Raw genomic sequence first — 72,089 nt, forward strand, 5'->3', positions numbered from 1 at the left:
CATTATTTTAACAGCCTGGCATTGTGACCCAATGGATTAAATAACAGAGGTATTGTAATAGTGATTCCAATCCAGTGACACTTGCTTCAAAGTCAGTAAGTGTAACTATTAAATGGCAAAACATCTAACCTCTATTTGCCTACTTGCATTTTATATAAAATGTGCTATGCTAAAAAATATAAAGTAAATAATTGCTCTAAATATTAGCTCCTTGCCATGCTCTGCATTATTAAGAATTAATATGCATTATGACACTAATGCTTATATATATCAAATATATCATATATATATATATCTTAAAGAGCTGTTCTTTATAGTGAAAGTGTAAACAAGATCTTATATACTAATTTACACTTGCTACTGCCTGTTATGTTTGAGCATCAAATTTACAACTCATCATTATCATGATTAGTCATTATTATAATTGTAGTTGTGCATGGGACAGATAATCCCAACATGACATATTCCACTCATATTTCAAACTAGACTGCTATGGAAGCAAGATAAAAAAATTAATATAAAAATGGTATTCCGCATGTGGATGGTCACAATTAGCTGTGTACCTAAGCTAACATAGAGCTCCTAACATAATGTTGGGCTTATTGAGTTAGCTAATGAAGCTGCAAAGTGGGAGTTTTAGGACATTGAAAGCGTATTTAATACTTTGTTAAACAGACCAGGAAGTGAAAGACCAATCTTGCCAATTCTTGCACCATTTTCCTTATTTCCAGGTTCTCTCAGTATAATGTTGATATGCTTAATTAAAAACACTCTCACAAGTCAAATAACTCAGTGGGTTTGAAACAGAAAATGAATGATCATTTTATTTGCATTAAATGTTTCGTTATTTCATGCACAATGATAAACACTAAAAGTAGAAATCTGAGTAATATGTGTTTCCTGCCATGATCTCCTGGTTAAGGAGTCTTGATGCTAATATTCAAGAGGGAATATGAATTTGGTGAAATTCAAATCATTTATCTTTCTATCATGAAAGGTAACATTTTATATAATACACATTTTTTTTTGTCTTCATTAGGAAGGTCTGTTAACAAATGACCGTTGTTTGAATTACCTGACTCCTTAGGGTGAAATTCACAACTCTTAGCATTTACTTAACAATTGTTAGTCCAACAAGCTTTAATGTCACGGGACTAATCTTAAAGATAAAGCTCATAGTTTCATCTATTATTGGATATGGTAATAGATTTTTTTAACATTTATAGACAACGAATAGGTAAGAAATTCTTGGCTTAAAAGTAGAAATAAGAGCAAGTTATAGAATAGAAATGTTTTGCTTCTGATCCTGCAACCATCATTCATTTTTCACCCACTCCCGGTTCAACTCACACTCACACAAACACACACACACAAATAAAAAACACAGATGCCTCAGGTAACCACTCCCTAACTTTTGTGCATTGTTCAGAAGGTTGTTTATGTATATATAAACAAAGAGCATATATGTACTTCTTTTCTACAAAAGACGTTTTGTGAACTATGCTCTTTTTTCACCTGAAAATATACCTTTAAGATCTTTTTATACCAGCACATAGAATGATTCATTCATCTTTTAATCTGCATATTTAACTGGATAAATAAATAGACAGATTGATAGAAAACAGATAGATAATGCACATATGAAATAAAAATTCAAATAACTCCTATTGGTGGGCATGTTGTTATATTACAAACCTATGTGTATTTGCTAAATGTAAAATGATGTTCAGCTTTGCACATTGGTCATTTCTTGAATGTGGGAAATATTTGTAGAGTATGCAGAGGCAATATCAATGGGTCAAAACTGGAATCTATCAAGCCGGCATGGTGGCACATGTTTTAATCCCAGACAGTCTGGAGGCTGAGGTGGGTGGATCACTTGAGCCCAGGCATTGGAGGCTGTAGTGAGCTATGACCACACCATTACACTCCAGCCTGGGCGACAGAGTGAGACCCCAGCTCTAAAAAGCAAACAAACAGCAGCAACAAAACCTAGAATACACCATATCCAAGTAGTCTCTATACTTGCTGCATGGATTTGAACTCCTGTCTAAATTATGTAGAACGCTGGTTTTCTCTAGCCTGTGTGGTGAAGGAGTGTAATTTCAAACTTGGCTTTTTGCCAGTCTCATAGCCTAAACTGATATTTTACTGCAGTGTTAATTTACATTTTCCTCACAGTGAGAGAAGGTAAGCATCCTTTAATAAAATACCATTTATATTTCCCTTTCTGTGAACTAGCCATCTAACTGATTGCCATTATTTTTATTTTGGCTTGTCTTTTTTCTATATATTTTTGGTATCAGTTTGTATATCAGAGATACTCTTCCACTGTCAAATAGGTCATAAATACCTTACAGAATTTCACCTTTTCTTTTGGGTTTGCTTGTAGTATTATGTTGTTTATATATACCAGAGATTTCTTTAGTTTTGTCAGTTTGAAGCATAATAACCACGGTCTTCTCTTATAAAACATATAAAGGAATACTACTATGAGTGTTGTTGTTTAATAATATATTCGTATTTTGTCATGTATAAATGTTAACATTTTTCATGACATTTAAATCAATATGAAATTCAGGTAGAAGTTCAACTTTGTTTCTTTGGACGACTAGTCAATTTTTCTACCAGTTAGTGAAAAGTCATTCTCCCTCTGATTTAACATACATTTGCCATAAAGTGAATTTTCATGTGTCTGGGTTCATCTGTGACATGTTTATACTCTTACAACTTTTTGTGAAGTGCCTGTCTCTACCCTGGGCCAGTTCTACATTTTCTAACTTTTGGGGTTTACAATATGTTTAAATAGTTGATAGGCTGTTACCTCCATATTGTTTTATCCTGCTCTATTTTATTTTTCGTGGGTCTTTTGCTAATTAATGTCACATAGGAACAGAATTATCATTATTTAAGTTGGTACAGACCTTAGTGTGTCTATGTTTATATAATGATATTCACTCGTACAACACTGACAATAATGATACTCACTGGCACAACACCACAAATGCGAACAAGGCCTTCTCAGCAGACTTCTCATGAACCACATGGTGGCCTGTGCTTTGGGAACGTTAATGATATATTTCAACAAGCTCACATTTCCAGAGTACTCCTTGCATGGTGAGTATTTCACTGGTATTTTAGATGTGGAAGTTAGCAGTCATTCCCAACATTTAAAATCACAGGATCAGGACTCAAATCACATGGGTTTAATTCCAGGGCTGTGGTTTTCTACCTTTGCGACTAATAATAAATAACTTAGTATTCCAAAGTCTCCACTTCTTCATGTGTAAAAGTGATGCTCCCTCTTCGCAGCACTGTCCTATAAAGTAAATGAGGATGTAAGAGTGAAACCCTTAGCAAAACAGCTGAGGTAAATTTTAGATCTTACAATGCACACTCTATGTTGAAGAGTCTAGGAATTATTGAGAGTGGCCCAGTCACCCTTTCTTTCTAATTCCTAGCAGTATACAGTTTCTTTTGGAAGAATCTTTTTGATAAAAGCTTTACCATCAAAAATCTGAGGAGTCTTTGATGGTTCTTTTCAGTAGATCTTTATTATGAGCAGCGCAACCATCGAGGCGTAAATTGGCCAAACAGATTTCCCAGCTGAGTCAGGAGAGTGAGCCAGAGGGATGGATATTGGAATTACCATTTCTAGAGGTGATTCCTGGATGAAATGTGGACGGGTCTGTGGGTTTGTTTCTGCTACTGAGAACATATATAACATCTTCCCTGTCACCTCTAAACTTGTTGGTCTTCCTCTCCTTTATCTTGTGAAACTTTCCTTATCCTTCCAATAAAATCTCCTTTAGATGAACTTAGTCAGAAGTAGCTTCTTTACAGTTCAAAGGGATCTAAGTGAGAAGACAATCACTATTAAAGATTAAATCTCTGGAGGATTAAATAACATCGTCCAGATCACACAGCTAGAAATGTTCTATGCACTATCATTAAACAACTACAGCTATGTTTAAACTGATGGAGACTTAGCTTGATATTTAAAAGAGGCATTTTTAAAATAAATCGTATCTGATTTAGACATCTCTGCAGGAAACTACTTTGAACTAAAAATTCTCATTCTGTTATAGGTTTTTCACAAATTATACTTGGTTGCATATTCTTCAAGAATATAATCATTATTATTTTTGTTAAGAAATATGTATTTCTTGTCAAGAAAACTGATTTCTCAGAAATACTGAATTGAAAACCTTCCAAGAAATTTTTATCAATTTCAGTTATTGTTGTAGAGCCTGATAATAACATTGAGCATTTGACTAAATATGAGCTTCATTAATGGATTTATTTATTTAGTTAGTTATATCTTCATCTTCCGTTTCCAATGTGACCATTCGTTGTAGCCCAATTACAGGCTTTTTATTTACTATGAAGTCAGTCTCATTAATCCATTAATAAACAAATATTGACTTTATTTTCTGCAAACTTGTGATGCTTCAGAAGTCATTGTTACTTCGTTTTCAAAATGAGCTCTGATAAATCTTTTCTGTTGCAGAAATTGCAAAAGAAAAAATCAATTTAAAAAATCTTATTGATTTAATAACACCTGGTTTTAAGTTACCAACCTGGTTCAAGGCCAAATGCTCTAGATTCTCTAGCGACCTGACCTGACTGTGTGATTCCTTCTAGACAGAACCCCTCCTTAGCACAGGTGAGTAGTTGACCCTTGAGGAGGCAGGAACTTCTTTTTTTTGAATCTGTCTCTCAAAATCTTATAAACAATCGATGAAACTTTAATCATCTTTACCATAAGATATAATTTCTATAAACCTTCTTGTAATGTTTACAATACTGTATTAAGGAGTAGGTTAATGCTCCAAGAAAACATTGTTAAGCTGACACAGGGACCGAGATGCTGGTTTTGTGTCAGTGTGTCTTTGATATTAGTGGTTAATTCCTAGAGAAACTGAGCTAATTTTATCTCTTAAAATCAGTCATTGCAGTCTCACATGCCCACATCTTCCTTTACAGTCCCTGGGCCTTGAGGAGTTGAATAGTTTTAATTTCTAGTCCTGTGTCTCACGAACCCCCTTTATATTTTGTTTTAGTTCTGGGATACATGTGCAGGATATGTAGGTTTTTTAACATAGGTAAATGTGTGCCATGGTGATTTGCTACGCCTATGAACCCATCACCTAGGTATTAGCGCCAGCATGCATAAGCTATTTATCCTGATGCTCTCCTTCCCCTGCCCCACTGACAGGCCCCAGTGTGAGTCCTTCCCCTCCCTGTGTCCATGTGTTCTCATTGTTCAGTTCTGACATAAGCGAGAACATGTGGTGTTTGATTTTCTGTTCCTTCATTAGTTTGCTGAAGGTAATGGCTTCCATCTCCATTCAGTTCCCTGCAAAGGACATGATCTTGTTAATTTTTATGGCTGCATAGTATTTCATAATGTTTATGTACCACATTTTCTCTATCCTGTCTATCATTGATGGACATTTGGGTTTAGTCAATGTCTTTGCTATTGCAAATAGTGCTGCAATGAACATATGTGTACATGTATCTTTACAGAAGAATAATTTATTTATATTCAATTGAATATATCCAGTAATGGGATTGCTGGATCAAGTGGTAATTCTGGTTCTAGGTCTTTGAGGAATTGCCACACTGTCTTCCATAATGGTTGAATTAATTTACATTCCCACCAACCGTGTAAAGATGTTCCTATTTCTCCACAGGCTTCCCAGCATCTATTGTTTCTTGACTTTCTAATCATCACCATTCTGAGTTCTGTGAGACGATATCTCATTGTGGTTTTGATTTACATTTCTCTGATGATAGTGATGTTGAGCTTTTTTTCATATATTTCTTGGCCACATAAATGTTTTCTTTTGAGAAATGTCTGTTCATGTCCTTTGCCCACTTTTTAATGATTTTTTTTTCTTTGTAAATTTGTTTAAGTTCCTTGTAGGTTCTGGATATTAGACTTTTGTCAGATGGATAGATTGCAAACATTTTCTCCCATTCTGTAGGTTGCCTATTCACACTGATTATAGTTTCTTTTGCAGTGCAGAAGCTCTTTCGTTTAATTAGATCCCATTTGTCAATTTTTGGTTTTGTTGGAATTGCTTTTGATGTTTTCATCAGGAAATCTTTGCCCATGCCTATGTCCTAAATGGTATTGCATAGATTTTCTTCTAGGGATTTTTTTGTTGTTGTTATAGTTTTGGGCTTTACATTTAAGTCTTGAATCCATCTTGAGTTACTTTTGGTATAAGGTGTAACAAAGGAGTCCAGTTTCAATTTTCTGCATATAGCCAGTTCTCCCAGCACCATTTATGATATAGGAAATCCTTTCCTCATTGTTTGTTTTTGTCAGGTTTGTTGAAGATCAGATGGTTGTAGATGTGTGGTCTTATTTCTGAGTTCTCTATTCTGTTCCATTGGTCTATGTGTCTGCTTTTGTACCGGTACAATGCTGTTTTGGTTATGGTAGCATTGTAGTATAATTTGAAGTCGGGTAGTGTGATACCTCCAGCTTTGTTCTTTTTGTTTAGGATTGTCTTGACTATATGGGCTCTTTTTTGGTTCCATATGAATTTTAAGGTAGTTTGTTCTAATTCTGTGAAGAATGTCAATGGTAGTTTAATGAGAATAGCTTTGAATCTATAAACTACTTTGGGCAGTATGGCCATTTTCATGATACTGAGTTTTCCTATCCATGGGGATAGAATGTTTTTCCATTTTTCGTGTGTCTTCTCTGATTTCCTGAGCAGCAGTGGTTTGTAGTTCTCCTTCAAGAGGTCCTTTGCTTTCCTTGTTAGCTGCATTCCTAGGTATTTTATTGTCTTTGTAGCAATTGTCAATTAGAAGGAACTCTTCTTAAGGAGCAGTTAGCAGTGGATCTCACGACTCTGCATTTTCTAGTACCGTTCCAGGTCTTTTGGTTTTGATTCTATAGTACAATTTAATTATGTAAATGTTTTTGAAATCCTGCCAAATAAAAGTGTGAGGAAATAACTGGTTGATATTTTTTTTTTCATAAAACTTTGCTGATTTCTCATGCTGGTAGTCAACCAAGTTATCCAGATAATTGTGGCCCTTTTGACTTCTCCTGAAGTTGCCTTTTTCTCAGCTTCCTCACCTTTAATGAGTGTCTAGGTGTGTTAACTGGTGAAGGGAGAAAGATAAAAAGGAAGATACGAGAACTGAAAGTCAAACACCAATCTATAGCAGTGACTTAATATTTACTTCTGTAACATGCACATTTGAGGATGCTACATGGCATTTCTTGAATTAACTCTTTTCCTAATGTTCCACTTGAAGTTATGATAAGTTATGTGTATAATAAGGACAAAAATCATTTGAGGGTCAAGTTTAATTCTAAACCTAAATAAATTATTTATATTACCATATAACTAGCCTTATTCAGTTGTGAAAACCATCCAGCCAAATTCTCTGTCTCTTTCTGATCGAGAACAACTGGTCAATAAAGAAGCCAATTTAATACTTCAGGTTAGGGCAACTAGAGGGGAGATAAAATCTCATAGAAGATAAGCCAGATTGCAACTCTACTACTTAATAACTATTACTAAGTTCCTCTGAGCCTCCATTTTCTCAAATGGAAAGGAATAATAAGATCTACCTTGGAGAACACTTTTGAGGATTAAGTGAGACACATGTAAAGCACTTAAAAATGTATTTTGTTCATAGATATACTTGCAGGTATTTTTCTCACATATTAGCACTTGCAAATTTTTTATATTTTATATTTTATTTTTTTATTGCAAATATTTTTTAAAAGGAAATAGAAACTTACTATAGTTTAACCACATTAAAATAGGTCCTCTTGGTAATATTTCTAAAATTTAAATCTTTTATTGAAGATGGTCTTCCCAAATTCAATTTTTTAAAAGACCCTCAACCCCAGTTTCTTACTGAATTAAAATGCAGTCTAGTTTTCTGAAGACATATAGGTGGGAGAAAGTCAAGGGTGGGAGAATGTTTAATGGAAACTGGCAAGCAAATTATTAACTCGTGGGCTTTCTTTAAAAAGAACAATATGTGCATATTTTGTTGACCAAATACAACTCTTTCTGTGCAAATACTTCATAACTTGGTTGCAGAGAAGACATGAGTCTGAAAACTCCTTTTTCACTTTTATACTAAAGCTGGATTTAAGCATTATAATGATTTGAATTATTCAATACCACAGATGTCCTCAGATCTTCACAACTGTTACAATCCAAGAACCCAAATGGAGTGAAAATGAGATCTCAGGCTCCAAAGAAATTACAACGATAAGTCACAAATATGTAATGGACAGATAAGAGGAAAAAAAATAGGATGAACATGTGATAGTTGGCATGTGGCAAGACGGAATCTGAGAAATGAATTTCATCGAAATGGAAGATGAAATAGGTGATACATTTTATAGTTACCTATTTTTACTTTGAAGATTGGATGGAGAAAAGCTATCATCTTCTTGGTTATATTAGGACTCAGCAAGTAGATATTCATCTATGAGTTAATTCAACCATTCCTTTAGCAACCATAATAAGAAGTGCTGTTGACTAGAAGTAAGACTGCCAGCTCTTTCTTGAATGAGAAGCAAACTAAAGCTATTTCTTCTTTTTCTGGCTGTTTGATCTCAGGCTAGCATGACTGTAAGTAACTTCATTTCAGTTTTCTTATTTGTAAATTAAGTATGCCTACCTCATGAAGGATCACTCTAATAAAATTGCAAAAAAAAAAAAAAAGGTGGGGGGAATAAAATATGTAAATAGATTTTAGTCCATTGCCTGGTACACAGTATGATCTAAAGTAAGTAATTGTTATCATTTCTGAGTTCCTGTTGTTTACTAGGTACCATAGCTAACATTTTATATGACTTACGTCATTTAATTTGCACAACTTTAGCTTGGTTGGGAATAATTATTCTTCTTTTAAAGAGGAGAAACCCAAGATCCAGAAAACTTACATAATTTGACCATGTTTATTCAGAAATGGTAGAAATCTGAATTGAACTCATAGCTTTCTGTCTGATGTGGTTTGACTGTGTCCCCCAAAGCTCATGTGTTGGAAACTCAGTCCCCAGTACAATTGTATCAAAAGATGAGACCTTTAAGACATGATAAGGCCATGAGGGCTCTGCCCTCACAAATGGATTAATGTTTTTGTGGTGGGAGTGGATGACTTATCACAGGACAACTGCTTAAAGGATTTTCATTAAAACAATGTGTTGGGCCCTCTTCCTCTCACTCTCTCTTGTGCTTGCTTTTTTACTCTTCTGCCTTTGGCCAGGGGATGACACAGCTAGAAGGCTCTTACCCAGTGTGGTTCCTTGATCTTGGTCTTCCCAGCCTCTAGAACTATAAGCCAAATAAACATCTGTTCTTTATAAATTATCCAGTTTTGGCCAGGTGCAGTGGCTCAAGCCTGCAATCCCAGCACTTTGGGAGGCCCAGGTGGGTGGATCACCTGAGGTCAGGAGTTCGAGAACAGCCTGGTCAACATGGTAAAACCCCATCTCTACTTAAAATACAAAAATTAGCTGGGAGTGGTGGTGTACGCCTATAGTCCCAGCTACTCAGGAGGCTGAGTCAGGAAAATTGCTTGAATCCTGGAGGCTGAGGTTGCAGTGAGCCAAGATCGTGCCACTGCACTCCAGCCTGGGTGACAGAGTGAGACTCTGTCTCAAGAAAATAAAAAGAGAAAAGAAATTATCCAGTCTTTACTATCTGTTATGGCAGTACAAAATAGACTAAGACACCGACCTGCAAGTCCTTGCACTACCATTTCCTTTTGTTTCCATTTGTTTTTGCTATAATTTTATCATGCATCCCTCATTTTAAGGATAAGATTATTTTCTCTACAGCCATTATTAAGAGTTATTTAAAACTGCCTTATAATGCTGTTCTCTGGGGTTTTCTATATGTTTATCTTCTCTTCCAGAAACTTAATTGATTTCCCTTAAGAAAGATAATGAGTCATGACGTACTTATCTCAGCATTTCCCCTAGGACAAAATGAATACATAGGTGCATAACAGCTGCTAAATAAATGACAAAATAATACAGCATAGGCTGTATTTTGCTACACTGTAATTCAGGTTAAGACTTACATTTAAGGCATCTTTTTATCTTCAGTACTTAGAATGTTTAAATGAATGAGGAAATAACACCCAGTTCAACTAAATGAGAAAATAACCCTAACTAGCCATAAGGAATGTTACTTCATTACAAAACCATCTATTGAATGAATTGTTTATGAAATATTTTCTCCTATTTAAAATTTTCTCATTTTCCAATAACTGACATATAACTATCTTTATATCACTGAAACTTCTAGAAATGGAAAAGAACGCTTGCATCAATCAACACTTGATTGCATTCAGGTATAGTAATTCTGATTACAGTAGCTTTGATACATTTTTATGTTTTATTTTTCTCCCTATATTCAAATTGACTTGTAGGATGTTCTTACAGGGAAAATAGAGCAAGCAGGACTTTTGACATAATCAATTCGATTTCAAATTTGGGTTCCATCTCTTGGGTTGTCCTTTCTTATGGGAGAACTATCAGAAAGAATGGAGGCTATTTTGAAGAGAATAGCTATCTAAATCACCTGCATTGGCAAAGAACCATAGTAAAACTGTATACATTCATACTGTTTGTGTGTGTGTGAGAGAGAAAATTTATCTTTAAATAACTACTTTTCAATCAATTAATCAGTAAGCATTTATTTAGTACATAATCTATATTGGACACTCCGCTAAATGCTTTTGGAGACAAATTTATGACATAGTTGTTCCATATACTCTTACACTAAATATTTGATATTTAGAATTTTCCCTGACAAACGTGCTCCACCTAAACTCTTCTAACATCCTATAGCTTCTTTTATTGTCCTGCTATTTTTGCCTGTCTGCTCCCATGGATTTGTCTTTTTAGACCTTCTCTGGCTCTTCAGCTTTGATGTCACCACTTACATTATATAAGTGAATTGTGCCTTGCACAATGCCAGGATGTGTCCATCCTATATGACCATTGTGGATTTATCCCAGATGAATCTTTTCTCTGACTCTTTCTATAAATTATAGGCTTCCTTTTGAAGATGAAATAATTCACTGTCCATGAGTTAAACAATTCTGGGACAGGTGACTTCACTGGTCCTGCCTTAAAACATACTATGACCAAGCAGTATTTTATCCACCAACTAATCTTTCTCAAATCCAACCACTTCCCCACTTTTCAAGACACACCTTATTCAGCTCAGGTTCTAATATCCCATATACACCCTTCTCTAATTTTCTCACTTTGAGATACTACAAACACGCTTCTAAGTTGGTGTTCTCCATTACTACACAGTGGCCTAATAAAGTGAGCTTTTTGGGGGAGTTGGTAATCAATACCTTTTAAGTGGGATTTCCTTTCTAATATTGTACCCTCTTCAGCCTAACTTGTTTTCAGAGTGCATGGTAACCAAATAATTTAAGCATTAAAAATTCTAATGATTACAGAATAACTGCACAACAGCTGCTAAATAAATGGCAAAGTAATACAGTATAGGCTGTATTTTGCTACACTATAATTCAGCTTAAGACTTATATTTAATGCCTTTTTATCTTCAGTAATTAGAGCATCTAAATCAATGAGGAAAAACACCCAGTTTAACTAATTTTCATTGAAAATTCTTACGGTTGGCCGGGCGCGGTGGCTCAAGCCTGTAATCCCAGCACTTTGGGAGGCCGAGACGGGCGGATCACGAGGTCGGGAGATCGAGACCATCCTGGCTAACACGGTGAAACCCCGTCTCTACTAAAAAAATACAAAAAACTAGCCGGGCGAGGTGGCGGGCGCCTGTAGTCCCAGCTACTCGGGAGGCTGAGGCAGGAGAATGGCGTAAACCCGGGAGGCGGAGCTTGCAGTGAGCTGAGATCCGGCCACTGCACGCCAGCCTGGGCGACAGAGTGAGACTCCGTCTCAAAAAAAAAAAAAAAAAAGAAAATTCTTACGGTTACAGAATAACTACATTTTAAAGAGCAAAAGGAAAGAAAAAGAATACTCAGAAGAAAATTCCAAAACCCATAAGTAAATGCAGGTTCTGGTGTGGAAGAAATGCCTTCAGTTTTGAATCTGCAAATACATGATTCCATAGGTACATGAGCACTCTCTTTTCTCCTAGGTTAACTTTCATAATTGCTAATCTCTGTGTCTGGCATGAATCTAAGGGTCTTACATAATTCATTTTGTTTAATCATTACCTCAAATAAGATTTTTATTTTTGTCCCATTTTATAGCTAAAAATACTAAGCCACAGACAGGTTAACTAACTTGTCATTAGGCATAAAGTTAGTAATTGATAAAGTCAGGTGGTATCATAGTAGAACTGAGACTTGAAGCCTCTATGGCATACTACGTTCTTGAAATGTATGTAGTCTTGTTGTCTTAAAGAGGCATAGGGGCATGCTGATTATGACCACATTTGAAACATTCACCAGATGGGTGATGAATGATTTATTCATCTTGTATTATAAATTTAAACATAATTTAATCACTGTCACCATTATCAATTGTGCATGCTAATTTATTGTATAATTTTATGTAAAATACATGAGCATCTTTTGTATGAAAATCCTAAATATCTCCACATATTAACATAATTTAATGTTTTATTTGTATGCATTGTTATGTCAAACTTGAGTGACAAGTTGAAAATATATAATATATTTTTCAATCTTGATTATAGTGGTCAATATAAGATGGTTAGTTACTTTTTAAAACAAAGATAGATTTTCTAATAAAATGACTGAAATATATATAATAAAACTATTTTTTTCACACTGTCCTTATTTCCAAGGTTACTCTCTCAATGTTGTGATTTTAATTTCCTTTATGTTTATATTACTAGGCATGATGGATTAAAAAAACACATTTATGATTAAGATTTGAGAAGATAGCTTATAATTAGTACAGTAAATTACAAAAATACACACACATTATGGTTGTCAATTAATATGTAAAATTACATTTCTGAAGTAAGTATATTTTATAATTTTTAAAAATATTTGAATTATAATGTGACCTTCAACTTACATTAAATGTTTAAGAGCAATGTATTTCAGGAGGAATAATATAACCAATGCTTATAATGCAGTGCTCATTTACTCTTGTCTGCATTATGGTAGAACTTCCTGACTCCCTTGCCTCTTTTTCTTCTGAATTTCTCTCTACACTGGCAACAAACTGATCTTCATAAATGTAAGAACAAAATTAACCTTTATTTGAAATTCTCAACTGTCAAATAAGTAAAATTTATTACAAGTATCTAAAAAGGTGCCCAACATCACCAATCGTTTGAGAATTGCAAATCAAAACAACAAGATCACTGCCCATCTGTTAGAATTGCTGTTATCAAAAAAAGATACAACAAAAGATAATAGTGTTGATGAGCATGTAAAGAACGGGAGCCATTGCATCCTGTTAGCAGGAACTCATACTAATACAGCCATTGTAGAAAACAGTACGGAAGTTTCTCAAAAAATTAAAAATAAGACTACCATATGATCCAGCAATCCCAATTCTGGGTATATATCCAAAGGAATTAAAATCAGGGTCTCAACTAGATAGATACCTGCACTACTGAATTAATTGCAGCAGTATTCACAATAGCCAAGATGTGGAAACAACCTAAATGTCCATCTACAGATGAATGGGTAAAGAAAATGTTGGATATACATACAATAGACTACTATTCAGTCTTATAAAAAAGAAGGAAATCCTTCCATCTGTGGCAACATGATGAACCTGGAGGAGGTTATGCTAAGTGAAATAAGCTACACAGAGAAGGACACATGCTCCGTGACCCCATTTGTTTGAGGAATCTAAGCTAGTTGAACTCAAAGAAACAGAGAGTCGAATGGTGGTTCCCAGGAGTTGGCAGGGAATGAATAGGTATTAGTCAAAGAGTACAAACTTTCAGATATGCAAGATGAATAAGTCCTAGAGATATGCGGTACAGCATAATGTCTGTACTTAACAATGTTGTACTGTATACTTAAAAGTTCACTGAGGGTCAATCTTATGTTACATGTCCTATCACAAAAATGTAATAAGGAGGGCAGAAGAAACTTTTGGAGGCGATGAATAGGTTTATAGTGTAGATTGTTGTGATGGTTCCGTGGGTATACACTTATCTACAAATTCATCAAGGTTTGTACATTAAATATGTAGAGTTTCGTACATCCATCATAACTCAATAAAGTTTTTTTAAGCAAAATTTAAACTTCCTTGCATGACCTCTAATATCCTCCACAATTGGACAACAGCTACCTGATATTTGAGTCATTCAGGCCATTTTTTTTTTTTTTGGTCTGAATTAATTATATATTTTTAAATCCGTGTGTTTCACTCCTGTTTGGCGTTTGCTCACTCTCTAGTCTGCTAATGCCCCGTGTTTTCTTGGTCCACTATCTTGAAGCTTCAAGTTATCTACTTTGTCAAAATTAGTTATTGGAGTTTACAGAGAACTTTTTAAAAATCTCTTAATTTTCATGTAATTTTTTTCTCTCATCCACCTAAAGCATTGTTTATGTGACTATTCTGTAGCCTTGAAGGTAGAAAAAGGTTTTATTTATCTTTATATACCCAAGACAGAACTAACCACGGTGCTTTCAGAAATTAGGGTTTTATCAAATTAGGTACTACGAATTATTTCCCAGGATGGTTTGTAGACAGTATGGCATATATTATCTTCTAAAAATAACTAACCTCAAAGGGTTTATAAATTGCTGTACTATGAAAGAGAGATATTAAAATCAAACCAATTATTTAACTTCACATAAATAAAGCATAAGATATATTAGAAATTTTCAGTTTCTAAATATTAATATAGAAAGGAAAAACAGGAAGCGTATATATTTTTAAACAAAAGTATTAATACAAGAAATTGAAAGTGAAAAATTTTAGTCTGTAAACTAAAAGAAAGAAACTAAAAGAAACTAAAACTAAAGAAGTTTTAGTTTGTAAGTTTAGTCTGTAAACTTATCATAATTCCAGTAAGAAAGGCCAGATTTAAAGGTGGAATAATTATTTTTAGGACTAGTAACAGTTTGTTAAGATAGACAAATAATAACATAACATACATAGTAGCTAAGTTCAAGAAAGATCTAAACAAATGTCATGTATCACTAATTCATGAGTAGTTATTCTAAAAATTTAGAAATCAAATAAGAAAATTATATTATTTTCTTATTACTTAAATACTTTTTTATTACTTAAATATATTTATTTTATAATATATAATATAATTTTAAATATATTTAAATTAATGTATATAATTACATATACATTTGGTATATAATTATATATCTGAAAATAATACACTATTGAAGGAAGCAGTAATAATAATACTAGTAATAATATTCACCCTTATTTCTAGTAATGTATATCATAAACAAGATATCTCCCAGGGAACCAAAAATAATGGCAGCAGTTTAAACCCATGCTCCCAAATACTATTTAAAATTTAAAACAGAGTATCAAGGATACACAAAAATACCAAAACAACATTCTTTCAGCATGCCTGAAGACAAAGAAATAGTTCAAATTTTAAATTATCTGCATATTAAAAAAAAGAAGTAAAACACGAAATACCAAGAAGCAATATCTCACACTTTTGCCACAAGTCTTTGACATGAACAAGGTTAGTCCAAGAAAAACTCCATGAAAGATGGAAAAGAGGACATAGTAGTTTTTCTCAAATATGGCGCGTTACTGCTCCATAAAAAGTACCTCCACCGTTTGTATGCAAATATTGAAAAAGTATCCCGGTAGATCAGAGTACTTAAAAACACATGCTGTTTGAGAAGCCCATCTTTGAAAAGTATAACCACTAGGGGAGAAAACTGTTAAATGGTATGAATAAGTATCACTTGGCAGTTGGATGGTGAAAAAAAAAAAAAAAAAAGAAGCAAATTTTATATATTAGGACACTAAAGAAAAAAACAATTATTGAATTAAGAATCATGTAAACATTCCAAATCCACAAAACGAATAGACAAAAATTAATAATATCATTAAAACTTACAAGAAGATTTCAGAAAACATGGAACAAACATGCCTTAGCTGATAACATTCATCCATCCAAACTAAGTTTAGTATATTTAAACTGATTTGAGTATATCCAGAATAGTATTTGGGAAAATTAGAAACCATCAATTACAAATTCAAATTTTTTTAAAAAAAGAAATAAATATTTTTTAAAATGTTGATTGAAAGAAGGTTGGTTGGAAGACAGGAACATAATCATCTTCAACATGAAGAATAATTTACAAAAAGTCCAAGGTAAATGGATTTGAATGAAAATTGAGTAAGCCTTTAAGGAAAGTTAACACCATAAAAATAAACAGAGGTTAAAAAAGAGGTGAAAAAGTCAGAGATAAAGTGGTAAAAATGGAAGGCTAATAAAATAATAACAACACAAATAATCAGAGGCCCTAAAAAACAAATATTTAAATCTATAATCCAAGACAACTCCCCAAAAGGCCTAAGTGAATATGTTAAAAGGGAATGTGAGTATTTGTGCAAAATTAAGCAACAATAATCAAATCTAAGACTTATAAAACTATTTAATTTCACAAAAGCCTCCAGGCAAAATATTGAATAACTGACTAGGACAAGGGTACTAGACTGGCATTGTCACCCAAACAACCAAAGAGCACACCTAACTTCCAGATTTTGTTTTCTAAAGGCTTACCCTCCCGTAGAAGAACCCAGAGCTCCTTGGAGAAATGGCTGACTTTCTGCTGAGGAAAGAAAAGTGCAAGATGAGCCTTGAAAATGCTGTGGTCCCAGAAAACAAGGAAGTGCTAACTGCAACATTGGCCTTTTCCATTCATCCTTCATTGATATTCCTACAGTTTCCAATGCCCAGGAGTATGGATTTTTTTTCTGTTCCACTTTCATTCAGTCTGCCCCTTCCAGCAGCAAATTCTGTTGCTTTTTGCAATGTGAAGGTTGGTGGGGAGGGTAGATTAAGAGTAGGAAGCCCCCACTGATGAACTGCAGACTCCCTCCCATTATTCTTACCGGGAGTTCAGTGATGTGTCTTGAATAAAGGACTTTCAGTTTGTTGTTTGCCTCAATTTACCGACCTGGTTTTGATAACTTCATCAGGTTTTGTCATTAAGTTTTGGGAAGAGATTTTCATGTTTCTCTCTCTGCCATTCTGGAATCCTCCCAGTCTGAGTCTTTAGTCTTTATCTCCAGTTTCCTTGGCTGAAATGGTCACACAGAACCTTCTTGACTGTCATTTTTATTCAGAATGTATAACAAAATAATGATGGGAACAACTAAAAAGTACTTAATTAGAAGAAATCCAACAATCAAATTATTTATAATAAAAGCATCATATATGTAAAAGGAAAGGCATTATATTTATCTGTAGGTTATTGTTTTCTTTCAATCTCAGCTTGACTACGGACAACGTGTTGGGCACATGCCATTGAGTTTTATCTCTAGATCACAATTTCCTGATATAAAATAAAGGTGTTTGCCTAGATTTTCTTTAGACTTCTTTCATTCAGAAATTCTATGGTTCCATGAGAAAACAGCTAAGATGTCAGTTTTTACAACAAATACGTAGGAAGCCTAAATAAATGTGAAGCCTAAAATAAGTGTGATGAATGTGTGAACTGCCCCTAACCTAGGAAGGAGGAGAATTGTGAATTCATATGACTCTGTGAGAATATTAATATCGTAATCAATGTTCAGTTTGATTTGTATGCTGGTTATACATAACTAGCCTTAGAAGGTCAGTCATGAAAAAGGTTGTACTTGCCAGAAACCTTTTTAGTCAAGACATTATAAAAGGAGAGGATGTGAAAAATACTTAAATTATATGTTATATGTAATGACATTGAACTGGCAGGAGATAGGCTAATGTATCTTTTGGATATTGAATCTCAGCGATCCCCAGGCTGGATATTAGTAAGATTTGAATGTCATTAAGTTGAACAATTTTCCTTCAAAATTTTGCTTAAATGAATTTAATTTCCTTAATTAAAGTTACTAAATATAAAATCATTTGATAGTCAAAAGGTCAGAGGCTTGCTTTATTTTAAGAAGTGTAACACTATTCAACTTGAATGATTTATTATAATGGAAATTAAATCCAATGATTCATTTGAGAAAACTGCAAAAGATTATCTTTGGTATTTGTAGTCATTCTTAAACATTTGTACTTGATACTAAATTTGCCCTAGCTTTGGTCCCTGGGTTGTGACACAAATGTAATACTTGAAAATAATTATTGTACTGCATGCCCGAGACTAGAAAGAAGTCAAGTATTTCTAAATCAGCCTCAAAAAGTGGCAATAATGAGGAATAAATGATAGCTGCATGTATTCTCCACTAATTTTCTAAATATTTCTTTTCACAATACAGAGGAATTCTGTGGCTGTGTAAAAATATATCATAAAATACATATAGAGTCAATACCAGTCAATGGATGAAAGGAACAGATTATCCTAGCAAGCTATTCCAGTAACTAGTCAGCAATTATTTATTAAGTTCCTAACACAGGTCTGTCATGTGGTAAGTTTGCGATACATCACTGAGAAAAAGTCAAATATGCACAGGTATATATGGTAAGTGATTTAGTTTAGGTAAAATCAAGATAGTATTATGTAGTTTGGATTATCCAGTGTGTTTAAGGTGCACACAAGTTATCTGGGAATTTGCTGAAATGCAATTCTGACTTAGTGGTTATGGAACGGGATCTGAGATTCAGCATTTCCAACAAACTGCCATCTGATGCCAATGTAACTGGTTCGTGAACCACACGTTGAGTAGCAGAAGATGAAGACTCTCTTCAATGTTCTCCAAAAGAATGACTCAACTTTTACAATCAGATGTTAAGATACATGAATTGATAATCGTGTTTCTGAGGAGCTGTTCTCACTTCCTACTTTGTTCTTGATGAATCATGTTTTAATGAACTGAGAAAGATAATAAGCAATACATGATTCTTCCACATTATTTTCTGAATTTTATATTGTTTAATATTTGTATGTTTGGTTCTGATCTTCCCGAGTTTGAAAATGCATTCTATTCAGTCATTGTATTTCATACTTACTATTCATTTCTCAAACAACTAGCCCATTTGCTTTATAAATAAGTATTATTTGAAGAGGTTGAATGTCCACCAAATACCAAGGAGTTTGCTTTGCCAAAACAGTCGTGAGGAATCTGATTTAGATTTAGAAATGTTGAAAGGAATATTAAATTAGCCAAGTTCCAAATTATTTTTGTTTGGAAAATAAATCAATCTAGTCTAATAAGTGTTTAAAGAAATAGAAAAAATAAGTTTTCTGACTTTAATTTTAAAATATTAAAATGTTTTAAAATGTTGGACTAGTATCCCCAAGAGTGTTTGTCACACATGTTCCTCATGTTCAGGTTCGTGTTTCTTGCCATGTACTGCTTTCTTTGCCATTGGTTGGACCGTTTCCTTTCTTGTATTGAAACATTTTAATAATGATCTGAATTCAATCGGTCTTGGCTTTCTCCTTTAACTCCCATCTTTTTTTCTTCCTTTCTTGCCAGTTCGGGCACATGCCACAGTATTCCAAATCCTAAATATCACCATGCCATTTATGGAAGGATTCTCCTCTTAAGTTTCACCTTGTTGTAAAATATTAGCATAGCAGAGACACTGAAGGGAAAAAAAAAAAGTAAAATAAAAATCAAAACGTCTTTAGTTTTTCTCTGGGGATTGGTAATCACTTCAAAATTGGTAATCACTGCAAATCACTGAAAATGTTACTCTTAAACAAACTGATTATAAACAACAGGAAGGCATGGGGAAGCTTCCCTAATGAATGAGTTCACCTTACCTCTCAGCCGTCCAACAGTCAGAGGACCTGTGGGGAATTACATCCTCCCCACTCTGGCTGATTAAAAGGCTGACTCCTTCCTTAAGTTTCCTGGAAACCCCAGAAAGAGACACAGGTGGAGGGTCCCCAAAATGAAAAATATGACAATCTGGAGCAGGGTAAAGCATACTGAGAGAAATACATCTTCCCCTTTGGGAAAAAGATAAAGAAGCGTTGCTTGGAAAATAAATATGTTTTTGTAGCATTCGGTACTCAAATTACCATGTTAAACTTTCAATAAAGTCTCATTAATTCAGCCGCATACAATTAAAATGTTGTGTTTCAATATGCAAGACAGGGACACATGAGGAAAATATTAAGCCAGATGACAGGACACCCAGGTCAGAAGGAAAGAAAGCCCCATAATGGAGTGAAGAGTTTTTCCTTGGGAAAAGGCACATTTTTCATTGTTTCCGTATTTCTAACAAGGAAGGGAGATCCAAAATTGTGTGAAAAATCTGTTTGGTTCAACAAAGTCCTAACATATACTACTAAAGGGACATATACGGAGAGAAATTATTCTGTCGATCACCAATGTAAAGCTCTTCTTTAAATGGAAAGAGAAGTGCAAGGGTCAGATCAGAGTGAGCAATTTGTGTTTCTGTTTATGCAATAAACGACAAGGGGTTCTAAGAAGAAGAAGAAAAAGGCCGGGCGCGGTGGCTCAAGCCTGTAATCCCAGCACTTTGGGAGGCCGAGACGGGTGGATCACGAGGTCAGGAGATCGAGACTATCCTGGCTAACACGGTGAAACCCCGTCTCTACTAAAAAATACAAAAAACTAGCCGGGCGAAGTGGCGGGCGCCTGTAGTCCCAGCTACTCGGGAGGCTGAGGCAGGAGAATGGCGTAAACCCGGGAGGCGGAGCTTGCAGTGAGCTGAGATCCGGCCACTGCACTCCAGCCTGGGCGACAGAGTGAGACTCCGTCTCAAAAAAAAAAAAAAAAAAAAAAAAAAAGAAGAAGAAAAAAAAGCAACTGATATTTTCAGTGAAAACAATATTGTTTTCCTCCTCTAAGCGGAAAATATACAAAGAGGTTAGACTAATCTGATAGAAATAAGAGGTCAACAACTGGCTCCAGTGAAATGTCTGCAGGGTACTTCAAGTGAAATTAACCAGTAAAGCAGTTCAAATATATAAACACTTGGTTTAAATATGAAAGTATGTGTGTGCATACTATGCAGTTCCATTTCTACTCATTGTTCTTTAAAAGTAGGCAGAATTCTGAGATAACCAACAAAATCTCCACACCTTGGTGCACAATCTCTGTATAATCCCCTCTCTTTCACTGTGGGCAGGACTAAAGATATGATAAATGTCACATGTATAATTAGATCATGTTTTATGTTAACAGTGAAGGGATTTTGCAGATATAATTATAGTCTTAATTCAGTTCATCTTGAGTTAATCAAAACTGAGATTATCCTAGGTGGGCCGGACCTAATCAGATGAGCCCTTCAAAAGAACTGGTCCCTTTCTGAAATCAGAGAGGTTCAAATCATGAGAGCAATCCTCCTGTTGGCTTTGAGAAAAACAAACAGGTAAGCTGTGAGAGGATCTATGGGGGCAGTTTTATGGCAAGGAACTCTGGGCAGCATCTAAGAGCTGAAAGTGACCTCTGACCAATAGAAAAGAATAAAAAATTGAACCTGTGTCCCACAACTGCAAGGAATTAAGTTCTGTCTACAATCTGAATAAACCTTATGAAAACCCTGAGCCTCAGATAGGACCCTAGCCAGGATGTCATATTGATTTCAGCACTGTGAGGCCTTGAGCAAAACCCCAGCTAATACATTCCAGACTCTTGATCTACAGGATCTGTGAGACAAAAATATACATGTTGTTTTAAACTTTAAAATGCTACCACCATTTTGGAAGATAATTCATCAATTCTTAAAAAATTGAAACAGTCTTACCATGCAATCATCAGTTGTGCTCTTTGACAGTTACCCAACTAATTTCAAAATTTAAGTCCACAAAAAATCTTGTATGCAAATGTTCATAGTAGCTTTGGTGATAATTGTCAAAAAGTAGAAGCAACTAAGATGTTTGTACATGATCAGACTAAGGACTTTGTTAAACCAAGCAGAACAAACTGTGCTGCATTCATCGGATAAAATATTATTTAATAATTAAAAACACATGTGTGTGCACACACACACACACAAAGCTACCAAATTATGAACATATATGGAGAAATCTTAAATATGAATTCCTATGTGAAAGAAACTAATGTGATAAGGCTATATACTGTATGATTCTAATTATATGAGATTATGGAAAAGACAATCTAGAGAGTGAAAATATCAATGTTTACTGTGGGTTTCAGGGAAAGGGAGGAGGATGAATTGGTGAAGCAAGAGAGATTCTAGGGATAGTGAAACAATTCTGTGTGTTACTGTAACGGTGAATGCATGACATCATGCATTTGTTGAAACTCATGCAACTGTACAATGTGAAGAATGAAACTTAAACTACAGACTTTAGTTGATAATAACACATCAGAATTGATTTATGAATTGTAACAAAGGTACAACACTAGTGCAAGCTGTTAATAATAGGGAAAATTGTGTGCATAGAAAGGGAAATATGGGAACTTTGTCCTATTTGCTCAAATTTTCTATAAATCTAAAACTGTTCTAAAACATAAAGTCTATTAATTTTTTTTAAAGTATCTCAAATGATAACGAATTTTGGTTACAGAAAGAGGGCATGGTGAGTGTTTGGCAAACTGGAGATTTTATATATCTTCCAAAGGAGGCTCTCACTACTCAACTCTGCAATTTTTAACATATAGGAAAATGGAGCCAATATCTCAAGATATTCTGATTTCTTAGGAAAAACAAAAACAAAAATGGTTTCATATACACAGTATTCTTATTTCAAAATATTGAAAATCAAGTCAGTTTGACAAAAATTAAAATAATATGTTCTAGTCAGATTTATACCAAAACCAAAACAGTTCTATTTCTCCTTAAAGAAAATTCACTTGTTTGTAAACTGGCAATAAATTAATATGTAGCTATGGCAAGTTCCATTTTGTTTGATATTATTCACACAGGAAAATTCAGTCCTAAAATAAATCAGCACATCATGTGCCAGTGTTTTGTCTTATATAAGCCGATTTCCCAAAAGTTGTATTGTATCTGGGGTAGTTTCTTTTTGGTTTATTCAACAAAATCTAATTTACTTTCAACCAACCCTTTTTGTAAGTACAGGAAATCCTCTTCCTCTGTCATGGGAGTCACAAATTATGCCATTAAAAAGATTTATTTTGGACTGGGTGTGGTGGCTCACGCCTGTAATCCCAGTACTTTGGGAGGCCGAGGTGGGTGGATAACCTGAGGTCGGGAGTTTAAGACCAGCCCGACCAACATGGAGAAACCCCATCTCTATTAAAAATACAAAATCAGCTGTGTGTGGTGGCACGTGCTTGTTATCCCAGCTACTCGGGAGGCTGAGGTAGGAGAATTATTTGGACCTGGGAGGTGGAGGTTGCAGTGAGCTGAGATCACGCTATTGCACTCCAGCTTGGGCAACAAGAGTGAAACTGTCTCAAAAAAAAAAAAAAAGAGATATATTTTAGTTGCATTAGTCAAATGGTGGGTATAATGCAGAGACATACCTGGAATGAATGGTGGCCTTTAAATCCCTTGATGTTCATATTAGCATCAGTTAAGCAACAGTGCTACAGTGTGGTATACTCACTCTATATTTTTTCTAGCCACAAGACTCATGAGAGAGGAGTCCAGTATGAATTAATGAAAAATCCAAATGGCAAATTGCTTTTAAAAAAATTAAAATTTACATCCAAACACATAAAGGAATTGCAAGCAGTACAGCAAAATAGTGCTTAAGTGGAATTCCCAGACCATTAGCTGTAATGGAAACACAAGCACACATTGTAGAAAGGCATGCATTAAAACTTGTGTAATTAGAATAGGCAATTATAAAAATTTTAAAAATATACTTGATTACACCTTACATTTGTGTTTGTTGTAAATACACAGAAACACAAAACCAATATATACTTGACTAGCAATGTTAATAAAGCTTATTATATCATAGCTAAGAAAATGTTTATTGAACTATGAAAAATTACTGAATGAGCTTTACAGATAATGCAACAATTAAGATTTGGTCCCTTCTCTTAAGGAATTTATATTTTACAGAATATATTAAAACAGTTATATTTTAATATAACTTGAGTAAAAAATATGCTTTGAGAACCCTAAAGGTGAAAAAACTAATTTCAAAAAGAAATGAGAGAAGGCTTTCTTAAAAAGAGGTTGCATATGAGATGTATTAAAAATGGAAGATTCCAACAGAGAATGTGCAAGTAAATTCAAATTATGATACAGAGTTTGGAAAATGTAGGTAAGGCTTTGTGTCCTCGACAGATAATATATTCAGGATATTCTATTTCATACTCCCTGAATATATAGTAAAAGGATATATATCAACATGTCACTAAAGTTAGTGGTAGTGGAAGGTAAATTAATTTCTGGATTTATGTATTTACTTTAGAATAATGTATACAATCAATACACTTTGATTATTAGGCTCTGAATAATTCAAAAAGGTCTAATTCTATACTACTCTAACACAATGAGAATTAAAATTCAGTGGTCATAATTCTAGATAATTATTGATGTCCAAATGTAAAAAAAGATTAATTGCAAGATGGATGCATAGATAGAAAAACAGTTGTAAGAATTGAGTCAAACTATACCTGTTATTGTTAAAACAGCATTCACTTTATTGAATTATTCATAATTTGATTTAATCAAATGGAAAAAAAGCTGTATGACATAGGAAGAAATAGCCAAACTACAAATTATGTTTTCATCACACAAAAAAATACTAGCTAAAAGGTCATTTATAACTTTTAAAAAACTGTTAAATAATGAGTTTTTTAAACCAAATAATTTGAGTTTCGCAGTATTAATACATATTCTTTCATGAAAGATTGCATCATCTTCTCTTTTTCACACCTTCTGCCTCCTTCCTTTTATCTACCAATTTTAATGCTGATACTTTTCACCTTGTCAGGGATTTTAATATTTACATTTATTATCTAATCACTTTTTCAGTTATTTAATCTTAGTTTGATATTTAAATAAATTTGATTCTTGTACCACTTGTATACATCACCTTTCAATTACCTGCTTATTTATTTCAATTCATTATTGTTTGACTTGATTGCCTGCTTATTTATTTCAATTCATTATTGTTTGACTTGATTGCATCCTCAAATAACTTTCTTTTTTCTTCATTTTTTAAAGACCATATGACCTCAATGATACAATAGTCTCATTTTTATTATCTTAAATGTCTAGCTATTGCCTATATGTTATAAAGGGTGCTTGATGGCATGTATTTGTGGGTAACCCGTTTGTTTGGTCTCCACCTATGTATATAGCCATTGACTCTTTATATTCTTACTATAGATACTATAGAAGAGAAAGATGAGGTCAGTCTATTTTTCAACTCTTGTTGGCTACTTGCTTTTCCACCTGGAGGCCTGAACAATACCTTTATTTGTGATGATATTGTTGTTAATGCAGTAAGTTAATGCAGTAAGTTAACCAAATTTTATAACCGTATTGAGGTAATGACCTAGAACATATTATGCTCCTTTAAAAATACATTATCTGTTTTTTCTTCCTCGATGCCTACATACTGCCTTTCTTACTATTGTTTCTGAAGTTCAATAGCTTAACAACAAGATGTTTTGATGCTGAGTACTCCAAATCATTTTTGTTGTCATACATACAATGTGTGTTTTCACCATATAGAGCCAATGACTAATTTCCTAACAATTTTCCCATATTTTCTTTCTGAATTTTTTGTGTTAAATCTTGTATTAGTTAGCTCAGGCTGTCATAACAACATACCAGAGACCAGGCCAACAGAACAACAGAAACTCGTATTCCTCACAGTTCTAGCGGCTGGAAAGTCCAAGATGAAGGTTCAGCATGTTGAGATTCTGGTAAGGGCTGTCCACCTGGCTTGCAGAAGGCTACCTTCTCACTCACTGTGTCCTTACATGGTAGAGGAAGAAAAGGAATGTAAGATTTCCAATATCACATTTTATGTTGGCGGCCACACCCTCATGATTTAATCTCAACTTTATTATCTCTCAAAACTCTATCTCCAAACATGATTGTGAGTTCTATGACTTGAACATACAAATTTTGAAGGGACACATTCAGTCCATAGAAAATATATTGAGATAGATATATATTTTGCACACATACACACACACACACAATACATATATTTGTCCCTTGTGTATATAATAGATACAATATATTCATAACAAATACATTGACATGTCAATTTCAGGATACAAGTAAACTGTAGGTTACATTAGTTTCCTATGGTCTTTGTATTTGTCATCTTTTCCTGAATTGCTTTAGTCTCTTTTTTCTAACCCTTCACAGCAACTGCATCATTTTTTTCTGTGCAATATGTTTTTGATTAAATTAACTAATATTTGGCCATGTCTATTTTGTTATTTGTTGTTTCCAATGCATGATTACTTTATACTCAATGTTTTCCCTTGGTGCTGCTTTAAAAACAAAATCTCACGCATTTTTCATAATTAATGTTCATTATACACTTATTTCATTGAATTCAAACTATCACCTAATCCTTATCAGATGGTACAATTTTAGAGAACTCTTTTATTGAAGTAGTTTCTATTCCTTTGGTTATGTTTTGCTCACACTACATTTGAAGAGTTGCTAGCTCATTTGGTTTTCATCTTGCTCTTAATATGGGCAGCTAGATTCAGATAACTTTGTGTTCTGACGTAGTTAGGGCAATTCTTTTTGATATCTTGTCTAGCTTATCTAGCTGGACCAATAGGTATGGCCTTAACTTTTCCAAGTCTGTGACATAATATTGCTGATGAAATTATACCTATTGTAATATTTTAAACTTTATGTTTATTTTTCTCTACTTGATTATGAAATAAAGAAGGAACCATTTGTGCATCAGCCTTATTGTTTTTCATCTTTACCCAGCAACTCCAAGGCCATAAAATTAAATAGTAGTTATTGGTAGGACACAGTTTCCAAGACCCAAAAGGAGGAGACAGCAAGAAGAAATTTCTTATAGGTGAAGGAGAGTTAAGTAAGCTTAGAGAAAAGAGTAAATTTGAGGTCTTTTTCAAGAACTTGATAAGAAGAAAAGATTTTTAGTTTTAACTGGGTGTATTCTGCAGGCTTTAAGGAACAATAGTAAGTGGCCATGTAAGTTTGATTTCAGTTGTAATGATGAAAATTAATGTATTATGTTTCTGCACATTAACTGACAAGCATAAATAAATAAGAAATAAATGTTTTTTTTGATTAAAAGACATGTGGAAGACTGAAACACATTATATATATATAAATAAATATATGTTAATAATTCATGGTAAACTATATGAACATTAACTTCAGGATATGAGCTTAATTATTTAAAAAATGACATTTATGAACTACGTAAATTGATATCCAATTAACTTGCTGCAGCTATCTTATTAAATGTCAATTAAGTGTATTAACATTCTATACAATTTCATATATCAATATGAATTTAACTGTACCTTTATTGCCATTGTAATTTTGAGTTAATTACATGGTTAGATGATTTATCTTTTGCATAACTATTAAGTCTTAGGCTCTGTTCTTCAAAAAATAAAATTGGTAGCTTTAAAACTCTGAAAATACATCTCAAAGCATCACTAATTTTTTGTCTTTATAGAAATATTTGTTTTGAAGCAAAAGGCAGATTTCATATGGTTTGTGGTTTCTGGATAGCATTTTCTACTCTTTTTAAAAATAAAATATGAAGCACCTACATAATGCATCATTAAAGTTATTATCAGGTCTTTCAAATTGTTTTTATTTGCTATTCCATTTTGACTGTCTAATTATAGAAAGATTTTCTGATAACTGAGAAATATCTTAATAAAACAGGATATAATATACCCTATTAAAATACACACATTTTTATTATTTTGATAAAACAAGTTTTATTTTGCTCCAACAATTCCCTGAATGTCTGTCATGGTATCAGTCACTTACCAAGTTTGAAGTAGTTGAAAAGATTATGGGTTTTATAATCAGATAATTTGGGGATCAAGTATCTCTCATACCAGTTTATATTTCTTTGGCTGGAGAAATGGTTAACATTTATGCCATTTTAGCCTGTTTCCTTATTGTTAAAATATGAGTAACTACTGCATATTGTTGTGCTGAATATTAAGTCTAAGTATATGCATGAAAACATAATGCTATGAATAATAGGTATGAAAATCCATAATCAGTAAATACTTGCTTTTATTTCTATCATTTCTAAATTTTGGATTTTTGAAACTACTCCATTGATTGGTACATACCACAAGGCTACTCCCAAATAATTTTACATGTGTTTTAGGAATGGGATGCATCTCAGGGCAACTATTAGTCTAAAAATCTGCACATGAAAGATAAATTAGTTATATTAATGTGAGCATGTACAGGATCATTGTCTTGTCTCATTTACCTTGTTAAAATAAAATATAAATGATGAATGATTCACTCCATGCTTGTACAAAACAAGAACCTCTTAGGCATATATTTGCTTATGGTTCAAGTGCTCACAAATTGATACATCCAAATTCAAAATATTGAGAAAAGAGATGCCAGAGAATCAATTCCTGGCTCTGGGCTGAAAGATGGCCATTCAGCAGAGGCCTGAAAGTAAATTTGGCAGTGGGACTTTTTGCTTTTCTGTTTTAGTTTCACATAGCTCAGTGCTCTCGGCAATGTGACCTGGTTACCACTTTGTTGTGTGAAATTTCGAGGTATGTTTCAATTGTAGAACCACTTTTTCTATTAGCTATTCTCATTAACTCTGTCTAATGCCATTTTTCCATCTTATCAACCTTCACATTGCTTCCGTGTGAAAAAAAATGATGAGTGGTAGACTCTTCACCTTTCCTCCCCTTTCTCTGCCTACGCAGTGATGACCACCTCCCTGCTTGACAACGTCACTTGTTACTTTGCTAATCTCTGCCTGTTTAAGTCTTCTCTGAAACCTCCAATAAAATCACCTATAAAGCCATCAGTTGTCAGGTACGATAATGAATGCCCATGGAAATAAAATCACCCTGATGAAATAGAAGGAAACTTAAAATCCTTGCCCATGTGCTTCCAATTAAAAATTTTTCCTCTGGCTTACCATTATTTATAGCACTGTTAATGATGGAATTCACATGGAAATAAATGTATTTCTTGTCGGTGATAATTCATGAGGCCCATGAGCGTATAAGTGCCTCGAACAGAACATCCTACGTGGTGGTTTGAGGCTGAGGGTCACTGGGGACTGATGTAGAAGGCCGGGAACGGATTTCACCTGCAGTTTCACAATGGCCCTGTTGAGCTCTGGGTCTGACTGATAAAGATGAACAATTGTGACCACCAGAGGCAATTCGTAGAACAATTGCAATGTGACTCCGCAATATCAAAATTGCAATATGTATGGATGGTGACCCTTTCCAGTCAACTAAGCAATGAAAATAAGGTTGCTGCTAGTGGTCAGAACACCAGCATTTCGATAAAATGCTTTTTTAGCACCTCTAGGCCACATGGCAGGTAGGTAGCAGGCAGAAGACTGAATTGGAAGTTGTTAGATTTTTATTTTCTAAGATTTAATAGCCTAAGGTCATATTTTACTTCTTCCCAGAGTTCTCAAGTTTGACAGGAATTTCAAGGATTTTTCTCCCCATTTCATGGACACAAAAGATATTCATGAAAAGAGAAGGACATTATTAGTCCTAATGAGAGTGTTCATGCATTGACTGCATCTTCAGGCACTTTATATATTTACAGCTCACAAAACAGCTTTGCAATGTAGGCATTTTTTTTACAGTGATTTTATATGTGAGAAAACTGTACCTGAGAGACTAAACACTGAGAAAGCTATTATCCAAACAGACCTATTGGTCTCTCGAACTCAGATTCTTTGAGCTATACCATTCTGCTCATGAGTTAATTGACTAACTCACGAGTTCATATTTTCCATATCATTACAGATCTCGTTCCTATTAACATATTGTCCCCAAATCTCCAAATTTTTCTTGCATAATTACATTAATACTATTTTTCTGGAGGAGTCTGTAGAAGTTTAGTTGCTCAAGAGTATTTCCTTCTGTGTTGTCAGGAATATATTTTGTTGGTACACTCCATGCATTCTCTAAATTATCTGATTTTCATTGATTTTGACTGGTGAAATCATCTATTAGTATTCATTAGGAATGAATACATGAATGCTATGTCTGCTATTGCATGCCTGATATGGAATGGCAAGGTAAACATTTGCTGCCTCAAGTACTTCAAATTCCTCCATCTTTGTTTTGAAATGTTTAGTGAGTTGAAGTTCTCCTGCATTTTACATCCTGTTTTTCTTTTTTCCACACACAAACACAGACATGTTTGAGTAACCAGTTCTCTAAACTCTAAATCTATTAGGAATAATTATAGCAATGAGGATTGTGCCAGCCAAAAGTTTTAATGTACGTTCATAATTTATTTAAATCACCTGTTGTGTTTCATTAACTCATCATTCAAACACTGCAGCCATCTCTTGTTTTTTAAAATAATTAACAGTTGTTCTATTGAAGTTGCTAAAATCTTGCTCAATTTATGTTATACATTTTCAACACAACCTTTTTTCTTACTTTTAATTATTTTAAAAATGATTTTTGTAGCATTTCAATTTTTAAACCCATTAAATATTTCCCTTAAGTAATAGATTTTATCCAATAGTATTTAGTAAATTATACACATTTCTTAACAATGGTGAGCATGTCTAAAATTCCAGAAAAGCCTTATTATATCTAAGTTACTTTGTGTTTAATTGATTAGAAAACATTGTGTATCCATAATTAACTCTTCTTACTATGTATAAATATTGGGATATTTCCTAAGAGAACTCAGATATATATTTGCTTATCTCTCTAGCAAATGGGAAGGCTGAAACTGTCTACTGCCTCTTGATTCTGACAGTTGTGGAACCCCTAAATCTGTTTCCTTTAGGCCTCCTGGAGAAACTCTACTGTTGCTTGGATTAATATAGGCCAGTATCTAAGGTATCTTATACTGCAGTAACCTAAAGAAAGTGTCTGCATATTTTTGCCAAAATCATGAAAAAATGATTTCTCTTTGACTGAAGCTTTTATTTACTGCAGGAACTTATTGCTGATCCTGTGGAAGGGTTTTCAGAAATGTATTTTATTTGTTCTAAGACCACCACCTTTCTTTTTTAAAAGTCATTTTCTGTGCCCTTTGAATAATCCAATCACTCTGTTCTTTCTTAGGTTGCTATGATGACACATTCCTGGATTCCAGTCTTCCTACATTTTTAGGCATACAACATAGAGGCAGGGGATAAAGTCCAGTGGATGAATTTTTCAACAGTGAAGGTAACTAGTAAAACCTTCCCCCGTGTTTTTTCTATAGCATAGGAGGAGCGTTTACAGTTTTCAACAGAGTTTTAAGGGGATTTGTGAAACAAAATAGAACAAAATGGTCTTTTATGCAGGTGATTAGGCATATTATAAATAGGTTGACTTCCACTGCCACTTAAAATTTAATAGAGAAACCATAAAGCATGTGGAAGATAATATAGGAGAATATCCTTATGACATGGGGTGGACAAATACTTCTTAAATGGTGGAGAATTCACAAAAGAAAGGTTTGATAAGCTGGATGTAGTTAAAGAAAGGAATTAAGAGTTCCTTTCCATCAAAATAAACTATTCAGAGAAATAAAATGCAAAGTAGAGAAAGAAAATGTTTGCTATGCACACGTCTGACAAAAGACTTACATCTAATATTTATAAAGAATATCTTTAAAGCAATAAGAAAAAGACAAAAAACACTTTATAGAAAAAAACAAACACAAAAAATAGCACAGGCAGTTCAAAAAAGAACATATCTAGAAGGTCAACACACATATGTGAATCGTATTGGTCCTTTCTCATGCTGCTAATAAAGACATACGTGAGACTAGGTAATTTATAAAAGAAAGAGGTTTAATTGACTCACAGGTCCCTATGGCTGGAGAGGTCTCAGGAAACTTACAAGCATGACAGAAGGGGAAGCAAACATGTCCTTCACATGACGGCAACAAGGAGAAGTGCTGAGCAAAAGGGGGAAAAGCCACTTATAAAATCATCAGATCTCATGAGAATTCACTCACTGTCACTAGGGCAGCATGAGGGTAACCATCCCCCTTATTAAATTACCTCCCATCAGGTCCCTCCCACGATACATGGGGATTATGGGAAATGCAATTCAAAATAAGATTTGGGTGGGAACACAGCTAAATCATACCATAAAGTTTTACAAAATGGTACTTCATTAGAGAAATGCCAATTAAAAGGCAATGATATCAAAGACATACCAGTATACGCTCATCAGAATTGCCAGCTCAGTCTCCTGAGTCTAGTATCATCATCACACCTCTCTAGCTGACCACAGGACCCTGGAGGCCCGAAGTGATGCTGTCAAGTGTGAGTCTTTCACGGTCTTTCTGGCACTCTGCTGTGTTTGGTTTACAGAGCTGTCCTCATCGTGGTGCTCTCCACTGACCCCAGGCTTGGACACCAAACTCCCCCACCTTAATGATCAAGAAGGTATCATCTGCCATGTCCATCCAAGACCTGCCATCTCCTGATATGCAACAGGAAAGCTTCTCTGAGACTCATTTTTTTCTCATCTGTAAACTGACTTGACATTTGTATCTACCAAGTTTCGTGTGAGGCTTAAATGTAATAAAACATGTTAAACCAAAAAATAAAAAATAAATAATTGCTTAAATTAAACAAACAAATAAAAAATAAATAAATAGACAATAGACAATATTAAGTGTGTTGACTAGCATGTTGAACAATTACAGGTCTTAATAATTAAGGGTAAATTAAATGTTACAAATACTTCTGAAAACTTGTTTCCAGTATCTATTAAAATAACATGTCACTTAATATTTTGTACACACACACACACACTCGCACAGGATAAATTCTAAATTGTAATGTGTCTGTGTTTCAGTCAACTGGTATATCCATATATATGCATTGAAAGATACAAAGAAGAATGTCAACAGCAGCATCATTTATATTGGCCCCAATTTTGTCAAATTTTCCAATGCTCCTCACAAGTGAATTGGATACATAAATTATTGTATATACAATGAAGTACTGTACATCAATTAAAAACAACAAATTACTCCTATTCGTAAGAACAGAGATAAACCACACACATGATTTTGAGTTTGAGTGAAAGAAGTCACTGATGAACGAGTACAAATGGCTGCTATTAAGATGTATTACTTGAGTGAGATGGTATCTCATTGTGGTTTGGATTTGCATTTCTCTAATGATCAGTGATGTTGAGCTACTTTTCATGCATTTGTTGGCTGCATGTATGTATTCTTTTGAATAATGTGGCAATTCCTCAAAGACCTAGAGGCAGAAATACCATTTGACACAGCAATCCCATTACTGGGTATATTCCCAAAAGAATGTAAATCACTTTATTATAAAGATACATGCATGTGCATGTTCATTGCATCATTATATATATATAATGTTATTCATCATGAATAACATTAGCAAAGATGCTGAATCAATCTAAATGCCCAACAATGATAGACATAGACAGGATAAGGAAAATGTGGTACATACGCACCATGGAATACTGTGCAGCCATACAAAGGAACAGGGCCATGTCCTTTGCAGGAAGGTGGATGGAGCTGTAAGCCGTTATCCTCATCAAACTAATGCAGGAACAGAAAAACAAACACCAGATGTTCACACTTACAAGTGGGAGCTGAATGACGACAACACGTGGACGGGGGAGCAACACACACAGAAGCTTGTAAGGATAAGGGAAGGGAGAGCATCAGAAAGAATAGCTAATGGATGCTGGGCTTAACACCTATGTGATGGAATGATCTGTGCAGCAAACCACCATGACACACGTTTACCTATGTAATAAATCTGCACAACCTGTACATGTATCCCTGAGCTTAAAAGTTTAAAAAATATGCATATGTATGTGTGTATATATAAACTTACATATGTGTATATATATGCATATATATACACACACACACACACACATATATATATATATGTAGCTATAAAACCAAGAAATTAATCCACAGTGGTAAAAGCCACAATGGCACTTTTATTTCATTGGATGGGCAATGACCATGGGAGGCCATGAGGCCGAGTGCTGGGCTGCTGGAAATGTTATACATATTAATCTTGGTGGAAGTTGTCTAAGTGTGCACACTTTGTAAAAGTTAAACTGTACAAGTGATATTGGTGTACTTTATGTGTTACACTTCAATAAAATAAAGTTAAAAAAATAAACACTAGACAAATAAAGACAATATCTAGCAAGGAGCATAGGAAGTTCCCAAGGGAAAACTATTTTTCTCAGTTTTGTAATTGCTGTATGGGCAGAGCCAGATTAAATATGACTAAAGCAACACTATCTAGCTATAATTTGAAGAAACCACTTTGAGAAAAACAAATATATTTATTCCTGTTCATTCTGCCATTTTACTTTCTTTTTTTCCCCCTTCCCCCTTTGATTTTAGGTTCAAGGGGTGTATGTTCAGGTGTGTTCCATGGATAAGTTGCCTGACATGGGGGTTTGGTGTAGAGATTATTTCATCATCCAAGTAATGAGCATAGTACCTGATGGGTAGTTTGTTGATCCTCACCTTCCTGCCACCCTCTACCCTCCAGCAGGCCCCGATGTCTATTGCTCCTTTCTTAGTACCTATGGGTAGTCAGTGTTCAACTTTCACATTGAACGTCAGTAAGTTTCCTGCTCTGTAAAGTCACATAATATTATCTACTTTATAGGATTATTAGGGAAATTCAGTGATATAATGCAATACAAGTGCTTATCACAGTGCTTTCCTGATATCGTAGCACTCACATATGCTAAATATTATTCCTATTATTACAATCATTATTATTATTATTATTATGTAGACAGAGTCTCACTCTGTCACCCAGACTGGAGTGCAGTGGCACGATCTCAGCTCACTGCAAGCTCTGCCTCCCAGGTTCACGTCATTCTCCTGACTCAGCCTCCTGAGTAGCTGGGACTACAGGTGCCTGCCACCACTCCTGGCTAATTTTTTGTATTTTTAGTAGAGACAGGGTTTCACCATGTTAGCCAGGATACAATCATCACTATTTTTATCTATATTAGCATTGTAGACACTGATTCGATTTTTGTCCATTATGAAATTTAAAGGTCAATTTTAATTGAAAATTCTGGTCCTTTTTCTTACTTTCTCCTATGCATTACAAATTTCCTTCTAAATGTGTTGTGAGACATAGTTAGAAAATTATTTTGGGTTTTGTAAAACACAGTTAATAAAATGTCCTGTAAGACTGTTTTTAAGAATGCACACACATTTTTTATAGTATCATCTGTTATTGTTTAGTATTTTCTCTAAACATGTAAGCATTTTTGAACTAGGACCAACCAACGGTACAAAACCAACCAACCAATGTAATTTGATTACTTATTTAGAGCAGTTTTTAATGTCCTGATAATTAATTTAAATGTATACCCTACAAATCTAGTTTTGGTCAACCTCTTTGGCTATATTAGTGTCTACATTTGAAGCACAAAGCAAAACAATGACCCTTTTGTGTTGGGGTCAGGCCTCTCAAAATCTGGTCATAAACTGGCCCCAAAACTGGCCATAAACAAAATCTCTGCAGCACTGTGACGTGTTTGTGATGGCCATGACGCCCACATTGGAAGGTTGTGGGTTTAGCGGAATGAGGGCAAGGGACACCTGGCCCATCCAGGGCAGAAAACAGCTTAAAGGCATTTTAAAACCACAAACAGTAGCATGAGCGATCAGTGCCTTAAGGACATGCTCCTGCTGCAGATAATTAGCCCAACCCATCCCTATATTTCAGCCCATCCCTTCGTTTCCCATAAGGAATACTTAATCTATAGAAACAATGCTAATCACTGGCTTGCTGTCAATAAATACATGGGTAAATCTCTCTTCGAGGTTCTCGGCTCTGAAGACTGTGAAACCTCTGATTTCCCTTCCACTCCACACCTCTATATTTCTCTGTGTGTGTCTTTAATTCCTCTAGCGCCACTGGGTTAGGGTCTCCCTGACCGAGCTGGTCTCGGCACTTTTGTAGTAATGTAATTCATCTCTAGCACTTTGATTTTTTTTTCAGAATGAGTTGTATTTTGTCAAATAATATGGTCCCTTTACTTCGGTTTCACATCTTTATTCATAGGAGATGGATTTTTAAGACTGCAGAGTCAGTTGATATTATAATACAGTGGTCAATCCTCATGTTGCCCAGGAGAACACTGTGGTCCAGAGATGCTTAGAACTTGCTTTGAGTCATTTTTTATAAGATAGATACAAACCTAGAACCCAGGTCACCTGAATCCAGATCCCTTGCTCTGTTAATTGCTCCATGTTGCTCTAGTATACCCTCTCTGTGATGGGAATAACAAGACAAATGTTCAAAGAGACAAATAGAAGAGATCCATCAATATGTTGCATTTCTTGAAATGAATATCTAACTCAGAGAGGTTTGTATCTAGCAAGCTGTGATCTTAACACAAACTAGAAGGCTAAAATCAATGCAGCCCTACCTTGCTTAAACCATGAATTAGCCATATGGCAACATAAATATTAAAGTTGTTAATCACTTACATAGACCCATCATCTCTTATTAGGGCTTCTTATTGTCAGAAGGTTTTACTACCAACTGTTTGAAGGATGATTTTCTTCTTTGGAAATTTCAAAGGCATTGAAAGAGAGCATTTCATGTAATTGCATGAGATCTTTGTGGTATTTCTATGCTAGAGAAGATAGGATCTCCAGAATAAATACATTAAGTATCAGACAATGAAGGGGTGAAGCCAAATTTTCTGTAATCACAGTTCTTTCTAAAGTCATATATCCCCTATAAATGAGATAATAAAGTAACTCACATTGGTTCCTTCCATTCCCTGGAGTTTAAAGTGTATTAATGGCTGTCGGATTCAGAATAAATACACTGGCTGCAAAAATCATTATGTGAGTTTTATTTTCCAAGTATCAATTTGGTTTCTAAGCACTCCAATAACTTACCCTTCATTTCCAGATTGGAGCTTCTGAGAAAAATAGTTAACATTTGGGGCATCATTTATTTTCCCCCCTCTTATGATAATGAAATGTGAATTTAGCAGCTGAGTTTATCGAATTTGGCATTAGAGCTGATTCATCTCTTAAAAAAACATATTTTACATATTGAATTTCATCCTTTTAGGGATAACAAACAATAAAAAGTACAATGAAAAAATTAGTTTGAATGGGTGAATGAATGAATAGACCCTTTCTTCTCTTTATTGAATTTAATAGTATCATGTAAACCCCACCCAGTCCCTCTGCTAAGATTTTACACTCAGAGTTAGTGAGCATAGTTGTTAAACCAAATTACATCCTTCCCGGGACAAATGTTTAAATTTCCTCATTTTTAAGTTTGCATACACTGGGACTTTTATATTTCAATATGCCATAAGTGGGAAAGGTCAGAAACGGAGGTTGAATTGTTGGGATATTAAGAGCAGCGTGTGTTATCTACATGCCTCACTGTGTGTGGATCCTAAGCATGACTTGCTGACAAAAATGTATTTTGTATCACTAAATCTGACTTCCATTGACATGAAAGGAATGAACTGGCAAGAGTGACAAAAAGACAAACTGCAGCTCATAACTGTAACAGATCAACAATTCATACTCAAAGTCCAAGGTCTTGTAAAGTGGTGAAAATATTCACAAAAGGTTAGTTTTTACACTCAACAAGCAATCATTGTGTTTCAACCACTTGTGTAGGTTTTTTTTTTTTTTTTTTTTTTTTTTTTTTTGGTAGTTTATTGTTTTTCTTTCTCAAATCTCCTTTTCTACTCAGGCAAGTCATAAAACAATGCATCATTTTATTGCCTTTTTCTCTTTTTTTTTTTTTAACTTAAGTTCTTCCCTTTCTATATTCATACCTTCTTTCTTTTCTTCTTCCTACCTTCCCTTTCTTCTGATTTTTGTAATTGTAACATAATTCCATAATTGCTGAAAGGCTAGAATAATTAAATAAGTATTAATAGTCTCATTTCTCAGAGACAATAACAGATAATATTCTGATATAGTTACTTTCAAAATGTTCTTTTTATTGTAAATGTTTGTTGAGTACAGAAATATAAAGAAATAAATTAGTTAAGATCATAGTATATACAGATTTCATGACTTATTTTTACTTTATATGTATTTTAGATTATATACTTAAAATTAGTTTTCAAAGTTTACTTTTTTCTTAGTTCTAAAAATAATGATATTGATTTACTGATGTTCCAAGTTGTGATAATAAGTTTTTTGCCTTGTTTTGAGTCAAACTAAAGTTTATGAAATATATCACTTACATGAATATACACATTAACGCTGCACATTTTTTCATAAATGTGAATTTAACTCACTTGTGACAGTGATAATCTTGAGCTACTACTAAATTAAATATGAAATTTAAGATACTTCAGGTGGAGGATGTATACTCTACAGGCATACCTTGGAAATATTGCAGGTTCATTTCCAGACCACTGCGACAAAGCAAATATTACAATAAAGCAAGTCACACAATTTTTTGTTTTCCAGTGCATATAAACATTGTGTTTATACTGTAGTCTGTTAAGTGATCAGTAGCATTATGTCTAAAAAACAGTGTATATACCTTAATTACAAAATACTGTATTGCTAAAAAAAAGCTAACAATCATGTGAGCCTTTAGTGGGTTGTAATCTTTTTACTGACAGCAGGTCTTGCCTCCACGTTAAAGGCTGGTGACTGATGAGGGTGGTGGTTGCTGAAGATTGGAGTGGCTGTGACAATTACTTAAAATAAGGCAACAATAAAGTTTGCCACATTTATTGACTCTTCTTTTCATGAAAGATTTCTCCATAGCATGCAAGGCTGTTTGTTATTTGGTATTTTACTCACAGTGGAACTTCTCTCAAATTTGGAGTCAGTCCTCTCTAACCCTGCCACTGCTTTATCAATGAAGTTTATGTGCTATTATAAATGCTTTGTTGTCATTTCACCAATGTTCACAGCATTGTCACCAGGAGTAGATTGTCCTCAAGAAACTACTTTCTTTGTTCATCCATAACAAACAACTCTTCATTCATTTAAGTTTTATCATGAGATAACATCAATTCAGTCACATCTTTAGGCTTCACTTCTAATTCTTGTTCTTTTGCGATTTCTATCACATCTGCAGTTACTTCCTCTACTGAAGTCTTGAGCTCTTCAAAGTCATCCATGAAAGTTGGGATCAACTTTTTCTAAAATCCTGTTAAGGTTGATATTTTGACCTCCCATGAATCATGATTATTCTTTTTTAAAATTGACAAGTTATAATTGTACATATTCATAGGCTAAATAGTGATATTTTAAAACATATATAGTGATTAGATTTGGGTAATTAACACATTCATAATGTAAGGCATTTATTATTTCTTTATGTTGGGAACAAATAATCTTAATAGCAGCTAGAATGATGAAAGATCCAGGAGGTTTTCAATTGACTTTGCCCAGATCTATCAGAGGAATCAATATCTATGGTAGTTATGGCCTTATAAAATATATTTTTTAAATAATAGGATATGAAAGTCAAATTTATTCTTTGATGCATGGGTCACAGGATAGATGTTGTGTTAGCAAGCATGAATACATTAATCTCCTCATTCATTTCATCAGAGCTGTTGAGTGACCTGGTACATTGTCAATAAGCAGTAATATTTTAAAATAAACATTTTTTCTAAGCAGTAGGTCTTGAAACTAGGCTTGAAATATTCAGTAAACCATGCTGTAAACAGGAGTGCTGTCATCTAGGCCTTGTGTTTTCCTCTATATCATACAGGTACAGTAGATTTAGCATAATTCTTAAGGACTTAGAATTTTTGAAATGGTAAATGAGCATTGGCTTCCACTAAATGTCACCAACTACAGTTAGTCCCTAAAGAGAATCAGCCTGTCCTTTGATGCTTTGAAGATAGACATTGAATTCTCTCTAGCTATGAAAATTCTAGATGGCACTTTCTTTCAATATAAGGTTGTTTTGTCTACATTGAAAATGTGTTGTTGAGTGTAGCTACCTTTCCGCAATTGTCTTAGTTAGATCTTCTGGATAACTCGCTGCAGCTTCCACATCAGAACTTGATGCTTCACCTTGCACTTTTATGTTATAAAAATGTCTTAGACAAGGCACAGTGGCTAACACCTGTAGTCCCAGCATTTTGGGAGGCAAAGGTGGGCAGATCACTTGAGGTCAGTAGTTCAACACCAGCCTGGCCAACATAGTGAAACCGTCTCTACTAAAAAATACAAAAACTAGCTGGACATGGTGGTGTTTTCCTATAGTCACAGCTATAGGAAGCTGAGGCAAGAGAATCACTTGAACCTGGGAGGTGGAGGTTGTAGTGAGTCAAGATCATGCCACTGCACTCTAGCATGGGTAACAGAGCAAGACTCAGTCTCAAGGCAGAAAAAAAAAAAAAAAAGACTTATTTCCTCAAACCTCATGAACCAAACTGCTGGCTTCCAAGTTTTCTTTTTCAGCTTCATCATTTCTCTTCATTTTCATAGACTTGAAGAGAGTTAGGGCCTTGCTCTAAATTAGGCTTTGGCTTAAGGGAATGTTGTGGCTGGTTTGATCTTCTATCCAGATCACTTAAAACATTTTTCACATCCGCAATAAGGCTTTTTTGCTTTCTTATCATTCATGTGTTCATTGAAGTGGCACTTTTAATTTCCTTCAAGAACTTTTTCCTTTGTCCTCACAACTTGGCTAACTGTTTGGCACAAGAGTCCTAGCTTTCAGTCTATTCGGGCTTTTGACATACTTTCCTCACTAAGCTTAATTATTTCTAGCTTTTGATTTAACATCAGAGATGGGGTGACTCTTCCTTTCACTTGAACACTTGGAAACCATTGTAGGGTTATTAATTGGCTTAATTTCAATGGCATCTCAGGGAATAGAGAGGCCCAAGGAAGAGAGAGATAGGGGAGTGGCCAGTAGGTGGTGCAATCAGAACACACACAGCATTTACTGATTAAGTTCACCATCTTATATGGGTGCAGTTCTTGGTGCCCCAAAGTAATTATATTATTAACACCAAAGGTCCCTGATCACAGATCTCTGTAATAGACGTTTAAAATATTGTAAGAACTACCAAAATGTGACAGAGACACACAAAATTAGCACATTCTGTTGGAATAATGGTGCTGATAACTTGCTTAATGCAGGATTGCCACAAACTTTCAATTTGTGAAAAACAAAATATTGCCAAATCACAATACAGCAAAGTGTGATACAAGGAGGTATGCTTGTATTTACTGAGACTAGTTTTTTTCTAATTACTTTTTCTCTTCTTCTATACAGTAACCATATATATTATACATAATATATATTACATAATATATTACATATATTATGTATAATATATATGACATATGTTATATATATTACATATATTATATATATACAAATATATATTCTGAAACACAGACCTGATGTAACACACTTCTCTATATGCCTCATGTTCTTTGTAAATTAGAGCATTCATATATTATATTGTCTAATAAATGGTTTCGCTGTTTAAATGTTCCGTGGTGGTTCCTTCTTGCCTATTGGATGTTTCTCAGAGAGAGAGTACAATGCCCTTTAACTTTCAGTAGTATGAAACTACTTAAGATTCTCTAAACATGCAATGTATCTTCATATTGCTATAGATTCCTCAAAATCGAAGTGTTTCATCACAAAAATCCTTGACCTTGTGCTCTTCCCAAACTTTCCTTTTCCGGTGCACGTACACATAGACGCACTCATAGACAAGATTCATTTTCTATTTAGTGAAATGTGCTAAATCATTCATTGGAGTTCAAACTCTGTATTATCTTCTCAGGGATGGCTATCCTGCCCAACTACCCAACTACAAGCGGGGCAGTTTTTCTTTGGAGATATGTTTATATGATATTAATCACCACAAGGTTTAGCCACTTCATAATTTGTGCTTTTGGGGGGTAAGAACTTTGCCTCACTTACTGTGCATCAGACTTTGCAATAGGACATAGGATTTTTACTGGATGAGGAAATAAGTTAATGTGATCAATGTATATATTTAAGACACAGAACAAAAACCTTTTACCTCTAGATGGAGAAAATGATTTAAAAAAACCCACACTAGATTGAGTTAAAGAAAAATAAAGGACAATTATTTGAACAATGTGAATGTGATTTAATACATGCATCTGGGTTTATAAGAGAGCTATAATACAGGGACTGTCTTGTATAAGGGGCAGAAACAAGGCAATGGTGAATGTGCTAGTTTTCAAGAGGTTAATGAGAAATCATGACCTACAGTTAAGTGGTCATAGTTCAACTACTACTTGAATGTATCTAAGCCCCCAATTCTCCAGGCTCTAGCGAATTGCATTTTCAACCAGAAACAATGCTCATTAGTGACAAAAGAGCTTATGAAAATACCAGAATTTTTACCCAAATAAAAATTCAATTTAAAAAGTAAGGCACTAAATTTAAAAAATACATGTATCCTCAGTACTTGTATTTTTCTATTTTCAAAATGCTTGTGGTCATTTTTTAGGGAAAAAGCAAGAACATTTAGGTAGAAATGTATAAAACTGGAAAGAAGAAAAATAGTCACAAGGTTAAAAAGTTAGAAAAAAGCTGAAGGGAAACCAACACAGCTGCCTAGAAGCATGGAGAAAAGCCTTTTGGGAATCTATAATAAATGAACATAGGTGATTAAATTTAATTCAGTAGTTGATGGTTCCTAGGGGCCCAGCCTGCCTCTCAGTACATAAAATATATAACACTATGTTGGCTTAAACATCCGCTGCCAGGCTATAAGAAACACACTTAATTCCACCTCTAACCATCTTTCACATGAGAAGTAATTTATTAAAGTCCTTGCCCTTTCCTTTGCTATACAGCTTGGGTTGCCTGTTTCTCCTCTATCATAATGATATCATTTTCCCCCAGAAATGGTGGTTTTGTCAAAGAATGAGGCAGAATGCTTTATCATTCTTTTATTACTGTGGCCTTCAGCATATTCGTTAAAATTACATAAAAATGAGAACTATCATTATTTACTCAGTCAAGTTTTTGAGTCCCTACGATGTGCCAGGCCATAAGGACACAGAAATGGAGAATTGAATAAGGCGATAACTGGACCCTGGGCGAGTTTACATTTTAGAGGGAAGAGTGATATGAAAAAGAAAAAAAAAAAGAAAAAAATAGTGTAACTCTAATGAAAGGAGAAAGTCTGTCTTTGTGCGCTGGATTCTGAATGATCAACCACAAAAATACCTAGAGAATTTTTTGGCTGGTTTCATGTTGTAGCTGTTTGTCTGTTTTTCTTCAGAAAAGTGGAGAGAAATGGGTGAGGATTTTACACTGCCTAGATAATTAGAAAACCTAAATCCAAAGGACATAACCTAGTTACTGTTACTGCAAGACGAAGATGTTTCTCGAACAACTGATTTGCGTGTTATGAAGAGAGGGACTGTGCTTCCTCATGACATGGCATATAGAATCACAATGGGTTTCTTAGATTTTAAACAGTTCTTATCAATAGTAGGGCACAACTAGCTAGACCCTGGTGAATGGCTGATTGATTGATAACTGCCCCAAACCAATCCATATACCTCAACCTTGGATCACCTTTTTATTTTAAAGAACTGGGTTTAGAATTTCCAAAATGAATTGTCGGTCTATAAGTAATGTTTTTAACATAGTCAAGAAAACTGCAATATTAATTGCAAATATCTGGATATAAAAGAAGTTTAGTTTATCTGAATGTATCAAAAGGGCTACATGTTTAGAATTATACAGTTTAAATTCCCTTCTCCCTTGCCTTGTGGCCATTTATTGGAGAGATTACTTAAATTTTCTTTGAATCTTATGCATTTTGGCAATATTATAGGCTCACCTTAAAAGAGCAGTCTGTGTCTCTGAGTACACACGTTGTCAGCCGTGTCTACAGCACCTGCATTTATATATTAAATAGAAAATGTTATTTTTAAGATTCACTTTAGCAGTGAAAATTCCCATAGATTTAAGATTTTTTAAAAAGCAATTATTATCAAACTCTTAAAATCTCTTAAAACCTGGGGATGTTAGTTTTAAGCATTGCTATCACAGCTTATTTAATTTCCCACCCAACTATCTTTACAGAGCAATAGATTACATTTTTATATTTGTACGTGGAATTGTCATATCAGTATAAGATTTTAGCTCAATACTGTCTTGTATTCCTGTTACTTAGCTTAGTGCTGTGTTTCATAAAATCTCTTCCCTTTATAAAAGGATAAAAGGTAAAACGTAAATGTCCTTCAAACATGATTCAATATTTTATCCTAAAATCTTTCCTGTCAACTCTTTCTATCCTTGACACTGCAACTAATTCCATTGTCCATTTTTGGATTTACAAAGATACTGATACACTTTTGTTATAAAAAAGATCCTCAAGAGGCTCAATACTGAATGATGAATGGCAGATCGTACTGGTGTGCAAGCTGCCCAATGCAGAACAGAGTTGGGACTATGAAAAATAAGGTTGATGAGAAGAGACTTTGAACTGTACCATTTTAGAAAAGGAACAATTTCTCAAGCTTTATCTTTATGAACGATTGATAATATTGTTAAAAAATCTCTGAGTATTAGCTAGTGATATCTGGACTTGTGCACAGGTAATCACCGAGCTGTCTGGAGGTGGTCTGGAACACATGTGGGGTACCCACCTGTGATTATGGTATCCAGCTACCTAAATTGACATATTAAGATAGGTCTCTTTCTTTGATATAAAATGAACAAAATAAAATGTTTAATTGACTATAAATATTCTTTGTTGTTCATAACATTTTTTTTGCATTTATTCTATGAACAAAATAAGAGGTGTATTACCATAATTATAAGAATTTAAGAAAAATGATTTATTTTAGTTCCTAACTCTCTTAGAAGGTAAAACAATTCAATGTGAGTGTCTATAAGCCATCTTAACAGGAATCTCCTTACAGCCACAATTTTGAGTATGGAAGAAATCAGATGTTTCTATTACTTTTTATCCCCCCTTAAATTAAATTAAATGTAGAATGCTTTGTTGTTAGATCACCAGTTGTATTAGTCTGTTCTCACACTGCCACAAAGATACTATCCCAAACTTGGTAATTTATGAAAAATAAAGGAGGTTTAATTGACTCACAGTTCCACATGGCTAGGGAGGCCTCAGGAGACTTACAATCATGGTGGAAGGGGAAGCAGGCATATATTTTATGGCAGCAGGTTAGACAGAAGTGATAGCAGGTTAGAGAGAAGAGAAGTGACTACCATGTATCAAATCATCAGATCTCACGAGAATTCACTCATTGTCATGAGAACAGCATGGGGGAAACTACTCACATAATCCAATCACCTCCTTCCCTTGACACATGGGGATTGCAATTCCAGATGAGAGTTGTGTAGGAACACAGAGCCAAACCATATCACCAGGATTTCACAACCTCAATCTTTATGAATGATTGCTATATTGTTGACATATCTCAACACTACTGACATGTGGCCAGTATTGTTTTGTGTGTGGTGGTGGCTTTCTTGTGCACTGTATGATATTTCACGGCATGCTTGGTCTCTACAACTAAACACCTGTAACAACACCCCACCCCCATTTGCCACAACAAAAAATGTTTTCAGAGAATGCCAAATGTCTGCTGGCAACAAAAGGATTTTGAATTGAGGAAAACTGTGCTAGGCTGATAGAAATGTCAGGTCCCTATCATGATCTGATTTCCCTTGCATCTCCTGCAGTGTTATGGAAAGGCCACCAAAACGTACAAGAGTAAGCCATTTGGAAAGATATCCATAGTCTTGGGTAGTTATCACTAAGACATTTGCATGACCCCCCAAAAGTTAAATGACTCCTTTTAGGCCATGCTGGGGACACAGCAAGCCCTGCCACAGCTGGAATACCCCATGCCTAGGGCCATTCTCCCAAGTCTTACTCCACAACTATTACCCTCTGACCACTGCACCTTCCCAGTTCTCTGCCACAAAGCAGACAAAGAACCTATTAGTTGAGTAAACTGCTAACCTCCTCATTCACAAAAGTCTCTTTCTTCTCATCCATCTCTCAAAGACCTGACCTTCTTCTCCTACCTCTTCCTAAACACTTTGCTTGCCTAATCTTGACAATAAATATAGACTTACGAATTAGGGATAAGGGCAACTGAAAGCAAGCACCTTCATTTTACATAGTTCTGATGATCTTGGAGCAATAAATTACGAGGAACATGATCATTGCTTTAGAGTGGAAATGAGGGAAAAATACAAAGAACATAATATGTATAACTGGTAACTTTGAAGGAGGAGCAGATACTTGTGATTCCAGAGGCCATATGTGGTCCTGAGGAAACTGTTGATTTCATATTTCTGAATGTTCCATCTCTGTCCTTGGAGACAGGCAAGCTACCTCCCTCCTGCCCAACAATGGATTTTAAGAAAGACAAGCTTCCTGTAACATCCCGGTGAGCAATATGAAGAGAGTCGACTCCTGAGCCCAGTTAGAAATTGCCATTTTAAAAAAATGTGAAGTAGGTATTGAAAACCCTGATGTGAATGAGGTGAGAAAGCAAGGTGTTTGGGTATGCGTTTTGGAGATTTCAACACCCAGTTGTTTCTCATGCAATTTAGTTAATTTCTCTGGGACTCAGTTTCCTCCAATATACTAATAAAATGTCATACTTTATAAGGTGGTTTGGCACTTAAATAAGCACGGAAAGCTTAGAGTGGTGTTTTCCCTAGAGTCAGCACTCCATAAATTACGTCATTACTCTATTGTTTCCCTGGTAAAAAGGATTAAATCCTCTTAAAATGCATCAAGCCATCAGATAGGACTAGAGAAAAGGCAGAGATGAGTAAACCCAGAGTGATATGGAATAATGATCTTAGTGAGAATTTTGAATCTATTCAGGCCTCTGCCCAAACCTTTTCCTGACCTATTAAGTCAAAGCCTGGCTTATGTCTGTGTCTAATCCGCCACTCCTGACCGCTCAAGGCCTAATTTGTCAGAAGCAAAATGCACCTGATAACACAGCATCTAGTTTAGCTTCCGTGTGGGCTGACCTCAGATAATCCCAATACCTGCTTTCTAATACCTACTTCTACCTGATCCCAGCCCAAGCATATGTTGACACCGGCTATTCCCTGAGCCTTTGGGCCAGTAGCGAAGAAGCCAGGGACAGCTAATGCTTAGCACCTGGTTATAGATGCCTTGGAAGAAAGAAAGTTTTAACTTCATTTTGCTCAGATTTTTCAAATCTTATCTCACCAATGAATCGTTTTTGCATTTTCCATCAATATTCTGTGGAACTGTGGTTCTAAGGAATATAGTTAGAAATATGCCATCTTATGGTACCCTTTCATTTTGATTAAAATCGCTCTGTTCTCTAGTCACTCTTGTGAATCTTAACTTTGCAAAATCTATAGGTTACTTTTTCATTTGTCTTTTGCCAACCTGTGCGAATTATGACTTGATTTCAGTACATGTCTTAAGTCTGTTTTCTGTTCATAATAGCATACCTGTAACTGGAAATTTATAAATGAAAGTAATTTATTTCTCATAGTTATGGAGGCTCAGAAGTTCAAGGTCTAGTGATTGCATTTGGTGAGGGACTTCTTGATGGTGGGGACTCTTTGCAGAGTCCCAAGGCAACACAGGGCATCACACGGCAAGGAGGCTTAGCTTGTTAGCTCAGGCCTGTCTTCTTCCTCTTATAAGGCCACCAGTTTCACTCTATGAAAATGCATTAATTCATTAACTCATTAGTCGATTCATTCATTAATCCATTCATACAGTAATCCCTAGGACCAGAGCCCTCATGATCCAGTCACCTTTTTTATTTTGTTATTATTATTTTTATTTTTTTGAGACACAGTGCCGCTCTGTCACCCAGGCTGGAGTGCAGTGGCACAATCTTGGCTCACTGCAAGCTCCGCCTCCCAAGTTCATGCCATTCTCCCACCTCAGCCTCCTAAGTAGCTGGGCCTACAGGCACCCACCACCACACCCAGTTAATTTTTTGTATTTCTAGTAGAGACAGAGTTTCACCGTGTCAGCCAGGATGATCTTCATCTCCTGACCTTGTGATCCACCCTCCTCAGCCTCCCAAAGCGCTGAGCCACTGCACGCAGCCAATCCAGTCACCTTTTAAAGGCCCCCACCTTACAGCACTGCCAAATTGGGTACTAAGTTTCACATGAGATTTGAAGGGGGCAAACATTCAAACCATAGCACCACACACTCATTAAGTTGTTTGCATTGGTTCCATGGATTACAGTAATATTCAGTCTCATCATTGTTTTTCCAGATGAGCACCCTAACTCAGAACAAGTGCTGGTTTACATGCCACACACTTACACCATCTCTCTTTAGCTAATTATTTTGCCTATTCATATCTTACTTGTATCTAACTCTGAGATGAAGGAGAGTTGGGGGCAATTAGTGCTTCACTACTTAATCACTTTGGCTTTAGTAATGGTTAACCAGGAAAGGTTCACATTAAAACACAGTTAATTACTAAGTGCTTTTCTGAGATGAATGAACTACTTGTGCCTCAAGAAAAGAAAAAGCAAATACTGTTGGTTTTGTGAAAGAATTTTCAGCAGTTTCAGAATTTCTTATTTATGAATCAGACAGAAATAGCTAAAATGTACTCATTTATTAGATATTTCAGGATGCAAGATTTTTCTCTCTCCTAATCTAAGTTCATTTGGTTTAGATGGGGTAGCTACTTGGACATGTAACACAGATATCCAAAACAAAACATTTATACCCTCCCAATCTCGCAATTACACTAGTGTGTACTGGAATTTTTTTTTGGTTTGTTTTGTTTTTGAGACATAGTCTCGCTCTGTCACCCAGGCTTGAGTACAGTGGTGTGACCTCAGCTCTCTGCAACCTCCACCTCCCAGGTTCAAGTAATCCCCTGCCTCAGCCTCCCAAGTAGCTGAGATTACAGGCACCCACCACCATGTTCTGCTAATTTTTTTTTTTTTTTTGTATTTTTAGTAGAGATGGAGTTTCACCATGTTGGCCAGGCTTTTAAACCCATGACCTTAAGTGATCTGCCTGCCTTGGCCTCCCAAAGTGCTAGGGTTATTGGCGTGAGTCACCACGCCCAGCCGGGAATGGTTAAAAATGTTGCAAGCTGATATGGTTATCTGTGTCCCCACCCAAATCTCATCTTGAATTTCCATGTGTTGTTGGGGGGACCTCGTGGGAGGTAATTGAATCATGGGGCAGGTCTTTCCAATATTGTTCCCTGAGAGTGAATAAGTCTTATGAGATCGGATGATTTTATAAGAAGGAGTCTCCCTGCACAAGCTCTCTCTTTGCCTACTGCTATCCATGTCAAATTTGACTTGCTCTGCCTTGCTTTCCACCATGATTGTGAGGCCTTCCCAGCCACATGGACTGTAAGTCCATTAAACCTCTCTTTATTTTGTAAATCACCCAGTTTCAGGTATGTCTTTATCAGCAGTGTGAAACAGACTAATACAGTAAATTGGTACCAATAGAGTGAGGTGCTACTGCAAAGATACCTGCAAATATGGACGTGACTTTGGAACTGGATAACAGGCAGAGGTAGGAACAGTTTGGAGGACTCAGAAGAAGACATGAAAATGCAGGAAAGTTTGGTACTCTCTAGAGACTTGTTGAATGGCTTTGACCAAAATGATTATTATATGTACAGTGAAATCCAGGCTGAGATGTTCTCAGATGGAAATGAAGAACTTGTTGGGAACTGGAGCAAAGGTGATTCTTATTATGTTTTAACACAGAAACTGGTAGCATTTTGCCCATGTACTAGGGATTTGTGGAACTTTGAACTTGAGAGAGATGATTCAGGGTATATGGAGGAAAAAATCTCTAAGCAGCAAAGCATTCAAGAGGTGACTTGGGTGCTGTTAAAGGCATTCAGTTTTATAAGGGAAGTAGAACATAAAAGTTCAGAAAATTTGTAGCCTGACAGTGTGATAGAGAAGAAAATCCCATTTTCTGAGGAGAAATTCAAGCAGGCTGCAGAAATTTGTATAAGTAATGAGGATGTTAATTTCCAAGACAACAGGAAAAATGTCTCCAGGGCATGTTAGAGGTCTTCATGGCAGCCCCTCCCATCACAAACCAGAGGCCCAGGAGGAGAAAATGGTTTTGTGGGCTGGACCTAGTGTCCCTGTGCTGTGTGCAGCCTAGGAACTTGGTGCCTTGTCTCCCAGCAACTTCACCTGTGACTAAAGGGGCCAAAGCACAGCTTGGGTTCTTGCTTCAGAGGGTGCAAGCACCAAGTCTTGGAAGCTTCCATGTGGTATTGAGCTTGCAGGTGCATGGAAGTCAAGAATTGAGGTTTGGGAACCTCTGCCTAGATTTCAAAAGATGTATGGATATGCATGGATGCAGAGGCAGAAGTTTGCTGCAGTGGCAGGGCCCTCATGGAGAACCTCTGCTAGGGCAGTGCAGAAGGGAAATGTGAGGTCAGAGTCCCCACACAGAGTCCCTACTTGGGTACCACTTAGTGGAGCTGTGAGAAAAGGGCTACTGTCCTCCAGACCCCGGAATGGTAGATCCACCTACAGCTTGCACTGTCTGCCTGGAAAGCCACAGACACTCAACACTGGCCCAGAAAGCAACTTGGAGGGAGGCTGTACCCTGAAGAGCCACAGGGGCGGAGCTACCCAAGACCATGGGAGCTCAACTCTTACATCAGCATGACCTGGGTATGATACTTGGAGTCAAAGGAGATCATTTTGGAGCTTTAAGATTTGACTGTCCTGCTGGATTTAGGACTTGCAAGGGGCCGGTAGTCCCTTTATTTTGGCCAATTTCTCCCATTTGGAATGATTGTATTTTCCCAATGCCTGTATCCCCGTTGTATCTACTAAGTAAATAACTTGCTTTTGATTTTACAGACTCATTAATGGAAGGGATTTGCCTTGTCTCAGATGAGATGTTGAACTGTGGACTTTTGAGTGAATGCTGAAATAAGTTAAGACTTTGGGGGACTGTTGGGAAGGCATGATTGGTTTTGAAATTTGAGAACATAAAATTTGTGGGGCCAGGGTGGAATCGTATAGTTTGGCTGTGTCCCCACCCCTGAATCTCATCTTGAATTTCCACATGTTGTCGGAGGGACCTGGTGGGAGGTAATAGAATCATGGGGGCAGGTCTTTCCCATGCTGTTCTCATGAGAGGAATAAGTCTCACAAGATCTGATGGTTTTATAAGGGAAAGTTTCCCTGCACAATCTCTCTCTTTGCCTGCTGCCATCCATGTGACTTGCTCCTCATTGCTTTCCACCATGATTGTGAGGCCTCTCCAACCACATGGACTGTAAGTCCATTAAACCTCTTTCTTCTGTAAATTGCCCAGCCTCAGGTAGGTCTTTGGCAGCATCATGAAAATGAACTAATACAGAAGCTATACCAATGAGTGCCAGCCCAGCCCTGGGATTTTGCTAGGAACTGTTTCAAAATAAACGCTCTCTCTTGTTGGAGTTGCTCAAATGAGAGACATACGTAAAGAACAGTGCTTGAATTGACACCATGAGAGAGCCTGCACCAACACAAAGACAATCTTGGGCAGAGGGTATAGCCAGACCGAGTTTCAAAGATGTTGTTTGAACCTCTGTATCATGCCATACCTCACAAGAGTTACCTTCCTTTGGCCTTCAACTAATTGCTTTTGTCAATCATGAATAAAAGTGCCTAGTTGTACAACTGCTAATGTGTACATTTAGAATAAACCACTTGAAATACAAAGCACAGGATAGTGAGGCAAAACATTTTAAAACAGCAAAACTGGCAATACTTACATGTAAAGTAACTTCTAAATAGTCCTTTTAGAGTTCTTACCTTTTATATCAGAGTTCTTGGATTATGTTACCCATCATCATATACATGCCATTAGAAAATGTGTATGTTTTGATAAGCAAGGACTCTTGCATATCTTTGAGACCCTCCTTTAGGCATCAAAATGATTGTGCTGGATATTATAGCCAGAAGATAACTTTTTTGAATGGTCAATAGAATGCTATGAATTAAGTGATGGGAGTTATCCAATTAAATTTGTTATTTTGGACACATTTTAGAGAGGACAATATTCATATAATGAGCAGTGGCATTTCAAAAATGAAAACACTAAAATTGGACATTTGTAAGCATTTTGTTCAAATTTAGGTTGATATATCCTATTTATCATTGTATTATTTTATTATCACTTAACTTGTTAAATTTTGTATTTCTTTAGAGAAATGATAAGTTATCATCAAACTTGCTGTAAAACTCATTTTGCTACCTATCACATGAATCTAAAGTCATTAAAAATATTCTGCTCTGGAGAAAGTTAATTTAATGTACTTCAGATTGTTGTCTTTTGAAGGAAAATACTTATTGTCACTCAAATGTGCAAAACAATCTGCTTCAATTGTGAGCCAAATATGAGACCCAAACTTCCCTGTACTCTTTGTATGCATGAGCCACCAGTACTATAAATATATGTTAAGTCTGTTTTCCATGGGAATTTCTGATTATAAAGTTGTGGACCAAATAGCAGATCTAGATGGATAACTCATAAAATGCCAGAGAAGTGTTTAGGTTGGAGACAGGAAGTTATGTGATAATTGCGGGAGGAAGTTATAATTTAAAAGATGTATTGCTTACACTACACCAATAATTTAAAGATAGTCTTAAAGAATTAGAATATAAATTAGATAGAATATCATAGAGAGAACTATACAAAGCTAGGCAGAGCCGCAGGTAATAGCAAAGAGATCCACACGCCCACGTCCACACATCTACAAGTGAGCAAAAATCACAATTCATTCTGTTTCCTATTTTAACTTCCTTTATTCCTGCTCATTTTGCACACTGATAAAAAATGAAATACAAATGATATTCCAATTCCTGAGTGCAATTGTGTTAAAAAAATTCTGAAAAATATTAAAAGGAAAACACCCAACTCTTGAGAAACTACATCAAGGCATGAGTTCCATTGTCATTGTCATCCTCACTATCACCATCATTATCATCATTGTTGTCAGCATCATGATCAATCATCATCATTCATCTTGCTCAATGAATATGTATTTGGCTACATGACAAATGTCAGATGCTTAAGGTTGCTAAATGTGAATAAAAATGCAGCAAGGTAAAGGGATTACAGAAGCATTTTTTTCTTGAATTAATTTTAGCTAATATTAATCTAAAATAATATATGCTAATGGACATCATTGACTTAGGCTTTGTCAGACATTAAAAAGGCGTAATTTACAGACTTTTCTTTGTCATTGTCTTTTGTAAGAGTCACACCCCTAAACATAATAACTTCACAACTGTTATATGCAAGATGTTTCTCCCTCTCTACTAGTCAAATATACACAACTAAACAACACTGGAGTTTATTTTAGGTGGACAGACATCAGCATCAAGTTGACAGCAGTGTTGGAAAGACTTGATGGAACACACATTTTCATTTACTATTTGTATGAGTATAAATGTCTACCTTTTCTGAATAGTAATCTGAAATTATTTATCAATGTTACAACAGCCATACTCATTGATCTAGCAATTCCACTTCTAGAAAAAGATAAAAGCATAAAGGGTACATGCAAGAAATTTATTGCATAATTTTTTGTGACTGAAAAGAAAAGAAAGTACAATCTCCATGTTACTAAATCCAATGAATATCATTATATGCTCATCATACTTGATTCCTCAGAAGTGTTTGACGCTGTTGTCATCAGAATGATTACTCTAATTGTGTATTATCCCACCATCCTCTTTGGCTACTCTTTCTGTCTCCTTTGAGGGTAATCTTTATCCAGTTTAGAGGCTCTGGAGCCAGACTATCTGCTCTTCTGCTTTCTAGACACATGACCTTCTGAGGCATAATTTCTACATTGCCAAAAGTGTACAGAAGTGCCTGTCTTCATAAATATAAGCTATATCATCAGTATTTTAAATATTAAGGTATCCAAACTTTCTAAGAAAATTTTAGGCCTTTTTCCCTTTGTATACTTTACCTCCTATAAAATCTCATAATATTTATGGATTCAGCTTTTGTGTATTTGAACTATTTCTATCTCTTGGCTTCACCTGTCTGTAAAACTTTAAACTCATTGACATAATTTGGCTGACACGTGTTCCCACCCAAATCTCATCTTGAATTCCCACAAGTTATAGAAGGGACTTGAAGGGAGGTAATTGAGTCATGGAGGGAGATCTTTCCTGTGCTGTTCCCATGATAATGAACAAGTCTCAGGAGACCTGATGGTTTTATAAGGGGGAGTTTCCCTGCACAAGCTCTCTCTTTGCCTGCTGCTATCCATGTAAAACGTGACTTGTTCCTCCTTGCCTTCCACCATGATTGTGAGGCCTCCCCAGTCACAGGTATGTCTTTATCAGCAGAATGAAAAGAGACTAATGTACTCATGTATCCAACCTCCTACTTAATGTTTCCACCTGTTTGTTGGTATGATACTTCAAGGGTTACCTATCCAATCCGAGCAAATCTACTCTCTGCACTGAGCCAGCCCTTCCCATATATGATTCTCTTCTAGGTTAATCTATCACAGTGCATATGATCACCATTTGGGTGAGAGATACTTGAATTCACTACATGCAATAGTGAAAAAGGGGCTAAGCACTTGGGTTAGATTTGAAATCCATACATGGAATTGATGGCATCCTCAGAGAGAGTAAATTGAAGATAATTCAAGGTGAAACTATTTACAATGAATTGGCCATAGACTGGGATAATGTAATTCCCAGACCTAGTATATCACCCCTAGGCCTAAAGGGGGTAATAGAAAAGAGCATGTGCCAGATTCAGAAGAAGGGAAGGGGAGCGGGCCACCAATAGACATTATGATGTTTGGTTAAGTGATGCAGTCAGTTCACAATGACTCATGGGGAGAAAACCGAGTAAAACGCAAACAAGAAGAATGAATATGAAGGAAATATGGTGAATATAATGAAAATAAATTATAAAAGGAAACAAATGAATGCTCTGGCCTCACTCTCTTCCCTCCCTCCAGCCCCTTGCCAGTGCTTCTCATTGGTTAAATTCAAATCAAAACAAGAGGACAGGAGAATTTATTTCTGTAGTCTCTCTAGAACAACCTCCAAGGAAGGAAGGCAGAGAGAGGGTGGAAATTGATATAGAAAAAGTATATGTTTTTAGCACAATCCTCATTGTCCCTATTACCCAGCACACTTCCTAAAACATCTTCAGTTGAATGAGTAAAAGAAGTAGCACATTCTTTATGGACACTGATTTTCTTTTTTAAAATCTCCATTACTGCATCTTTTACTCTTTGTTCAAGATACTGTCTTCTTTGTCCTAGATTATTTCAAATGCTTCCTAACAGATCTTTCCACTGTTTCTGCACGTACTCGAGAATTCTTTCTTTCTTCACTCTGTCTCTGTCTCTCTCTCTCTCCATTTCCCCAGAGAGTGACATTTTCAAAATGCAAATCAGATTTTGATACTGCTTTGTCTTATATTTTCCATTACCTTTAGTTTTCTATTACTGCAGGCAATTACCAAAAACTTTATGACTTAAAATGACATCAATTTATTATCTTAGAGTTTTGTAGGTCAGTAGTCCAAGTAGACTCAACTGAATTTTCTGCTCAGTGTCTCAGGAGGCTAAAACAAAGGAGTCTTCCGGCTAGAATCTTATCTGGAGACTCTGGGAAAGAATTCATTTCCAGGCTCATTTCTGTTTTGGGCAGAATTTCATTTCATCAGGTTTAGGACTAAAGTTCCTGCTGCTTTGCTGGCTGTCAGCCAGGGGTTGCTTTTCGCTTCCAGAGACCACCTAGACTCTAGGATGAGGACCCATTCACCTTCAAAAGAAGGAATGATGCATTGAGTCGCTTGCATGCTGCAAATCTCTCTGGCTTTTATTTCTTCTACCAGTTAGAAAAAACTCTAAAAGCCCTAATGTGATTAAATGTGGTTCACCTTTTTGCCAAGTTAAGTAACATAATTATGGTGAAATGATATCTCATCATGTTTAGAGGGTCTTCAGACACTCAAGTGAGAGAAAATTAACAACAGAGAGGGTCATTTAATGTCATTCCTAGGATTCATTTACAACATTGTTCTTATGATAAAGACCAAAGTTCTTACCTCCTTTGTGATCTTCACTTGTCCAGATTCCAGCCTCATTTCACGTCATATTTCCCATTTTTTATAAGTATTTGACACACATGCCAGCTTTCTCAGGGTATCTGCTTGCCCTTAGCCTCTCAAATATTAATTCCATGGGACAGCAATTGCTAATACCTCCCCATTGTTCAAACTTCCTCACCTCCAAACTCCACAGAATACAGTCAATAATGCTGAAATATATGTACCTGGTGTTTGTACATAGAAAGTGGTTTAGAATAATATGTTCAAAAATATTACAGATTATCTGTGTAGTGGGTTTGTTCACAATTTATAATTGGAGTTCCAAGCTTCCCACATGTCTGATATGTGTTATAAGTTACCTTTATCATCAGTTAAAGTTCATTTTATTTTAAAGTTTATGACAATAATGGAACACACAACAAATATTTCAAAGGTATTGTCTACATCTGAATCAGCAGTAATTAGATATATACTATGACATTATTATTATTTATATTTCTCAACTATTATAAAGTTCAATGACATGCACAGAGTAAAAGTAAGTTAATGTTGATAAGCCATACAAATTCCAGTCACTCTAAGTAAATGGTAGAAATGTTTTTCCTTCATAATATTAACTACAAAATCATCCCTTTATAATTTCTGACCTAAATTTTAAACTTAAATATTAACTTAAATCAGTTAAGTTCACACTATCTTAAAACTCATTAAAAAAAAAAAAAAACTCATTACAAATGTAAACAGATATTTTAAATTTCAGTTAGGTCTGTTTCATGGTTTTATGTACTTATGTGGAACTTACTATAGATGATGACATAAATATTAACTGACATAGAACATTTAAAATTAAGTAAAACTTAATTTTAATTAAGTAGATATTCAGTCATATCACATTAAGTAGATATTCAGTCATATCACATTAGATTCAACAAAGTTTTCTGGTTGCAGTGAAAAGGGAACACTTTTACACTGCTGGTTAGAATGTAAACTAGTACAACCGCTATGGAAAACAGTGTGGAGATTCCTTAAAGAACTAAAAGTTAGAACTATCATTTGATCCAGCGATCCTACTATTGTGTGCCTACCCAGAGCAAAAGAACTCATTATACAAAGAAAGACACTTATGCACATGATTATGGCAGCATAATTCACAGTTGCAAAAACATGCAACCAGCCCAAATGCTCATCAATCAATGAGTGGATAAAGAAATTGTAAAATATATATCTATATTTCATATATATATATGAAATTATGGCATTCACCGCAACCTGGATGGAATTGGAGACCATTATTCTAAGTGAAGTAACTCAGTCAAGGAAAACCAAATATTGTATGTTCTCACTCATAAGCGGGAGCTAAGCAATTAGGATGCAAAAGCATAAAAATGATACAATGGACCTTGGGAACTTGGGGGAAAGTTTGGGAGGGGGGTGAGGGGTAAAGGACTACAAATTAGGTACAGTGAATACTGCTCGGGTGATTTTGGTGCACCGAAATCTCACAAATCACCACTAAAGAGCTTACTCATGTGACCAAACACCACCTGTTCCCCAAAAACCTAAGGAAATTTTAAAAAATAATAAAAAATTCCTCTTACGTTACTGCATAATTAATACATAGATAACTTTTTCCTTTGAAGGATTATATTATATGCAGAAGACATTCCTCAGAGCATGAGAAAAAGAAATGAGGGGCAGGAGGCAAAAGCAACAATTTTAGTTTCTCATTTCTTTGTTAGACACATTACATATCCATAATAGAAAACTGCAGCACGAGCAAAATGTATCTCAACTGCTGGATCTAATGTGAAAGAACTCAGAGCGAAAACAAATGAAATTTTAAATACTCAGTAAAATGTGATGGATTCCTGACATGTGTGACATGTGAAGTTTGAATAATGTTTGATTTAAAAGGACAATGAATTGTTACTACTTTGTATTTTTACCCTAAATAACACCCCTCCCCCACCTCTTTCTCTCTCTCTCACTCTTTCTCTCTCAAACACATACACACACACACACACACACACACACACACACTCTAGAGGTGAAGGTGGGAGAAAAGAAAGAAAACGGGATAACTCACCTTAATGTCCTCTTCTCAGATTTCAAATTAAGGAAACATTTATCAAGTGCCTCCAATGTACTAGAAATTGAGCTAGTCCCTGGATATGCCATGGTGATCACAATGCTCATAGAGGTAATAGACTAGTGCTCAGCACTTGCATGTACATAAGTCATATTTAATCATCATGACAACACGATCAGGTAAATTGTCTTCCTATTCCAAAGATGAATAACCAGTCAAAGGTCACTTTAGCAATTGTCAGTGGTTTTCCAATTCAAATACTCCTAAAGACACACGTTTTGAAGTTCACTTTTTTCCTGCTGATTTATTTATCATCTCAGACATGATTAACTTAAACAAAATTGTTTTAAAGTTTGAAAACATTCTGCTGGTTCGTTCTTTTAATATGTTGTAGAGAAAATCTTTTTATTCAAAAGTCTATAGCATGACATTTGCTTTTATTCATTCATTTATTTATTCTTCTTTTATGAGGTGCTTATCTGGGGCAGGCTTCATAGCAAGCCTAAAAGAGTTATAAGGTAAGTTTCTAAAGTTTAGAAGATTACCATGCAGAAAGTGGGAAGTGAAATATACATAACCCAGATGTCAATCAGTTTCTAAAGCCTGAACCAAAGTTAGATTTGTTTAAACTTTATAGTGGAACAGTGCTAGTTTTGTTTGTTTGTTTGTTTGTTTGTTTTCTTACATTTTTTCTTTTGTTTTTGTTTTGGCCATAAAGTATTTATAACCCCTCTTTTGTACATAATATCCCAATATCTTCTCAAGATTCATCATCTTTTCTCAGTTGTTTTAATGTCAAATGACTGTGTCTCTAGCTTTTATTGTGAGCATACAGCTCAGGTCAGGCCTATCAAAACATCCTCTTCATGTACACATCTTTTTGTCCAGAGATAATAAGCATGCAATTCAATAAAAACCAAAGCACTTCAGTGAAACGTCTCTTGACCTGCTGCAACGGAATGGATAAGCTTCTCTGCTCATACTGTAGGTGAGAAATGCAACACAGCCTATACCCATTTTGCAACGTTGAGAATAGAGCAAGTTCGGAAGAAATGGAAAGAGAGAAATAAGGTTCTGATTTTAGTCGTGTTAAAGTCAGAACTACACATGATTTCTTAATTATCACTTTATGCCAGACTTTGCCACCATCCCTCCTACAATATAATTTTATGTTAACCCTTTTCCTCATCAAACCACTTATCCAAGCTTTACGTAGTGGCCTTTTAAAGGAATGTGAGTCTAAAATTGAGAAGGTATATATTATGGCACCGTATACCATTTGATTTAAAACTGTACAGTAAACCTCATTGTTTTGTGTGTTTGTGTGTTTTTTAATTTTTACATCCTGCATGGCCTACGACCAGGTATTTTCTTCTTCACTAACTCATCTTTCTCCTACCTACATTTTAATGCAGATGAAGTTGTCAGATAATTAAAGGGTGTTGGGTAAAATGTGAATTTAAATAAATAGCAGATAAGTTTGCAGTTAAAGCATGTTCAAGTTATTACATGGGACATACTTGTGTGAATAACATTTATTTACTTAAAATTCTAATGAATTGAGAACCCTCTGTTTTTATCTTTTAAGTACCACAACCCTAACAGTGGAGTTATTTGCTGTCTCCACCCAACACTTGCCCTGAGGATCTCACTTACCAAGTATTTGTTTCAACTTTTTCTCTTCTTATATTATTAAAGAAATATGGATTCAAATTTCTCATTTAATTATAGAAGTAGTTATTATAATTTATGCATAGTAATTTAAGGTTTTATTTTTCTCTTCATCCTGGCACAAAAGAGCACATTATAAATCAGTGAAGTAGATGAACTCTACAAGTAAGTTCTCTTTTCTATTTCTCCATCCTTTGAGGCTCCTTTTATGCTGCATTCCCTTTTGTTCACCACACTCTCTCTAAACCTCCTAAATACTGCACACACATTCATTCTTCATTCAGCCAACTTGTCCAGTGTTTTTCCAACTGCTCCCTTTTTGATTATTTAAAAAACAAACAAACAAACAAACTGCAAAACCTAGCAAAGTCACAACGAAAAAAGAAAACTACAGGCCAATATCCCTGAAGAACATAGATGCAAAAATTTTTAACCAAATACTATTAAACTAAATCAAGCTGCACATCAACAAGTTAATTTACCACGATCAAGTAGGCTTCATTCCTGGAAAGCAAGGTTGATTCAACATACACAAATCAATAAATATGATTCACCATATAAACAGATTTAAAGACAAAAAACAAGATGATCATCTCAATATACAAAGAAAAAGCTTTCAATCACATTTATTCATGATAAAAACTCCCTCAATAAACTAGGCATCAAAGGGACATACCTAAAAATAATGAGAGTCGTCTATAAAAACCCACAGCCTACTTTATACTGAATGACAGAAGATAGAAGCATTCCCCTTGAGAACTGGAACAAAACAAGGATATCCACTCTTACTTCTCCTATTCAGCATAGTACTGGAAGTCCCAGCCACAACAATCTGGCAAGAGAAATAAATAAAAGACATTCAAATAGGAACAATTAAAATTTAAAAAAAAAGATCACTCTCTTCACTATCCGAGTCTAGACCTAGAAAATCCTATAGACTCCAGCAAAAGCCTCCTGGAACTGATAAACAACTTCAGTAAAGTGTCAAGACACAAAATCAAGGTACAAAAATCAGTATCATTTCTATACACCAATAACATTCAAGCTGAGAGTGAAATCAAGAATGCAATCCCATTTACAATAGACACACACACACACACACACATACACATACACCTAGGAATACAGTTAACGAAGGAGGTAAAAATCTCCAAAAGAAGAACCACAGAACACTGCTGAAAGAAATAATAGAAAACACAAACAGATGAAAAAACATTACATGCTCATGGACTGGAAGAATCAATATCATTAACATGACCATGCTACTCAAAGCTATCTATAGATTCAGTACAATTTCTATCAAACTACCATGTCTTTTTTTTTTTCACAGAATTAGAAAAACTATTTTAAAATTCACATGGAACCAATGAAGAGCCTGAATAGCCAAAACAATCCTAAGCAAAAACAAATCCAGAGGCATCATGTTGCCTGACTTCAAATTATACCACATGGCTACAATAACCAAAACAGGATGGTACTGATACAAAAACAAATAGAGCAATGAAACAAGTTAGAGAACATAGAAATAAAGCTGTGCACCTATAGCCATTTGATCTTTGACAGAGTCAGCAAAAATAAACAGTAAGAAAAGGATTCCCTATTCAATAAATTGTGCTGGGAGAGCTGACTAACCATATACAAAACAATGAAATTGTACCCCAACTTTTCACCACATACAAAAATTAACTAAAGAGGGATTAGAGATTTAATCAAATCATAAATATCCTTGAAAGAAACATAGGAAACACCAGTCTAGATATCTGCCTTGGGAAAATTTATGACTAAGTTTTCAAAAGCAATTGCAACAAAAACAAAAATTGACAACTGGGACTCAAATTAAAGAGCTTCTGCACAGCAAAAGAAACTCAACAGAGTAAACGTACAACCTACAGAATGACAGAAAATATATTCCAACTATGCATCCAACAAAGGTCTAATATCCAGAATCTATAAGAAACTTCAGTTCAACAAGCAAAGACATTTCTCTAAAGAAGACGTACAAGCAGCCAACAAACATATAAAAAACAACGCTCAACATCATTAACCATTAGATAAATGCAAGTTAAAGTCTCAACGTGATATCATCACACACGAGTCAGAATGGCTAGTACTAAAAAGGAAAAAAAAAGCAATAGATGCTGACAAGGCTGTGGAGAGGAGGGAATGCTTATACACTGTTGGTGGAAATGTAAATTACTTCAGCCACTGTAAAGAGCATTTTGGAGATTTCTCAAAGAACATAAAACAGATCTACCATTCAACCCAGCAATCCCATTCCTGGAGGAATATCAAAAGATAATATATCAAGCTACCAAATAGACACATGCATTCATATGCTCAACCCTGCTCCATTCACAATAAGAAAGCCATAGAATCAATCTAGGCGCCCATCAATGGTGGACTGGAGAAGAAAATGTGGTACTTATACACCATGAAATACAACACAGCCATAAAAAAAGAATGAAATCACATCCTTTACAGCAATATGGATGCATCTGGGGGCCATTATCCTAAGTAAATAAATGCAGGGGCAGAAAACCACATACCACATGTTGTCACTTAGAAGTGGGAGCTAAACATTGGGTCTTTATGAACATAAACATAGCAACAATAGATACTGAGGACTTCTAGAGGGGATAGGAGGGAGGAAAGGGTTAAAAAATCTAATGGATACTATGCTCAGTACCTCAGTAGCAGGATCAGTCATACCCCAAACCTCAGTATTTTGCAATGCACTCATGTAACAAACCTGCACATGTACCCCCTGTTGAATATAAAACAAAAATTGAAATTATTAAGAAAAAAAAAAAACACCTCTTCTTAGGAACAAGATTTTTTTTACTAATTTCAATCAAAATAGGATTCTACTGTTTTGATACTTGATCTGAAATTTCTCCAGAAATTATTTTTATCTTGCTATATGAATAGTGTTCACTTAAACCTGTGGAAGTCATCTACTATTTTTAATGGGTCCATAAGTTTGAGATTTTTCTTTCTGTCTAGCTTAGATTGAAAATGTTTTAATTATCTTTGCCTATTCTGGGAAAGGAATTTGCCAGTCTCCTTATTTCAACATCTCACTCATAGAAAATCTACTTACTTATACACCTTTTATCACCACTTGTAAATCTAATCCTTCCCAGCAGTTAAAAAAACAAACAATAAGCAAACAAAAATTTCTGATCCATTATATCTCACATATTTCAATTTTTTTAATTCTGCAAGTAAAGTTGTTAGTCCAGAGGTAGATATTTTGCATATTTCATCTTTATACTGATGAGTGCGCTCTATAAGACATTAATGAAGGTTTTCAGAAAATTATTATTGCAATCTCATACACCATGCAATTTAGGGGAAGAATTTCACTTAGATATCATGGCTTTCATGACTCACACTTCTCTAATGCCATTCTTTTGATGTGCTTGTAGCAATACACAAGTTTCTTTCTTAAGAGCTAAACATTACTAGGAGCTAGGCAGGAAAAAGGTATTAAAGATCAATATCTGTCTTAAAGAAAGAGTTTAGAATCTTCAAGTGAGACACCCATTCACAAGTATTTATATGATTATACATTTTAGGTGAATAGATGTGTCTAGAGAATGTTTGACAGTTGGAAAATTTTAAGTAACTCATCGTTTCCTGTAGACCATTTCCCATACATATTTCTTTAATATTTCCCCCCTTAAATCTCAAGGCTGTTTTGTTAAGTTTGTTCTAAGGCTTTTATATTTTGTTCATTTCTGGTGACTCAATAATAAATGTTCACTGAGTGTACAGAAAGTAGTAATCCTCTCCCTGAGACTTTGTGGAGGAAGATTCTTCCTGTCAAAAATAAAGGCAGTTTGTTCTGAAAATAAATTACTATTTTGTCTGCCAACTTTGGGTGGTCTGCTGTTATTAAAGACCAGATTATCAGGATTCATTTTAGATGCTTCAAGAGCTCACAAGTGGATTTCTCTGGGGCTTGTGAATACAAGGAGGAGTTTGTTATGTCTAGGGGACCAGAGCTCTGAATCTGGGAGGTAGCTTTGATTGGCAGGTTTATGTTTTATAATTCTGTGGGAAAAAACAAATCCTAGTTTCAGCATGGTTTCCGTTGTTACATTTGTTTCTTTTATAAAGTATTTTGACACCAGGTAAAACTGACACATTAAATATCGATACAATCATTTGATATTTACTTCCATAAAAGCCTTCTAGATCATTCTGATGTAGGCAAAACTATCAAGTTATCTAGCATTTAGAACCTTCTTTCTTTCCCACCTGTGCCGGTTCACCATTATTCCCTGCAGTGGACTGAAAGTTTGTGTTTCCCCAAATTCATATGTTGAAGTGCTAATCCCCAATGTGACAGTATTTTGAGGTGGGTCTTTAAGAAAGTAATTAGGTCAAGATGGTAGACCCTTATGCATGGGATTAGTACTCTTTTAAAAAAAAGATGCAAGAGAGATAATTTTGCCACCATGTGAGGATACAACAAGGTTTTCCTCTGCAAACCAGAAAGAGGGCCCTGCCCAGAAACTGAATTATCTGGCACCTTGATTTTGTACTTCCCAGTCTTCAGAACTGTAGTGAATAAATGTTTGTTGTTTACTTCTACAGTACTTTTTGTTATAACTGCCGAAACTAAGACATCTCCCAATTTTAGAAGCCCATAGATTATTTTAGATTCTCCTTTGACCAAAAACTCCTCTTTGAACAGCATGCTAGGAACATTTAGCTTAATAATACCATAGATATTTATTGAACACCTACTATGTGAGAGTAGTGCCGGGAAATACCTCTTGTATTTGAAAACAACATGGCTTAAAGTACAATATTTTTTGTAACAATTTGCACTTAAATTGCTGCATTTTAGGAACTCACACACCGTTTAAAAAACATGCTTTATGTGCAAGTACTACTATGGTTATTGATTCAGAAATCATATCAATTGTGAGGCAGGGGAGTTTGAAAACCAATCTATGAATCCACCTACGCAGCATTAAGATAAATCCTGCAAGATCAACCCAGGCAAGTCTCAACACTCATATTGAAACCCAAATGAAGAGGTACGAGTTTTTTCTACATTTTGTTTTGCCCATCCATTCTCAGAGAAATGTCTGTACTTTGATCATATTATCGTACCATTCTTCTCTGCACGATTTAAGTTCTTTTTTTTTTTTTTTTTTTTTTTTTTTTTGAGACGGAGTCTCGCTCTGCCGCCCAGGCTGGAGTGCAGTGGCCGGATCTCAGCTCACTGCAAGCTCCGCCTCCCGGGTTTACGCCATTCTCCTGCCTCAGCCTCCCCAGTAGCTGGGACTACAGGCGCCCACCACCTCGCCCGGCTAGTTTTTTGTATTTTTTAGTAGAGACGGGGTTTCACCAGTTAGCCAGGATGGTCTCGATCTCCTGACCTCGTGATCCGCCCGTCTCGGCCTCCCAAAGTGCTGGGATTACAGGCTTGAGCCACCGCGCCCGGCCACGATTTAAGTTCTAACCAGATCATCTTTGTATCATTGAGAGATATTGGATAAAGAATAACACACCTTAAATTTCATATGAACCCTTACTAAAAGAAAAATTTTACAGAATTTTTTTTTTATTTTCCATTTTTTTAACATTTTCAACAAATACAAACTGACTTTATAGCATTTACCATGTATTAGGCACTATTCTATGCCCTCAGTACATAATGTAAAGAAGACAAAGCTCATGCTTTTTGGCACAAACTTTCTAGAGAAGTCAGAAAATGAAGTTTTCAAACATATGTGAATTTGGCAATATAAAAGATACTTTAAGAAAAAGAGATCATGCTGATGATGTTATTTACTAGACACATATTTATTTAGTGTATATTACCCCAGACATGGTTCCATACTAAAAGGGCAAGAATTGCATCTTTGAATCTTTCATGTCTAGTATACATACTTTTACTTACTAGGCATTTAATGAATATCTTAGGAAATAAATTTTATTCAGTTTGAAATAAAAGGAAAAAAAAAACTTATTTTGCTTTTTTGGTTGAGAGCTTACTTCTTCCAACAAACACCGAGTAGTTTCCATTCATTTATTAAGTCATTCATTTAGTAAATATTAATCACTTAATATTCAGAGAAAAAGAAGTGGTAAACTATTTCAAGTGCTACTGAGAGAGTTGAAGATTGAAATATATCTGTTTTATGAAACACTTTAGAGGCTAATGGTAATCATTACAGAAAGGAAATAACTTGTCTTGCGGAGATTGGAACCACATTGGAATAACATGTTTTGAGGACCAATGAGATATCATTACACATCTATCAGATTGGAAAAAAAATGTAAAGAAAAGAAAATCAAATATTGATAAAGATGTAGACACACTGGAATTTTCCTGCACTGATATCAGGAGTATAAATTAGAACGATTAATGAGAAATTGTATACTATCTAATCTGGTTAATGCTATGCATGTTTTTAAGTTCAAACATTCTACCTCAGAATAAAAATTGCGGAAAACTCTTAAACATGTACACAAGGAGACATACAAACAAATTTATTGAAGAAATTTTAGTATAAAGATATTAAGAAAAATACATCTTAAAACATGCTATTGACTATAAAAGGCAAGATGCAGAGTTTTATTTTATATAAAGTTTTAAAAATACACAAAATTGATGCATATATAGTAAAAGCTTAAAAAGATTAATAAATGTAGTAATATTAAGAGAGGGAAGAAAGAGGATATCTGAGAGGAGAACCTAAGGAACAAAAGATTTTACTATCTGCAATGTTTTATTTCAAAAGAAAGAATGAAAAAAGAAGGACAGAAAGAAGGAAGGCAGGAAGGAAAGAGGGAAGGGCAGGGGAGAGGAGGGAGGCGAGGGGAGGAGGGAAGGGAGGAAGGGAAAGAAAGAAAGAGAGAAAGAAAGAAAAAAGAAAGGAAGAAAGAAAGAAAGAAAGAAAGAAAGAAAGAGAAAAGGAAAGAAAAAAAGAAAGGAAGAAAGAAAGAGAAAGGAAGGAAGGAAGAAAGAGAAAGGAAGGAAGGAAGAAAGAGAAAGGAAGGAAGGAAGAGAGAGAAAGACAAGAAAGAAAAACAAGAAAAGGATGAGACAGGAAAGGAGCAAGAAAGAGGAAGAGAGAAATGGAGGAAGAAAGAAAAAATAAAAAATGTTGAGCCGGTAAAAATAGATATTTACGTACCTGAAGTTCTGTTTATTTTTAATATATAATTCTACTATGCTGTACTTTTATTGTATATTTGAAAATAATTCATTATGAAAGAAAGATTAGGGTAAAATGACACATGTGTAGACAGTTCCTTTCAGCTTCCTTGAAGAGATTGGTCTGGTGACAGAAAAGATGGTAGCATTAGAAGAGGAAGACTTTTGTGTTGAATGGGGAGAATAAATGCTTTGTAGTGAGAAATCAGCACCTGAGAAAATACCCCTTCCCCAATTATGAGATACACAGAGTTTGGGGGTGGGGTGGGGACAAAAAGCAGTCCCCAGCAGGGGAAACAGCCATGTTATGGGATGGCTGTTACAGGTAAAGCAAAAATATAGAACAAATATTCAAAGAAAAGACGGTCAATATGGAGTGAGTCACACGCAAGTGAATACAGTTTCTCTTTTGAGGATGCATCCATTGAAAGCACTCAAGTCAGAGGTGTTCACAAAACACAACATTTTTCCAGGACGAACTTTGAGAAAATAGTTGAGAGGCTAGGATGCAAAGCAAGGCAAAACAAAGCAAAACAGCAAAAGACACAGAGAGTCAGAAATGCTTTCTTTTCTTATATAATCTTGAATATTAAAATTAATGTATAGAATATGAGTGTTCTTGGACAATTAATAGACAACCACAGACAGTAGGATCAGCCCCCTGCAGCACATCTTTTATCACTGTTAAAAGGCCATTGGAAGCAAGCTGTACCATTTTTGTCTTTGTTTCTCCTATCTTGAAAGGAAAACACACCAGGTAAAGCATATGCTGAAACAACCTCCATGAACGTGAAATACGTGTTAATTTTTTACATGACTACAAGTTGAGCATAAACAATACATGTACAGATATTACGCAAAATGAAATGGCTGATTGTATCATTAAAAGTAGCCTGTTTTGATTAAACATTTTTGACAGCCTATGATATTCTCCTATGATACTTATTTTCCTAAGCTTAATTTATCTTTATGAAAGTCTGCTCTCAAAATATTCATTAGCAGATAACAATGGAAATTTATAGGGCCACTGGCCTACAAGAAAAACCATATTATTTCATAACCTGCCTCATACTGGAATCATTCCACAACTTAAGTGGGAATTATAATAACAACAGTGGCTACAATTCATTGAGGACTATTCTAAGTGCATTTCGGAAGAAATGAAGGAGGTGAGCACATTCCCAAGATGGCGTAGCTGTTGTGACTCAGAGTAGGAATTAGAACCTATGTCTTTCGGATGCTCAGCTCAAACTTGCTATTGTGCTAGTTTATAAATAAAACAGGATATTGTGTGTATATCCTGTTTTAGTCTATGATGCAAGAGCAGCAGCCAGGAGTGGTGGCTCAAACCTGTAATCCCAGCACTTTGGGAGGCCGAGACGGGCGGATCACGAGCTCAGGAGATTGAGACCATCCTGTCTAACACAGTGAAACCCCGTCTCTACTAAAAAAAAAAAAAATACAAAAAACTAGCCGGGTGAGGTGGTGGGCGCCTGTCGTCCCAGCTACTCGGGAGGCTGAGGCAGGAGAATCACTTGAACTCGTGAGGCGGAGCTTGCAGTGAGCTGAGATCCGGCCACTGCACTCCAGCCTGGGCGACAGAGTGAGACTCCGTCTCAAAAAAAAAAAAAAAAAAAAAAAAAAAAAAAAAAAAAAAAGAGCAGCAAAGACAAGCTACCCTATGTTCTATTTAATTAGGTGACACTTAGAAAGTATTTTCACTGATCATTGGAGCAATTAGAGGGGAAATTATAGACACTGCTAGAAAACTGCTGATGGAAATGTGTGATGTCTCAGTGAGAAAAATATGGCAATATAACATAACCTTAAATGGAAATTATCTTCCTGTCTCAGCTTTCTTCTTTACAATTGGTTTTGATATTGTTTTATAGGGAGACTTTCTCTGCAAATCTGATAACAATCATTGGTCAAAAGTAACACAATTCTGAGCGAATCCCTGATAAAAGAATGATAATAGTCCCAATAATATGGGCATTTGTCAGGAGCATCATCCATAAAGACAATCCCCAAATGAACATAGTTAAGTCTTAGTTTTCTTGGACAATTAAAAACAGTAATAACAAAAACTTGGGGACAATGGATTTTCTTTCCCATTGTCTCTCTGAATATTAATCACCATTAAAGGTGACTCTTCTTTTCAAAATATATACTTTGATAATGGATGCATAATCATATCACTAAAAGAAATCTGACTGCACACATACTTAGCTTCCCCTCAAAAAGAGTACAAGGTTTTCCTCAGGGCTTGATTTCTTCATTAAAATTGTGTATTATATAATTGAAGCTATGCTGTTTATTGAGATCCTGGAAAGTAAAGTTGGTATGGAGAAGGTCTACAACGTAAATAAGAAAATGACAGAAAGTCTTGAAAACTCTGTACAGATCCATAACTTACACACAAACTACTCAGAATGCTCAAATAATAAAAATAATAACTCATTCAGCAGTCAAAAAAATTACAGGTATACCCGGATATTTTACTAATTGAAACCTGGAAAAAGAAGGCAATTTTGTTCAAAGTAACAATGGCTGCAAAAATAAGATCAAGAGTTTGAGCTACTAATAATAAATCTCTCCTAAGTGGATTCCAGATGTTAGTCATTGTAACTAAGTCATGGCCAAAGGCAAAAAATCTCGTAAAATGAGTGAGTAGTGAACACTTCTTTAGACCTGAAAATAGACACACGATCTACCCTTTGTAACAGCAGCAGCCGTCCACGTAGTCATAGTGCTGGTAATAATAATGATAATACTAGCATTCACCCACAAAGCGATGCTTTTAAGCAGAAAGCAAATGTGCCAGGTCCAAAAATATTATCTTTAATAACTATAATCTTCTGGGATTAGACAGGAATACTCAAAATATGTGACTCTACAACCTGGGGATTTACTACCGATTATGTTTTTTAATCTTCTGTGGCCCATTTTCTTTGGAGTACTCTATCTTTGCCTACACTTTAGGCCCCAGTGTGTTGTAAATGGTGTAAAGGGAAAGCTGTGTTTGATTAGGAAAAAACAGAAAACATTTCTCTTATGATTTGTTAGCATTAATTTTCATTGCTTACTTGTAAGAATGTCTCAGGTTTTAGTTTAATTATGTCTATTTTATGAGATACTACAATAAGAGGACATGTTTTCTGCCTATATATATCTATATGAGCTAACTTTCTTATAAAATGTATTCTGAGATAATATTCTGATCTTGAACTAATATCTTGGTCCATAAATGGGCTCAATGACATGAAAATAAAGGGAAAAAGAGTGAGAAAAATATTACAAAAATTGTGTGTAAATAAAACTAGTGTTTTGTGATGAACTTTGTAATTGTTTAGCTATTATACAGTTCTATTTTTGTCCAGTGATTAATTTTCAAAACATTACTTTCCTTAAATTATAAAAGAGTTAACCAATAAACTGTATGTTTAATCTTGTTGCTAGTGTATCATCTCGACCAAGTTCACTTGCTGGTGGTGGGTGCTCAGAGTGTATCTGATGTCATTAACATCTTCTACCCCTATCACCATGACCACTACTGAAGTCTCTGCTTTCTGAATTACTTATTTCGAGATCTCAGATGTTTTTGCCTATAATAAACTCATGAATTTAATTAGCTTTTGTTTTAATATGTAGGTAATTTACGTTATCTTTTTTTAGCTTCAATATTAAACAATACTGTAATCACAGGAAATATTTATATTGAAGCTACCATATGACTATTGCATAGGAAAATTATACACTACATTGTGTATGATACAGTATATACACAGTATACATATTCAGTATATACAGTATATATACACAGTATATAGAAATTATACAGTATATATATATTTTATATTTCCTGCCTTGTGTAGGAAAATTATACAGTATGTTTGAGGGTTATTGAAAATCTGACCTACAGATACGTGCCAATGACTTTGAGTGTATACCACTCAGTCTCTGTTAATAGATGGTGGAAAAAAAAAAGTTGGCTGGGCGAGGTAGTTCACGCCTGTAATCTCAGCACTTTGGGAGGCCGAAGCAGGTGGATCACGAGGTCAGGAGTTCAAGACCAGCTTAGCCAAGACTGTGAATTCCTGTCTCTACTGAAATTACAAAAAATTAGCCAGGCGTGGTAGCAGGTGCCTGTAATACTTGGGAGGCAGAGGCAGAGAATTGCTTGAAGCCAGGAGGAAGAGGTTGCAGTGAGCTGAGATCTCGCCACTGCACTCCAGTCTGGGTGACACAGCTAGACTCCATCTCAAAAAAAAAAAAAAAAAGTCAATGAAATAAAGATTAATGTCACAGCTCAGATTTAGTGAGAAATCTTACCTACCTGATGAATTTGAAGACTTGTGCTTAAGGTGGAAAAACAATATTTTCCAGCCAAAGAAACAATGGACATTCAAATAGTAGAATTTGTGCAGAACAATTTATAGGCATAAGAATTGGAGGTTGGGATGATTTATTTAAACCATAAAGAAAGAGTGTCTTCTGGATACATGTGTTTGATGAAAATGTATCCTTACCATCTCGAAGAGGAGTCATTGAGTTTCTTTGCCTGAGCCACAGTCACTTCTGAATTTTAGAATTCATAGGCATTTTAAGAATTCATCACTGATATAAAAATGTATTTGGACTGGATCCTAAGAACCAAAAAGATGTTTCTACTAGCAAATTAAACCATTGTTTCTACAAAGAACCACAGAACAACTAAATGATAACATTATGATTATTGAAAAACATGTTTATTTTAATGAGGTGAAACGGTACATGTACTAGAGTCAGATTGGCTTGAAACTTAATTTTACCCTAGCCTTCTCAAAGGTAAGGGAATAAGTAGCATACTTTTATTTAAACAGAGTTAAACTGATCAATAATGCTGAAATTGTGACTCATATTAGAACACA

The 72,089-nt window shown here is 35.2% G+C and overlaps 1 long non-coding RNA gene across 3 annotated transcripts; it reads left to right on the forward strand.

Annotated features, from left to right (window-relative positions):
* The first annotated feature begins 8,336 nt into the window (after positions 1-8,336).
* On the forward strand, positions 8,337-37,015 carry LOC123574623 (uncharacterized). 3 transcript variants are annotated; one of them, XR_012416331.1, is made up of 4 exons: positions 8,337-8,624; positions 10,308-10,353; positions 31,247-31,351; positions 32,491-37,015. It is a non-coding gene; the product is annotated as an uncharacterized lncRNA (long non-coding RNA). The 3 variants fall into 3 exon arrangements; XR_012416332.1 differs by lacking the exon at positions 10,308-10,353; XR_006699644.3 differs by lacking the exons at positions 31,247-31,351; positions 32,491-37,015 and adding an exon at positions 16,710-20,155.
* Positions 37,016-72,089: the final 35,074 nt, after the last annotated feature.

Source organism: Macaca fascicularis, chromosome 7, assembly GCF_037993035.2.
Source record: "Macaca fascicularis isolate 582-1 chromosome 7, T2T-MFA8v1.1".
Lineage (NCBI taxonomy): Eukaryota > Metazoa > Chordata > Mammalia > Primates > Cercopithecidae > Macaca > Macaca fascicularis.